At 40.2% G+C, this 72,089-nt stretch overlaps 4 protein-coding genes and 1 non-coding gene across 5 annotated transcripts in view; 3 read left to right on the top strand and 2 right to left on the bottom strand.

Annotated features, from left to right (window-relative positions):
* Window positions 1-6,731, bottom strand: part of LOC134803689 (BLOC-1-related complex subunit 5) — a 17,043-nt gene extending 10,312 nt beyond the window's left edge. Inside the window, exons 1-5 of the mRNA XM_063776481.1 lie at window positions 6,595-6,731; window positions 6,268-6,368; window positions 5,562-5,669; window positions 4,829-4,995; window positions 2,276-2,351 (exon numbers count right to left, since the gene is read on the bottom strand). Coding sequence (XP_063632551.1) covers window positions 2,276-2,351; window positions 4,829-4,995; window positions 5,562-5,669; window positions 6,268-6,367 — 451 coding nt within the window. The 5' untranslated portion in view covers window position 6,368; window positions 6,595-6,731. The remainder of the gene's footprint in view (window positions 1-2,275; window positions 2,352-4,828; window positions 4,996-5,561; window positions 5,670-6,267; window positions 6,369-6,594) is intronic.
* A 901-nt stretch (window positions 6,732-7,632) lies between these two features.
* Window positions 7,633-12,838, top strand: LOC134803779 (ubiquitin-fold modifier-conjugating enzyme 1). Its single transcript, XM_063776615.1, has 4 exons — window positions 7,633-7,892; window positions 9,321-9,452; window positions 10,079-10,246; window positions 12,709-12,838. The coding sequence occupies exons 1-4, from the start codon at window positions 7,770-7,772 to the stop codon at window positions 12,790-12,792; spliced, it is 507 nt and encodes a 168-aa protein (XP_063632685.1). The 5' UTR covers window positions 7,633-7,769; the 3' UTR covers window positions 12,793-12,838.
* Trnaa-ggc (transfer RNA alanine (anticodon GGC)) lies at window positions 11,537-11,608 on the top strand. Its single transcript has one exon. It is a non-coding gene; the product is annotated as a tRNA-Ala (tRNA).
* Window positions 12,839-14,229: 1,391 nt separating the features above from the next.
* Window positions 14,230-29,680, bottom strand: LOC134803664 (fatty acyl-CoA reductase 1-like). The gene is made up of 13 exons (XM_063776452.1): window positions 29,589-29,680; window positions 29,296-29,462; window positions 28,326-28,416; window positions 25,739-25,884; window positions 24,655-24,764; window positions 24,086-24,157; window positions 23,008-23,128; window positions 20,258-20,380; window positions 19,224-19,343; window positions 18,277-18,428; window positions 17,864-18,082; window positions 15,393-15,498; window positions 14,230-14,341 (listed from the first exon to the last, which is right to left on the bottom strand). The coding sequence occupies exons 1-13, from the start codon at window positions 29,610-29,612 to the stop codon at window positions 14,230-14,232; spliced, it is 1,563 nt and encodes a 520-aa protein (XP_063632522.1). The 5' UTR covers window positions 29,613-29,680.
* Window positions 29,681-58,386: 28,706 nt separating this feature from the next.
* Window positions 58,387-70,714, top strand: LOC134803868 (putative fatty acyl-CoA reductase CG5065). Its single transcript, XM_063776697.1, has 13 exons — window positions 58,387-58,520; window positions 59,174-59,267; window positions 59,385-59,551; window positions 61,013-61,103; window positions 61,502-61,647; window positions 62,722-62,831; window positions 63,473-63,544; window positions 64,752-64,872; window positions 66,909-67,031; window positions 67,556-67,675; window positions 68,175-68,326; window positions 69,473-69,578; window positions 70,591-70,714. The coding sequence occupies exons 1-13, from the start codon at window positions 58,387-58,389 to the stop codon at window positions 70,703-70,705; spliced, it is 1,551 nt and encodes a 516-aa protein (XP_063632767.1). The 3' UTR covers window positions 70,706-70,714.
* Window positions 70,715-72,089: the final 1,375 nt, after the last annotated feature.

The raw sequence follows: 72,089 nt of genomic DNA, 5'->3' as shown, positions 1-72,089 counted from the left end.
AAGGCCGAGCTCCACCTAACACCGAAGACCTGATTCCGACGCCTTCCCATGCGAGGTCAGAGGCTTAGCTGCAAGTAAGCATACAGCTTAGAATCGAACGCCAAGTATGAACTTGGCTGACGGCCGAATGCCCGGAGCGCCGATTACGGCGCGCTTCTGTGCGAGGCCGAAGGCCAAGCTGCAAGAGAGCAGAGATTGGAATTGAACTATTGGTCCAGTGTAAGGCCGATAAAGACCGACCCCATAGTGTTAAAGACCTGGAGCTTTCCTGCAGGTGTATTCGTGCGAGGCCAAAGGCCGTGCTGCAGTGGAGCTAAGATCGGAGAAGAACCAATGATCAAGCATTTTAAAAGCGAGGCCGTAAGTTAGGCTCCAAACAGGGCCAAAAACTTGGAGGGTCAGATAACGTCTTACTTCTGTGCGAGCGATGCGAGGTGAAAGATTGGGCTGTGAGAGAGCAAAGCTTGAAGTTTGAACAATGGCCAAGCTTAAATGAGACCCGATTCTGTTTCTGACGCTCTTCCGTGCAAAGCCAACGGCCGGACCTTTAGGCGTGAAAACGCTTAATATCTGAAATTAACCCCTTTTTACACCTTTTAAAGACATTCAAACCATGCTTGCAATGATTGAATTCGCGGTGAATGACGGATGAGCTAGCCTAGCCAGCTGGCAAAATTAGTAATTTCGTTGCTCTAACACTAGTAGCGCGGTTACCAAACAGAAAAGTTTGATTTACCATCAATATTTTTGAATTATATGGACCTAAAATACCTTTTGAATGTCTATAAGCTATTCATACTGGCGCCGTTAAAGATCTAAACTAGATAAAATATATATTATCTGATTCTGAAAGTAGTAGTATCTAACAAGGTCACGCCGATGCCACGCCGATAGCGCAGCGTCGGCGGCGGCGGCGCGAAAATTTTGTCGGCGGCGGCGGCGCGCCGGCGCGGCGTTCATATCTACTTGGGTGAGACTTGAACTCACGGCTTCTGGATACTCCAGCGACCTGTCATCTGAGCCACCAAGACCTCATCCATAGCCAGCGAATCTTTCCACCATATGGGTCAAGGGGTCCCTAGCGACATCTATCGTAAGAGCGTTACACTTCTTAAACGGTTACCGGAGTTCCAAGTCATATTAGAAATCCACCAGTTGCGATGCTACCCATATTAATTTAATTCATCTACGTTTGTAGACGTTTCTGCTTGTTAAAAATGAAATTACAGATATATTTGTCAGTATTTTTAATATTCAGTGATATATTTATTTTAAACTTCCGACGAGACGATTATTCACTCGCACACCGGAATAAGCGGTGGTGGCATGGTGAATCAAATCTAGCTCAATATTTTTCACTAGCTATTCGATGAAGGAAAACATCGTGAGGAAACCTTGCATATATCAGTGAAGAATATAACACCTTAAACTCTCGCGTTTTGTACACATATTTAATTACACAAACGGGTCTACCGCGATATAATTTCATTGTTTTTACCTTTAATTCCGACGTTTCGGCTGAGTTGCACCAGCTGTGGTCACGGAAAGACTGACGTCCCAACAAATGTCAAAGGAGATATTAATAAAACACCACTAAACTACCCGAAATTAGTTTATAAAAATGTTCGGGGTAGACAAAGAAATTGCAGCTACCCGTTAAAGTTTAATGTTTATTGTCCACGGCACGACACGCAACACTCACAGTATCCGTACACTGGTCCGAAGATATATCCGCTGGTTTCAACATTTGAATTTCGTCGGAATTAAAGGTAAAAACAATGAAATTATATCGCGGTAGACCCGTTTGTGTAATTAAATATCAGTGAAGAAATTCAAAGGTGTATGTGTATATTGTGTATAGTCTGTATCTTTAGGTATTTAAATAAAAGTAAACAAAATCTACCCTCAAATGGCTTCTTAAACCAGTTGAGGGTAGATGAAAACATTACATTATCAAATAATATAGGTTAAAGTCAGATCGTTACAGTGACTGGTCCAGGCGGTTTTGTATTTGGTTGGTTAACCAATAAATGTTATAACTACCCGAAAATGTACAATTTGTTTAATTTTATTTAGATACCTAAAGATACAGAGTATATAGTCCCCGCATTGGGCCAGCGTGGGGACTGTATCCTAAGCCCTCTCGCGTATGAGAGACCTCCTTTCTAGCCATGCGCCCAGGAGTGGGTCGTATATAGGTTGAATTATTGTTTATTAATTTTATTATATACCGGAGTAGAGTACGAATTTGCATCCATTATGCAGACCGCCTTACCTTCGAGCACTTCTGGATCGCGAGCGCCGGGCAGCCCCAACGTGCCGCGCATTATGGGCAGAAACGTTGGGATTTCCTTAAAAAAACGAAGGTTATGTAGGTTGATTATGCGGTATTCTATCATCATAATGTTTTATATGTTCGAATGTGTTTTATTCAACAACTATTGATTTTATCCTAACTTAGCAAAACTAACTGAAGTTTTGCTAACGGTATACTTAAGACGAAACTGTTGAATCGCCCTGAAACCGCCTCTCCATTCAAAAACGTAGTTCCCATTTTGGTCTCTGGATATTAACATTTTGATGTAGGTATATCAACTATACAGGGTGGAAAGGCACGACGATCCTTCCCGGAAGTATTAGGTCGTTTAAGTGATACAGAGACTATTGGTAATGGTAAGAATCGTTAATTGAGTAAAAAATAAAAATTGCAAAAATACTACTTTTTAACTGTGGTGATAACCCTATAGCATGTGCACATGACGGCTAGATTAAGGATCTCCGTCGGGAAAGCTCGGGACTTTACACTTTTTTCCGATCGTTGACAGTATCGCAATGATGTATGAATGACGCATAAATGTCAAATAAATCAAATGCATGCAAAAATATTACAAACAATTTTATTACTTTCTTAGATAATTACTTTTTTCCAATATTTAATACTATCTTCTTTTCACATACGGTGTTCAAATGTACCTCCGTGTATTACAACGCCGCCGCAGCCCGTACCCGAGTATGTCGATGCACATGCGATATAGTGTATGCTCTTCGTCATTTATCCTCCGCAGAAAGCACCAATTAGCCTTTGTCTCATTTCGTCCGCAGTTTCACATTCCGTTTGGTTTGGTACACCATATCTTTTACACAGCCCCACAAATTTAAATAGCCACGAGCATCTAACATTTTTATTTGAAGAATATGACATTCAATAAGTATAGTTCAATGAAAATTTAATTTCAAACATCAGACGTCTTGTCTATTTCCTACCACGCAAGAAGGTTTGTTAGTTAGGTATTTAAGAAGTATTTATTCTTGATTTATTTTTAGTATTTAATTTTTGCAAGTTCATTTGGTGCAACTAACACAACCTACTTGTTATTTTTAATTATTTTAGATAGTTTCCAATTATTCGAAAATAATTTTGTGAAACGTGTTAAGAAACTAAAACCTTTTTATCAGTCAAGGAAACCAGAGATATTTATAAGACGATTGCGTACTTTTGAGTGGTTGTCAATGTCACCATTTGAACTGTCGTTGTAAACAATGTTGTGGTTGGACTTTCGAATGATCCTTGGAACATGGCGGATCGTGCTCCAGACATTTTTTTTTATTTTTTGCATTTTGCTGTTTAATGTATAATTTAGATAGCATATTATGCAGTGAATAGCAAGTGTGACGGGTGCAGTTAATGAAGAATTCTTCTGGAAATACGAATAAGCAACCAATTCTTGGACATCATTCGGCGGTTCGTGGTCTCGGCCGCCATTACGCTTTGTACTGCTACTCCAGCTATCCTCCAGTGCATCGTGAAGGCCTATCACCGTACATCATGCAATAATACTTTGTATTATGAAATATTTTACTTGTAATCTATTACTGTATTTTGGCAAAGGCCCATGAGGCTGCCACTTCTCCAATAAACAATGTTGTGGTTAGTATTATTAATATTAAGGAATAACATAACTATTTCATTCAAGTATTGAACAAGTGGAACCACTAAGAAAGCGAAAATCCTGCAATGATTCTTACCGTGCTGTAAGCAGACCTAAAAATGGTTAGATGGCAACAAATTAGCATAATTTCCTGTCGAATACTGATTGTTTACAAGTAAGTTCATTGACCCTGTCACCTGTTAGGGTTAGAACAAAGTAGTTTTTTGCGTGGATGTTTAAAAGGTCATAATTTAGAAACGGTTGCCCATATTAACATAGTTTCTATGGAGAAAATATAGAGCTTAGGCTAAACTATCTCCCATTTCCGGAAAGGATCGTCGTGCCTTTCCACCCTGTATACTATGCGTATACACCTATGCCCACTCGTTTGACTTTTTCTGATTTTTAATTGTTGTAAGAGTGAGGAGCGAAAAACTAATTTCATACAATTTTTTTTAAAGCCCTAACTCTGACAATCAAAAACTCGAAAATATTCAACCGAATGGGCATGGCTGTGTTTAAAATACATAAAATTGTATAGAAATATTTTCCATAATGTCAATATCCAGGGAGGAAAATGGGAACTACATTTGTTTGGAGAAGTGATCACCCCCTTTCCTCTTTAAGCAATGTACTATGTATACCAAAAAATAAATACTAGTGCCCTAGTCAAATCATGGGATTAGTTGTCAAGCAGACTCCCATGAGCCGTGGCAAAATGGCACCTGTAACCAAAAACGACAGAAAATGGTACTGGTAACCAAAAATGCCAGAAAATGGTACCTGTAACCAAAAATGGCACAAAATGGTACCTGTAACCAAAAATGCCAGAAAATGGTATCTGTAACCAAAAATGCCAGAAAATGGTATCTGTAACCAAAAATGGCAGAAAATGGTACCTGTAACCGCCGTATGTCCTCGTCCAGTGTCGCCGTCGCCTGTTCCTTGACAACAACAATGTCTCTGGTGCGTTTAGTCTTGCGAGCCTGCAGCGACATCTGTCGCCGCTGAAGGAGCGACTTTTTGGAGTCCTGGCGTTGGTTCTTGGTTGAGGTTTTAGGGGAATCTGACACAATATTATACAATACAATACACTTTATTGCACACTTCACACGTTTTCAATACACGTTAAGATTAAAATGAATCATGATGAATTTGAGTTGCATGAATAAAATTTTCCATTTAAATTAAACTTTTGATCATTTCATAACTGAAAATAATATAAACACAATTAATTTAGATTGTGAGTGTCTTTGAAATTAAGTGCTCACACCGTAATCCTGCCGGTTTTGAGCTTAAGAAAACGACTTTTACTGTCACGAAATTTCGAAGTTACTTCCCCAACTAAAAGTGCCTCCAAAATGAAGTGCAAAAATGCAAAGTAAAACAGTATCCTTAGCTGATATAATTACTGTTAATAATTTGTATCTTTCAATTCATCAGAGTAATATGTTAATACGTAAATAAATCATTCATTTGCTAATTGAATGATTTTAATAATATAAAAACTTTGTACATCATTCGGAAACCTCTGTAACCAGTCAACGGAACCTTTTTTGCCCGTCCAGATTAGAAATCCTACAATATTGGTTTTAGATGATACAATAGCTTACTGATTAATATCAGGCTCACCTCCTATAGGCCGGTCCACGGTGTATGAGATATAGGGCAGCTCGGAGTCACTGCACACACTCGCTCCCGGGGAATTGTTGCCACTGGCCGGGGGCTCTCGACGTTGTTCTGTCATACACTTTTGTGTCAGTCAATGATATTTTGAGATAATACACTAGATATACACTACAGTAAGTACCGAAATTACTGTGTTTAATGCAATCTATGTCAATATTTGCATGCAATTTGAGCTTTATGTACTAATTAAAATAGATGTCATATATGAAGGAAAAAGTGACCATGTCCAGGACTGGGAATGAACCAATGTCCTCTGCATTCACAGCAGATGCTACATCCACTCAGCTACCAGCGTCACAGCAGATCGAGTCAAATTCGCAAGTATATGCAAAGTTGTAAACATGATAGCTAATAAGCTAGATTGTCCTCTGTTATGGGCAATGGGTCAGTGGACAAAGTCACTTTTGTTTATAAATTATTTAATATTTTATTAGGTTACTGTTGTTACTAACATATTTAAATGATAAGCAAATTTATGGACCATTATGTTGTCTTTAACAAAGAAAATTAAATTTTTGAAATTTTTTAATAATATATCTGAAAGGATTATGGCGCCCTTTGGCGTTAAGTACAATTTGCAAAGAACAAGTGTGTTTATAAAAATGAAATTTGTGGCAGAAACTATTATGTTATGTTAAAACAGGCTCACCTGGAGCACTACTAGGGGCAGCGAAGGTGTGTCCACGGCGCACGGGCGGCGCCCGCGTTGCTGCCTTCGGTGCGGCCGCCGATGACTGCTCTGATCCCATGCTGGGCAAAACCATAGATTTTACTTGTAATTCCGAATAAATTCAAATATTATTCACGCTTGTTAGCTAGAACGACAATATGTTATTACAGGGTGAACGCATGGTGAAGGACCTTTGTTTACGCCTCTGTATAGTTAAGTATATCAAAGAATTATCATTGTAAAATGTTTTCATCTTTTGCTGATTACAGATTCCTCGATAAAACATATAATTATTAAGTTTAGTACCTGTTATTTCACCAGGGCACAGGATTTAGCAGTACATAAAATCTTTTTTTACTTATAGTAATGGAATCGTTTTCATATATAAACGAATTTCTTCATAAAATGTTTTATAATTTTATTTTATTTCTGATTAGAATTTGTTGACAACATCAATACTATCCACTTATGTCCAAATCACACCCACTTACTAACATGCATAAGAAAATATTACCTACACATACTTTTATGTTTAAATCTCCTAGCCTATTTCAAAAATATAATCACTATTGTTTCTGCTTAAATAAAGCACTTTCAGATTAAAACGATTAATCTTAATATTTTTTATTTATATATTTTCGATCACCAATTTAAGCTCCGAGAATAAGTACCTAATTCAATTCGGACAACACGATCGAACTGTCATTTATGCGTTTTGTCTATAGCTTACAAATTTAATGGTTTTTATAATTAAGTGTCATCTGGTTACTTCTATGCATGGTATAATAATATACTCCGCCTGGTACTCCATTCCCGTCTTTTCTAGGTCACCTAACTGTCACGGGCTTACGTCATCATGCGACAGCGCTATATGATAATATGCGATAGCGCTATATATAGCGGCCATGTTGTTGTGACGTAGGCCCGTGTCACTCTGGGAATGGAAGACCATGTTTTATTAGACTATGCTTCTATGCATATTTTAGTGATTTGGACATAAGTGGATAGTATTGATGTTGTCAACAAATTCTAATCAGAAATAAAATAAAATTATAAAACATTTAGTGATTATTGCACTTTATAAATGTTTAAAAAAATTAGAATTATTAAATTAAAAAGGTGTAATAAAAGGGGCATTATGATTGTATTACAAATTTACCTTTATTTTACAGTTTGCACAGCTAAATAACAAAACGCAGAATGACACGTTGACGTCAAACGTCACAGCTGATCGAGTCGAGTAGGTGAAAATTCCTTCAATCAGTGATCAAGTGTTTTCGCTATCGTAACTAACTTATACCTTATTACTTTGAAATTAAGAAGCATAACAGCATTACACACAAATGTTGTGTCTTAAAAAATTACGTTTAAATTGCAGTAGTTTCCCAATTGATCTAATGTTTTCGTCTTGAAAATCCTGTTGTGGTGTTTCGCCACAATCTACTCAAAGTTATGAAATAGAGACCAACTATTAGATCAAAATGGTAGACGAAGGCACTCGCAAGACCCTGAGTAGCATCCCGCTACTGCAAACCAAGGCTGGCCCTCGGGACAAAGAATTATGGGTGACACGTTTGAAGGAAGAATATCAGGCACTTATTAAGGTATTTATTGAGAAAATTAATTAATTAACTGCTGTTTTACTGTTTAAATGCACGCAGGTTCGCTGGGTTTGTTTAAGAAGTGGAAATAGTGAAAATACCATCAGTTGTAGACTAACTTTTACTTATATTACCTGGTCTAGTTATCTTCTAAACATCTAGTGTTTAGTCATGTACTTATTCACTTCCTGATTACTATATATACTTTGGCTCAGGAAACTTTATTGCGGAATAGGCTAATTTATGATGATTTTGTCACTATAGTTCGTTTTTTAGCATTAGAAAAAGACTACGCGATTTTTACGTCTTTTAATTGAAAAACCGGGCAAGTGCGAGTCGGACTCGCGCACGAAGGGTTCCGTACCATAATGAAAAAAAAAATTTAAAAAAAAATGCAAAAAAAAACGGTCACCCATCCAAGTACTGACCACGCCCGACGTTGCTTAACTTTGGTCAAAAATCACGTTTGTTGTATGGGAGCCCCATTTAAATCTTTATTTTATATGTTTTTAGTATTTGTTGTTATAGCGGCAACAGAAATACATCATCTGTGAAAATTTCAACTGTCTAGCTATCACGGTTCGTGAGATACAGCCTGGTGACAGACAGACGGACGGACGGACGGACGGATGGACGGACGGACGGACAGCGAAGTCTTAGTAATAGGGTCCCGTTTTACCTTTTGGGTACGGAACCCTAAAAACGCTTATTACTACTTATGAAACCAAAATAATGTAAATAATCGTATATGATTCATAATTGTTACATATTTGCCGTGACTTAAGTTCAGCAGTTTAGCGTGAAGAGGTAACTGACAGATAGAGTTACTGTTGCATTTATAATATAAGAAGGGATTAATGAATTTTTCATCACAATTGCTCGAAAAAGATCTTATTTCATGCAGGTGTAATAAAGGGCCTATATTGTTAGGTGCCGAGGGAGTTATGGATTGTGAAAAAAAAGGCTATAACTCCCTAGGCAGTTATAGTTATGTTTGAAATGTCACCATATGTAATAAGTATTTTGCTTACAATTTTGTTTTTTCTTTGCAAGTGTGATGAAAAACATTGTGTGTAACTCTGGGGGTAAGAATATTGTAAGCTTGAGTCTTTAATTCCCTCCAGCCTGCGGCTGTCGGGGTTATAGACCTTGTATACTAGTTCTCGCTTACCCCCCTCGTTGCACAATGCTGTATATAACTGTACATAAGGTGGTGGTACTAGTGCTCGACATGCTAATGCCCAATAGATGACACCCTGCTGTCACCTCTATTAACAATGACTTAAGTTTCAAGATGACATGTACTGGGACCGCGTTGAGCACTAGTACCACCACCTCACACACTTACATTGAAATGAACTGTCCATTACTGGTACTAGTAAGCATAAAGGGTCCACCACCGGTGCCCTCACATTATATTTTTTTTTACAGTATGTAGAGAACAACAAGTCAGCAGACAATGACTGGTTCAGGCTGGAGTCGGACAAGACCGGTACTCGCTGGTTCGGCAAGTGCTGGTACGTGCACAACCTACTCAAGTATGAGTTTGACCTGGAATTTGATGTAAGTCTGCTAGTATGATATAGATGGCGGCAGTCCAAATATATTATATTTATTTATAGCCTTATATCAGAAATAAATTTTTATACTATATCTATAGTTTTCCTTATGATAACCGATTCTATGTGCCTTTGGGCAAAGGCCTCCCCCAATCTTCCCCACTCTTCCTTATTTTGAACTAATCTGGTCCATGTTTTAGTCCTTCCAGCCATGTCTTCGATTTCATCGGACCATCTTTTAAATTGGCTACCTCTGTTTCTTAGCCCAAATATAATGTTGACTAAAAATTTTTAAGGAATATTTTTCTTATGTTACACATTTTTTCCAAATCTTGTACTTAATTGAAAATAAAACTACAATAATTTGACTAAAACATTTTATATTTATTAGCGTTCATTTAGATTTGGAAATTTGTAGTGTTTTACATTTAGTTAAACAGACTGTTGTTCTACTATGCTGTGGTATTTCACTCAGTAGCAAAGTTTGTTTAAGCCTTAAACCTTGAAACCCTCTATGCTCGTGGTTCAATTTTGGAATCTTACGCTTGCTTGGATATCAATATTAACACGAGGAGTTAAACAACTACTTTATTGCTTCTTATAAAACAATAAACTATTTTTTTATTTTAGATCCCTATAACGTACCCGACAACAGCCCCCGAGCTAGCGCTACCCGGCCTCGACGGCAAAACCGCTAAAATGTACCGCGGCGGCAAAATTTGCTTGACTGACCACTTCAAACCGCTCTGGGCTAGGAATGTTCCCAAGTTTGGCATCGCGCACGCTATGGCTTTAGGAGTAAGTATTACATCTCGCCCATCTCGGTTATAACTAGTGGCTATGTTAGCTACTGCTAAAATGTACCGCGGCGGCAAAATTTGCTTGACCGACCACTTCAAGCCGCTCTGGACTAGGAATGTTCCCAACTTTCCCAAGTTTGGCATCGCGCACGCGATGGCTTTAGGAGTAAGTATTACATCTCGGTTATAACTAGTGGCTATGTTAGCTACTGCTAAAATGTACCGCGGCGGCAAAATTTGCTTGACCGACCACTTGAAGCCGCTCTGGACTAGGAATGTTCCCAACTTTCCCAAGTTAGGCATCGCTCACGCGATGGCTTTAGGAGTAAGTATTACATCTCGGTTATAACTAGTGCCTATGTTAGCTACTGCTAAAATGTACCGCGGCGGCAAAATTTGCTTGACCGACCACTTCAAGCCGCTCTGGACTAGGAATGTTCCCAACTTTCCCAAGTTAGGCATCGCGCACGCGATGGCTTTAGGAGTAAGTATTACATCTCGGTTATAACTAGTGCCTATGTTAGCTACTGCTAAAATGTACCGCGGCGGCAAAATTTGCTTGACCGACCACTTCAAGCCGCTCTGGACTAGGAATGTTCCCAACTTTCCCAAGTTAGGCATCGCGCACGCGATGGCTTTAGGAGTAAGTATTACATCTCGGTTATAACTAGTGCCTATGTTAGCTACTGCTAAAATGTACCGCGGCGGCAAAATTTGCTTGACCGACCACTTCAAGCCGCTCTGGACTAGGAATGTTCCCAACTTTCCCAAGTTAGGCATCGCGCACGCGATGGCTTTAGGAGTAAGTATTACATCTCGGTTATAACTAGTGCCTATGTTAGCTACTGCTAAAATGTACCGCGGCGGCAAAATTTGCTTGACCGACCACTTCAAGCCGCTCTGGGCGAGGAATGTGCCCAAGTTCGGCATCGCGCACGCGATGGCTTTAGGGGTGAGTATTTCTTGTAATCGTATACCGTAGTCCTGTTCACTGAGAATACCTATACTTTATTTCAATGAAAACCGGAAACGGCCAGCTGAAAGATTACCTAACTATTTTAAATGTTAATATATTTTCTTTTTTATTGTGGGACGTGGGCTGTAAACCTTAGAATGCGTAAGTCGTTAGCGTTAAGGGGCCCACTGATTAACAGTCCGCCGGACGGTATCGGCCTGTCAGTTGTTCGGAACTGTCAAAATTTTGTTCTAACTGACAGGCCGATACCGTCCGGCGGACTGTTAATCAGTGGGCCCCTTTAGTCGTCGAAATTCGCGTTGATTGACGGATGGTCAGCTAGCGGAACTGGTAACGCATTGGACCGGCAATCCAAGGATGTGGGTTCGAGTCCCACGTTGGCCAGAGTTGATCATCGTTGATTTTTTCATTGTGATTGATATCTGTATTTACAATTTATACACCGTGTTTTTTTTTTCGTTAATTTCAAGGGTGCGTTCCTGAGCTTAAATCAAGTAACTTTCTCAAAGACACCGGTATTCTAATTAACTCCATTTCGGAGGATTAGTGTTTAGAATGAGTTCATACATTTGCTACTAAACTTAAGTACTATCTCGGTCGATCGATGTTCGAAAATGACATTGATATGTCACAGATTTCAATTGTTTGGTTGAGTTAAATGTAATGCCCGTGTTACAACAACGCTATGTGCTACATTTAATTACTTTTTTTTTTAATCCAAAAAAAAATTTTTTTAAATGTATTATGCTATTTCGTTCTCTTAAACGTACTTAACCATACCCCGAAGTTAAAGGAATTCAATAAAAACACGGTGTAGAATAACTGTTTTGTTAGAACAAATGTCTTATTGTGAAAATGTTATTATTGCGTAATAAGACTAATAAGAACGTCGATGTCGATTTGACTTTCAAATTTCGAATATACCTGAAAAACAAAAGAGTTCTATTTAACATAAATAAATCCTTGTCCGTTTTCGAAGAATAAAGAAAGCCTTTAGACAAAATTCAACCATATTTCCTTCACTATTGATTTCAAATTCTACTGCCATTTCTTGTATTGGCTATACCTACCCCACTTACACCTTTTAATGGAGGGTTGCCATTTTAGTCTGTAAAGGCCACTTAATAACCGGCTAACCCGTTAAACCTGGAGTTACCAATACTATGGTTACCAGTACAATTTGATACTGGGTTAACGGTTTAACCGGTTAGTCCCGGGTTAGTGGGATGGTGCATGTGGCGCTAAGTGATATTTCACTTAGGGTCAGTTGCACCAAACTGTTCGTATCGTTAAAGAGTTCGCTAAATTTATATGTATGGAAAGTTTCATAGTAAAGTGCCGGGGGGCGCCGGCTGACGTTGATCAGTCTGTCAAATGTGGTTGGTGCAACTGGCCCTTAATCTTGACAATGTTACGAGACATTTAAATTAACCTTGACAATGTTACGTGATATTTCACTTAATCTTGACGATGTAACGTTTCAGCTGGGCCCCTGGCTGGCGGTGGAAATCCCCGAGCTCATCGAGAAGGGGGTCATCTCGTACCAAGAAAAGGGGGAGACGAAGTGACCACATGTGTATACCTGATTAACAATAAACTATCTTATTTTTTCTACACTCTGTTTTTTTCTTTCGACACAATATTACCTGATATTACGAAGTAGCAAAGAGCATATAAAATAGAGAGTTACTGTCATTTACTAGTAGTAGCTAATTTGCAGCAAAACTACTTCCAAAGAGAATGGAGTGTATAGAGGCGGATTGTCAAAGTAAATTATGAGGCCAGTGTACATTTACTGCCATCTTTCGACAGAAGATTAAAACTTTAAGAACGCCATTTGACTTTGATCATTATTCTTACACTGGTATGTGTTAACTTGTTAAATATTAATATTAACGCCATCTACTCGAGAGTAGGCTGAAGGTTATGGCGCCATCGCTCGAAAAGATTGTAACATACCTTTGGCCTATAGTCGAGTAGATGGCGTTAATATTAATATTTAATAAGTTAACACATATCAGTGAAATAATAAGGATCAAAGTCAAATGGCGTACTAACAGTTTTATCTTGTCGAAAGATGGCAGTAAAGTACAGTAGCCACATAATTTAGAGATACCTACATATTATTATTTAACTAAATATTGTTCGACTCACATATATTATTCAACTAAATATTGGTTTACTCTAGAAGCAATAATTATAGGTATCGAACATCTAAAATCGCGTCTTCTCTGTCGTTTCATTTATGCAAATGCAATAGAAATGTTTTCAAATTTCACGCGATGAAATAACAAAAGTTTTAACTAATTTTAAGTGCCTTAGTATTTTTTTTTCTTTGGATTGTACCACTCGATGTAGAGTAGAATGAACCCACCATCAGCTACCTACAATGACACTACCAGCAAGGTTTGGTGGATCAGACATTGGTAATAAGGCGTTTTCGGATTTTTAACATGATTTGATTATACTAAAAAAAGAAATTCAAAGTGGCGGCCATTTTTTACAAACTTTGACTATTACGAAGTCATATTATACCTTACCTTTTGGATCCTCAGATATCAATTTTTATCATGATTAGAACAAATTTTCCGTCGTACGTACCTACCGTTTTCGACCTACAAGCAAAAATGTGAACAACATCAAACATTTATGCACACCTCCTGGGATCATAGAGCTAACCGGAGTCGCCTTAAAGAGCTTACCCCTCTGCCGAAAACCTTGCACAGTTGTGCAAATTTTTGTATGGACTGACGTTTATCTGACATGGCTATTTGTACCTACGCTACCGCTACGTACAAATCATGTACAAATTGCCATACATTTGACGTGAAGAAAATTACAGCCAACGCGTCTCCAATTACCATCTTAAAGCCTGGGATGGAGCAAACTCGGATTACACGCATTTAGAATTAGGACGTAATGAAGGTATTAAATTTTTAGCTTGCTGGGAATTAATTCTTCGAAAAAATCTAATTTGATTGGTCTAATAGTATGACAAGTCGAGATTATGCGGAGATGGCTTCAGGGACGGCGGTTGGGGTGGAAGAGAACCCGCTGATCCAGTACAGCAGCAGCGCCCAAAAACAAATGCGGAACAGCATGTCGACCCACCACATCCTGGAAAAACATGAAAATATAAATATTAAATATTATAGCGACATTCTTACACAAATTGCCTAAGTCCCACGGTAAGCTCAAGAAAGCTTGTATTGTAGGTACTCAGACAACGATATATATAATATACAAATACTTAAATACATAGAAAACATCAAATACTCGACTCAACTAAAACTGATCAGCACAACTTTGACAACGATAAATTAATATATGCTGGTTAAACAACTTCGTCAGAATGTCGGGCTTTACCCGACCTATTAGTGTCATCATCATCATCATCATATCAGCCAGAGGACGTCCACTGCTGGACATAGGCCTCCCCCAAAGAGTGCCACAATGACCGGTCTTGCGCCACCCGCATCCAGCGGACTCCTGCGACCTTAACCAGGTCGTCAGTCCACCTTGTGGGGGGTCTACCCACGCTGCGCCTTCCGGTACGTGGTCGCCACTCGAGAACCTTTCCTACCTAGAACCTATTAGTGTGCAGGGATGTAATATGAGCGCGCTCAGAATGTCTGCGCCATCTGACCTTCCAACCCAGTAAACTAGGCCTTATTGGGATTAGTCCGGTTTCCTCACGATGTTTTAGTTCACTGAAAACCAACTGATAAATAGAAAATTATATTTCGTACATAAGTTCCGAAAAACTTATTGGTACGAGCCGCGACCTCCGAATTGAAAGTCGCACGGTCTTACCGCTAGGCCATCAGCGCTTTATGTGCCTTAAAATAAATGAATTAATAGGTACCTACTTATACCGAGTTATACCTCAATCCAAGTTCAACCAACTGAAATAGTAGTGGAGTTAAAAATAAGCAAATAATAATATGTTTAATATGTATCTTTATGTGTTGTCTGTCGTGGCATCACCGAATGGGCCCTACGGAAGACCAGCGCTGGATCTATAGCATTATGCTGAGTTGGGTCCATTTCGTGATGCACACTTATTGATATCTTCTTTCCTTGCTGTTGTCTGTACATGTTCGTACATGTTCTGTGATCGTCACGAATAAAAATCTTTTATCTTATCTAAATGTTAGAGCCAACATACACTTTCATATGTCTCTTGGCGGCTGGGATGGTGTCATCTGTCTCCTTGAGGATGTAGCGACGAGCTGCTAAGATGCAGTCTTCGAAGTAACGCTTGATATCTAAACCTGTGCGAACAAGGAAGATAATTTAATATATTTTATTAAGAATAGAAAAGAATGTCAATGTGGCTAATTCCGTCATAGGGGCTATTCCGTCCACGAGCGTAATTTCTTTGATTTTCAATCGTAGGAATCCATTTGCTCTTGTTTGCTGAAACTTGAAAGTCATATAACGTAAGAGGCTCCAGTGTCCGACACAGCTCCAATAATCGACATTTTCAATCATAATGTTATAGCAATAAAGTTGACAGCAACGTGTCGAATATTGGGTCTTAACATGTCGATTATTGGGGTGTTTCAGTACGCTACTTACTTAGAGCATTTAATAACGGGAGTCGCCTTTAAGAGCTTACCCCTCTGCCAAAAACCTTGCACAATTGTGCAATATTTTGTATGGACTGACGTTTACCTGACATGGCTATTTGTTAGTGTCCGACCGAAGGTTCGGTTTCGGTTTCGGTTTCGGCCAGTTTCGGCCAAAAAATCATGTTTCGGCTGAAGTTTCGGTTTCGGCCAAAAAACGGCCGAACCTTTCGGCCGGGCCGAAACTTACGAAATGGTACTTCGGACAAAGACCAAAAGTTGGGGAATAAGTAGGACAACAATATTAATACATACCTAGTATCTACATATACTGATTCATGTATAGGTACAGAAATTAATTGGTTTATTATAAAACACAATTCCACTAATGAGAGCGCCACTGGACGGTCCACGCTGTCTTAAGAGGCTGTCAATACCTATAACGCGCACACTGTCTAATTGTATCGGAGTGAATGAGATAGCACTGTCGCACGTAGCCGTTGGCCGAGTATCAGCTCGGCCCGAGTCGAACGATGTCTTTTTCGCTCATATTCACTCACTTATTCAGTCATTTTTCTATCTACCTCTAATGGCAAATTTTAAGCGAGGCTACGCTCAACTTGGGCCGCAAAGTTGATTTTCTCAATAGTTAATATTTTGCGAAGCTGAACAGCTGACTATTGATTAAAACGAAGAAAAAACCCTTAAAAGTGTCCCCAGTACAGTTTTTCACACGAATGCTCGACCTTAGAGCCTCACTTTTTACCTCAATTTACCATTGGTTTGTGTTCCACATGTCTTCTACTTCAGCTTAGCCTCCGGTCTCGCTTTTTAATACAATGGATAATGGTTGAAGTCTGTGCTTAACTACTTATCCTGAAGCCTGAAGCACGGCTTTGACTTCGCATGAAAGTTCGCCTCACTGGGGCACTTCGGACTTTTAGGCCCAGGTGAAGATCGGTACCCGGCCTTGCGATATTGTTAACAAAAAATTTCGCGCTCGCTGCGCTCGCGTTTTTGGTTGACCCTGTATCTACATGTTAGCTTGACTGGTGAATGAATAGAGTTAGACCAAGAAAATTCTGCAATGATTTCGATAGCATACGCAGTGCTACTAGTGCAAATGTTATTTATACGTCATAATTTCATAGAAGTTTTGACGTTTAAAGTAACACTTGCACTGCATGTGATATCAAAATCGTTGCAGAATTATCTTGGTCTAACTCTAGTAATTTTCTTAAAAAACTGCTTAAGTAACATCAATTTCAAAGACATTGGGTGTTGACAGCCCCATAATATGTGTGTAAAAGCGGTTTTATGACATTTTTTCAACGATTTTAACAAGTCTACAAAAGTTTCGGTTTCGGTTTCGGTTTCGGCCGAAACTAGAGCCAAAGCCGAACATTCGGTTTCGGTTTCGGCAAAAAAACATGTTTCGGTCGGACACTACTATTTGTATGTTACGTACAAATCATGTAGAAATAGCCATAAATTTGACGTGCCCTTCCCCTGCAAAAATCGGCAGACTGTTTTATACAGAACATGACAGCCAAGGCGTCTCCAGTTACGACCGACCGCTTAGAGTCAGACCAAGAATAGTCCGCAGCGGATTTGATAGCCCACCCAGTGCAAGTGTTATTTTAAACGTCAAACTTCTATGAAATTATGACGTATAAAAGACACTTGCACTGCGTGGGCTATCAAATCCGCTGCAGACTTTTTATGGACCGACTCTAAATGAGTTCTCGCCTGCGCAGTACGGGGGCGACGGGGTAGGACGACGTGCGGGTGGCGGGGAAGGTGCGGGCGGCACGACGGGGTAGGACGACGTCCGGGTGGCGGGGAAGGTGCGGGCGGCACGACGGGGTAGGACGACGTGCGGGTGGCGGGGAAGGTGCGGGCGGCACGACGGGGTAGGACGACGTGCGGGTGGCGGGGAAGGTGCGGGCGGCTCGACGCGGTAGGACGATGTGCGGGTGGCGGGGAAGGTGCGGGCGGCACGACGGGGTAGGACGACATGCGGGTGGCGGGGAAGGTGCGGGCGGCACGACGGGGTAGGACGGCGTGCGGGTGGCGGGGAAGGTGCGGGCGGCACGACGGGGTAGGACGACGTGCGGGTGGCGGGGAAGGTGCGGGCGGCTCGACGCGATAGGACGACGTGCGGGTGGCGGGGAAGGTGCGGGCGGCACGACGGGGTAGGACGACGTGCGGGTGGCGGGGAAGGTGCGGGCGGCAGGCGTAGGGCGCCCGCACCTTCCCCGCCACCCGCACGTCGTCCTACGCCGTACTGCGCAGGCGAGGACTCATTTAAGCGGTCGGTCTATAAATGCTCTAAGGGTCGGTTGCACGAAACTGTTCGTATCGTTAAAGAGTTCGCTAAATTTTCATGAATGGAAAGTTTCATAGTAAAGCGCCGGGGGGCGCCGGCTGACGTTGATCAGTCTGTGAAATGTGGTTGGTGCAACTGGCCAGGCTACTTACCACTGGCATCTACTTTGTACTCTAGCCTTTCCCGTGGGTTCAGATCGTTTCTGTACTGCTGACCGATGTCTGAATGGAAGTCCCACTGGTTGTTGGTGTAGAATTCGAAGACCTCGAAGCCTTTAGTCACGCGACGCTGAACCCGGCACAGGCTGTGGATTAAATCAATTAATTAAGTCATAACCTTCTTAGCCCCACTGTAATTTTAAAAGAACATGTTCAAAACGGATTTTAAACTCTTGTAGAATTAAAGAAACTTTTCATGAAGTCCAAAGGGAGGGGGGAATTCAAGGGGTTACAAGAATAATAAAAAGTAAGTGAGCAATTGGACTTGATTCAAAAAGATTTTCCACTAATAAAACGGCCTTCGTTTTCTTGCGGGCCAGATTGTATGGGTTTTGGCTTAGAGGGCCTTTTTGATACAGGGCGTTTTAAAATTTTCCTTTCCCTTGTTTTACATAATTGGCAGTGTCAACGAGCCCTCTCCTATAATTTTTTAGCCTGCCACACAAAAGACGGGTGATATAATGGAAAAATCCTTATATAGATGAAAGCCACATATATTTCAAATGTACGTAGGTATGACGTAGGTAATTACACAGGTTAAAAGCGCTGGTGGCCTAGCGGTAAGAGCGTGCGACTTTCAATCCGGAGGTCGCGGGTTCACACCCCGGCTCGTACCAATGAGTTTTTCGGAACTTATGTACGACATATCATTTGATATTTTACCAGTCGCTATTCGGTGAACGAAAACATCGTGAGGAAACCAGACTAATCCCAATAAGGCCTAGATTACCTTCTGGGTTGGAAGGTCAGATAGCAGTCGCTTCGTAAAAACTAGTGCCTACGCTGATTCTGGGGATTAGTTGTCAAGCGGATCTCAGGGTCCCATGAGCCGTGGCAAAATGCCAGGACAACGCGAGGAAGATGATGATGTAGGTACTTACACAGGTTCGTAGCGGAGACACCAAAGCAAGCAGTCGACCAAGATGGCGGGCAGCCAGTGGAACAGCAGCACACAAATGTTGTGGTACAGACGGGAGTGCTTCATCGATCCGCCGGGATACCTGATTGAAATAAATTTCATTTCAACAGTATAGGTACAGTCTCTCTCTCTGGTCGGTCCTTCATTACTGAGGATCGTGGTCACTGGAACCCCTCAAATAAACAATCTGTCTCCATCGGTTGCGATCCAAAGTAGCCCTCACTACTTGATGTAGCTTGGAAGAGGCGATGGCTTCCTTTATTTGGTCAGACCAACGTGTTGGCGATCGGCCTCGTGTTCTCTTGGCTTCGGTATGACAATGACCAATTTTTCCAGATTGCTATCCTCTCTTCGCATGATGTGACCGAAATATGACAGTATGCGTTGCAGACATATGGTGGACAGCCGAGTCTTGAGAGAATAGACACATTTGTGCGTTTTGCCGTCCACGGTATTCGTAGCATTTGCCTCCAGCACCACATTTCGAACGCAGGCATAGGTACAGTAGGACCTCGATTATCTGAACTGAGACCGAGACTACAGGATGACTCACGCGGGGCGTGCCCGGGCCGAGGCGTCCGACATGTCCTTTTCTATGACGGCTGTCGGTGATCAAGGGTGCTTTCCATAGAATACTAAGCGCCGGAAGCTCCGGCCCTGCCCCGGCCCGGTTTAGCGTGAGTCATCCTTAGTTCGGATAATCATAATTGTGTGTCATAGATGTCGTAGATGTAGATATGTGAGACGAAGTTTCGCGAACTAGTCGTTTTAGCGCTATTAGCACCATCCCACTAAGCCGGGGTTAACCGGTTAAACCTGGAGTTACTGTAGGTACCAGTACAATTTGACACGGGGTTAACGGTTTAACGGGTTAACCCCGGGTAAGTGGGATGGTGCAAGTGGCCCTTAGCCTGATATGTCGCTAATACGTGTCGCTGGGTATTTGTCCCCAAGTGTAGGCTTTGGAAGCGTCCATAGGCTGCTATGATCGCTTACCAGGCAACTCCGTTGAGCGGCACTCTGTTCAAGATGATTTCTCTGCCAGCTTCTATCATCTCCTCCCATGTGACTTTGACCTCCGCTGATGATGTTAAGTGGATGACTTTTATATGATGGACACTGAAAAAAGAGGTTAAATTATGTAGTAGTAAATCCACTTTTTAGGGTATCATAGTCACCTAGAAACCCTTTTAGCCATGTCCGTCTGTCTGTCCGTCTGTCCGAGGCTTTCTCTCGAGGTCTTTCGAGGCGAGATCGTTAGTACTAGAAAGTTGCAATTTGGCATGGATACATAAATCGTGCATTGCGATAGAACGGTAAAATAAAAACTATAAACATTTTTTTTAGGGGACCTCACATACAAAATGTTTTATTTTATGAAAACATCTTTAGCGGCGCTGTGCACTTTTTGTTATGGAGAAAAAATGTTAAACTCGCGACAGGTAAGATTCGTAAGACGTGACGTCACTTGTCCGTCACACGTGACCTGATAAAAACTGTTACAATGTCATTGAGTTTTTCTTTATTGATTTAAATGCCATCTAGTGAGTTTCCCTCTAACTGGTACTAATATAACTCGAGTACTAACAGTGATGTGCTTAGGGGTTTCAAGTAATGCGACGAAACAGCGCTAGATGGCGTTAACCTCAATTATACATAGTGATGCAGACATTCATTGAGTTTTCACTTCTGCCGGCACTTCCGGAGTGCAACCCGTTGTTTTTTTTTTTTTTTTACCCAATAGTGTGGGGTATCGTTGGATAGATCTTTCAAAGCGAAGAAGGGTCTCCAAACATTTGAAGGGTCCATTTATATGTGTCCTCCCCCTCTAACTTTTGATCCATGGGTCCAAAAAATATGAAAAAAATCGTGAAACTAAAGTTCAGTAAATAGGTACTTTCAACGAAAACTGCTACAGTTGAGCATGATCGGTCGTCGTTTTTGAGTTATTGCAAAAAATCTTCTCTTCTTAGTAAAAATTCACAGATTTCGTGCCTCACACGACTATCGAGCACATTGGAAATGAATCTACGGAATTCGAAAAAATATTGTCGCTGAGCGACGAGAAAGTCTGGATAAGGAAAAAGTTACAAAATAAAACTACAACGTTGAATGATAATTATTTTATTCTTAGACTAACACAAGTATCCTGGACATAACGCATGTGAACAAACAAATTGCAAAATTTCCACACGCGTATCCAAGTTTGAATAATTGTCGCCGTGGCGCATAAGTATAGGTACATATTTCATTTTTCGATTAATAAGCAGGATATATTAATGTTCAAAGTACAAGAAAATTATTACACGGCAAATCCGTAGTCAACTCGAGAAGTGGTGATCGGCAGCGGCCCATTTGCTGCAAGATATGAAATTTTCTTGACAGCAGTTTGACGCGACGAGAGATGACCATAACAGCGTTTGTCTATGTTGCATCCCTCTCCCTCTCCCTCTCCCTCTCCCTCTCCCTCTCCCTCTCCCTCTCCCTCTCCCTCTCCCTCTCCCACTCCCTCTCCCTCTCCCTCTCCCTCTCCCTCTCCCTCTCCCTCTCCCTCTCCCTCTCCCTCTCCCTCTCCCTCTCCCTCTCCCTCTCCCTCTCCCTCTCCCTCTCCCTCTCCCTCTCCCTCTCCCTCTCCCTCTCCCTCTCCCTCTCCCTCTCCCTCTCCCTCTCCCTCTCCCTCTCCCTCTCCCTCTCCCTCTCCCTCTCCCTCTCCCTCTCCCTCTCCCTCTCCCTCTCCCTCTCCCTCTCCCTCTCCCTCTCCCTCTCCCTCTCCCTCTCCCTCTCCCTCTCCCTCTCCCTCTCCCTCTCCCTCTCCCTCTCCCTCTCCCTCTCCCTCTCCCTCTCCCTCTCCCTCTCCCTCTCCCTCTCCCTCTCCCTCTCCCTCTCCCTCTCCCTCTCCCTCTCCCTCTCCCTCTCCCTCTCCCTCTCCCTACGCCCGTCTCAAACAGGATAGATAGAGTTAGACCAAGAAAAATCTGCAGCGATTTTGAAAGCCCACGCAGTGCAAGTGTTATTCTGCCGTCATAATCCCGATAATTCACAACAAACACCGATAACGATCTCTGCGAAACATGAAGTCATAAATGTCCTGTGAAAAATGTCGTTCTGACTTTTTGACTATTTTAAGGTTAAGCTACAGGGCAAACCCTTAACCCGATCGTCTTTGTTTTAGGCTCAAATTGTAGCTGACTAAATTGTCCAGAGCCGTTTTTCTCAAATTTTTGATATCATTCTTCGTTTCCAAATTATCGAGCACCAAAATCAAAAATTCGGAAAAAATTGAATTTTATTTTCACTATTTCGACCATAACTTTTTTTGTTTTTGACTTTCTCGAATAATTATTTTTGCACCTTACAGCTCTCGTGATTATGCGTCTTTTGAGCCTATTTTTTAATATCATATCTTCACAACTTTCCGAGATATAAGGGGATCGCACTTTTTCGTGAAATCGAACCGTATACTGGAGCGAACGAAAAGACATTTCCAATGTCAAAAGACATACAAAGCGCTGCAAAGGTACTCCCTCATGCTTGTAATGTACGTATGATACTTACTAATAGCCCCCGTTTGGCCTATTTTGACAGAATGGTAACTACGAAACCCTACACTGAGAATGGCCCGACATGCTCTTGGCCGATTTTTTTAATGATAATGATTGACAACCTCCTATCCTAGTAGATAGTGACCCTGCCTACAAACCAGGAGGTCCCGGGTTCGAGACCTGGTAAGTTTATTTGTGGCTCACCCCTGCTCGATGAACACCCAGCACCAAATCATGATGCCGTTGATGAAAACGTCGACAGGCAGATAATCAGCGTAGCTGTTACTCTTGCAGTACATAGTCCTGATGACGCCCTTGCCGGCCCCTGGAAATATACTTGGTCAAGCAAATCTTGTCTGTAGAAAAGGGCAGCAAATTTGAAAAATCTCGGGTTAGTAACACTACGTTTGAATGTACGTCGCGTGTCATTTATATATTATCTGTGAAATTGTTTTGTTTACATTTCATCGTTGTTCGATGTATGTACATCAAAAAGTAAGAGTATAGGACCTACTTAAGTATTGTACTTTGCTGTTGGTTCGTTTCCTATGGATACCATACTTTAGTTTGCTTTACATTGCTACTGACATATCCTGCTTGACAGACTATACGTCTCAGCGTAGCCAAAAATTCGTTGATGTTATGTAAAAGATGTATTGACAAAGTCTAACTAAAGGCGTTATCCATAAACGTCAGTAATTTTCCTCGCGTTATCCCGGCATTTTGCCACGGCTCATGGGAGCCTGGGGTCCGCTTGACAACAAACCCCGAGAATTGGCGAAGCGACTGCCATCTGACGTTCTAACCCAGAGGGTAAACTAGGCTTTATTGGGATTAGTCCGGTTTCCTCACGATGTTTTCCTTCACCGAAAAGCGACTAGTAAATATCAAATGATATTTCGTACATAAGTTCCGAAAAACTGATTAGTACGAGCGAGGGTTTGAACCCGCGACCTCCGGATTGATAATCCATAAACGTCAGTCAAAACGAATAAGCCGTTGATTATCGTTTGTCCATAAAGAAGGCTTTTCGGAAAGACTATCTTTCTTCATCTTCTTCTACCTCTAGCGTTATCCCGGCCTTTGCCAGGGTCCGCTTTCCTACTTGCTTTCCTCCACTTTGCGCTATCCTGGGCATCGTCTCGTGTGAGCCCGTTCACGCTCATATCTGTTTTCACGACGTCTAGCCATCGTTTTTTTGGCTCTGATGAGACAGTTGTATTTTATCCTCGCTTTGGAGGATATGAACTTTTATTTTCTATTTGGAACTTAAGAAGCTTACCGATAAGCAGTCCCGTAGGTCCATTTATGTTGTCTGTCCAGCCCGGGAGTGGCTCTTGGTAAATAGGGATAACTGAAACATATTGAGAATGTATGTACGAGTATTCATGTGAATTGACATAGCTTAACAATGTATAATGTAATGCTATTCGTTCCGTGCATGACTGTGGCGACGTCCTAGTGGGTGTAGGACAGAAGGACTGCAAGCCGACTGCAACTTGTATGGGAACTACACGCCGACGTTGCAGTTGGAGTGCAGTAGGCGTGCAGTTCCAATACAAATTGCAGTCGGGTTGCAGTCCGTCTGTATTGGCCCTTAAACTCACTGTCCGAGGAATAGGTTATCCCACAGAGACATAACCTGAACGACTAATTGTATTTCATTATTTCATGGTTATTGTACTACAAGTAGCGATCAAAGATTCCATCATTGTGGAATTTTTTGGGGGAGATGTTGGTATGTCTAGTATTGGACATTCTTCAGTAGAAGGTCATTATGGGGATCTTTAGAGGAGACGTATGTCTATTAGTGGTCATCTTTCTTAGGTATGAAATAAAGTAATGTTTTACCGATGGAGGGCCGCAGAATTCCAATCGGCATGATGTCTAGGGCTTCAACGACTAGAGCTTCGCCAAGTGCCTTCGTGAATGCGTAGGAGTTCGGTTGCTTCTTCAGTAAGCTGCAAAAATGAAAGGACCTAGATAACGTTCAGCATTCCAATAAACCGTTTATCGCCACGGGCACGGTGCTCTCCCAGGAGACGTCTGTGTTTGTGCAATGTCTCTGTCAGAATACTGTCATTCTTTTCGAACCAGATCTCCATATATATGGCTGTTGTGCTTCCTAATATCTTATACTCTTCTGAAACGTGGACCGTATACCGTTGTAACATTAGACCGATTCCACTTAAAATGCCTCCGCAAAATCAGCTGGTCTGATCGCGTGCGGAACACCGAAGTTTTGCGAAGAGTAAAGTGGGTGGGATTGAAGTTTATATTATGCGTCGACAGCTTCGCTGGGGCGGCCACGTTTCAACAGCAGCAACGGTAGCATCGTCCATCCACTCCGTCCATCCATTCCATAATTAGGGTTATTGTTAGGGTTTTATGGGGAGGGTAAGGCTAGAAGCTAGAAAATTCTAGATATTACAAGCAGTAACTACTCACAAAGTAACTATTAACTACTCATCGTCCATCCACTTTTTAATCTGGATGATCTTGTGAGGGTCTGCGAGGGGAGGGCACGGCTTTTCTTCTAGACATTTCCAGCAGTTGACTTACAAAGGCGTCACAGCAGCGACGGTAGCATCGTCCATCCACTCCATAATCTGGGTGATCTCGTGAGGGTTTTAGGGGGAGGGTAAGGCTATAGAAAAGTCTAGATATTTCTAGCAGTAGCTACTCACAAAGGCGTCACAGCAGCGACGGTAGCATCGTCCATCCACTCCATAATCTGGATGATCTCGTGAGGGTTTTAGAGGGAGGGTAAAGCTAGAAAAGTCTAGATATTTCTAGCAGTAGCTACTTACAAAGGCGTCACAGCAGCGACGGTAGCATCGTCCATCCACTCCATAATCTGGATTATCTTGTGAGGGTTTTAGGGGGACGGTAAGGCTATAGAAAAGTCTAGATATTTCTAGCAGTAGCTACTTACAAAGGCGTGACAGCAGCGGCGGTAGCATCGTCCATCCATTCCATGATCTGGATGATCTTGTGGGGGTTTGCGGGGGGAGAGTAAGGCTTCTCCTCTAGAAGCTTTTCGTGGGGATGGCAGTAGGCGGTCGAGATGTGGATAAACAGCTGTGGAAAGTGTGGTTTATTGATAAATTCTTAATCGTAAGGTGCATCCATACCGCAATTAACTTTTGTAACACTGTACAACACAGGGCTCGGAAACCGTTTTATTTTTCAAACCGGTTTCGTTCATTAACCCGGGAACGAAAATGATTACGTTTCCGTTTGCGGTTACCGGTTAAAGAACAGTTCTCTTGAGATACTGATTTATGCCAAATTCGCTCGCCTTCCGTTTTTGTGGAACGAAATTAACCGGTTAAATTGAAAATATCGAAGCGAGATAGAACGAGTAAGTATTGCTTTCTCTTTCACGAATGACAACGAATTTAATCGAGAGTCTCCGAAAGCCAAGAGTAACCGGTATTTTATCGTTCCCTGCGAACCATAAAATTCCGTTCCCTGTTCTTACCGGTTAGGAGCGAGAACGTAATTTTTTAGTTCGCGTTCCGTCAATTAACCGGTTTTTCAATTAACGAAATAATATCACGGTTTTGGAACGATATTAACAGGTATTTCTATACCGGTTCCGAGCCCTCTGGTACAACAGTAAGTAAATAGGTAAGTTACTTAATCTTACCGTTTTGCACAGTGCTGCCCTACAAAAGTTAACTGCGGCGTGGATGCAAGATAGAAGAGAGAGAAGAAAACCAAGAGCAAAATATACACAAAAAAAACAAAAAGCAAATGTTGTGTTGTGGTGTCTTATTGTCTTGAACTTGGCCGAGGACCGCGAAATCTGGCATCTACTCTACTGACAAGAGCCAGGGGGCCGATTTTTGAAATTCGACCGCTCGATTTCGTGCATTTCGTTCACTAATATCTCCGCTACTAGGCATTTAAATTCTACTAATAGAATTGAAAACGAGTGGTCAATACCACTCGATTCCAAATTTGTATCGCTCGTATTTCAAAAATTAGCATTTCGCCGTTTTCCACCGATTTTCGAGTGACGAAATCGAGCGATCGAATTTCAAAAATCGCCCCCCAGGCTCGTAAATATTGATAATCTTATGACGATGATAATTCTTTAAGTTCCCTCGATTCCTCATGGATCCCATCATTCTGATAATCGACTCGACTCGACTCGATCTTGACAAAAATGTGGCTTGAAAACTTAACTTGCTTAACAAACATAGGTAACGAAGCAGGGCCGTCTTAATCTATGCTGGGGCCCCTGGGCACACAAGAATTTGGGGCCCTTTTGGAAAGTAAAGAAAGCTAATTAAACTAACATTTTTGTACTACGATCTTCTATTTATTATGGGTAATCAAATTTAATATACTGTTACTGTCTGTTCTTAGGGGTCCCCTGAGAATGGGGGCCCTGGGCACGGGCCCCGTGTGCCCTTATGGTAAAGACGGTACTGTAACGAAGAGGACAAATCGCCAAACGTGAACTATGCGTCGTTGAAGAGTTCCGTTCTGATCGTCATCAGCAGTTCCACTTCAACAAATGTTACTTTTATGAATGTATATGCTTGATTTGTAAATATAAACACAAATATCACTATATGTATGCCCTTAAGATTTGAGGAGTTCCCTCGATTCCTCATGGATTCCATCATCAGAACTAGGTTTTAACAAAAACAGGACCAACCTGTATGCATACAATACATACAATCAAAAAAATAATTTTCAAAATCGGTGCAGTAATGACGAAGATATGGAGTAACAAACATAAAAAAAAATTAAAAAACATACAACCGAATTGATAACCTCCTCCTTTTGAGATTTAGAAGTCGGTTAATAAAAGGATCTTTCCGCGTCGCTTTTTCAATAGGTACGTACTTGGTCGGTACAGGGTCGGTACTCACTGAACCTCATTTTTGTCCTGATACTATTATCATATTCCACCTCCGATGTCCGTTAACGCCATCATCAATGCACAAATAACTCACCAGAAGACGCTTGCACTGCTTCCCAAGCTCCAACACGAGTCTGTGTGCCACGCACGTGGAGCAACACCGCTTTTCAAATACCACACTCTTCTGCTAGAAGTCCGCGCTCACAACTGTTACTAGCAGCCGCGACACGAGCACCACGAACGAGCTGAAGTGCACATAAGCTGAAACACGTTCAGCTCGTAATGGGTCATTTTTGTCCCCATACCATCACCGTAATACTACCTACATGCGATGTCCGGTTACGCTACGCCATCATCAATGCACAAAGAGCTCACCAGAAGACGCTTGCACTGCTTCCCAAGCTACAATACGAGTCAGCCACGCGCGTTCAGCAAATCGAAAAGCGACTAGTAAATATCAAATGATATTTCGTACATAAGTTCCGAAAAACTCATTGGTACGAGCCGGGGTTTGAACCCGCGACCTCCAGATTGCAAGTCGCACGCTCTTACCGCTAGGCCAGCGCTTCGCTATATAGGTACCATTACCGTATATTTACCTAATGTCCATGTTTAGGCCATCATCAATGCATAAAGAGCTCACCAGAAGACGCTTGCACTGCTTCCCTAGTTCCAATACGAGTTTAGTTCCGCGTACGTTCAGTAACACCGCTCTTCTCAGTTCCACGTCGAATCTAGAACATGATCACTCATTTTGTTACTCATCTGGAGATCCAACAGCTATGACACTAACATAAAAATTATAGTAGATACAGGAAGCCAATTATAGGAACTCACAGGTAGTGACATAATACTAAACTAACAGGTACTGCTTATACTAATGTTACGCACTATCGCAACCACATAATGTGAACAAAGCTAGTACAAATTATATCTAATAAGGATAATTTGGATATTAATTAACTACATAGTAGGTACCTAACATTATGATGACTAAGATAAAAATATTAATAATACATAAGTAATAGGTCTTCAAGAAGGCGACAACACTCTCACTCAAAGGACTCGAAATATCTCTGCACTAGGTTACTCATTACAAACTATATTGATTAGAAATTATGGTAACGAAGTAATGATAAACCTTTATTTTCAGACAACTGGTGGTGGTCGTGGTGGTCTTGATAAGTATTTCAAAACTCCTCTTTTGCAAGAGAGACTTATGGTCAAAGTTATTGGGACTAGAACAAGGTCTGTTACTTTGCGGACTGGTATTGCTTTCTGACAGTAGCAGCAGCATATATGGGGCATTATCTATGAAAAGGGACCTTATTGTCGATGACGCTTACGCCGCACAGTCTCGCGTGACATTGCATTTATATCGGAGCATCGTTAATAATAGCGTAAGCGCCATCGACAATAAGATTCCTTTTCATAGATAACAAGTAACGACACATAATAATAATGTCTGTCTCCTCAATGGTTCTCTGGCAGCCATCAGGGCCATTTGCTATAAGTGTCACCTTATCTTATCTGGAAGGTATATGCCTCAAATCACGAACGAGGTCTGACATTTACCTACCAGAGGAGTGAGTACCTATTTCATGAGATAGTACCTGACAGTGGCAGCACCATGTATGATGATGTCAGCTTCTTCAATGATCTTCTGACGATCAGCCGGGCTAAGTCCAAGATCTGGCTCGATTGCGTCTCCAGCGATGAGTGTCATCTTTTCCAGGAGAGGCTCAATGCCGCCGCGCATTGTGCGTACTTTCTCAAACAACTAAGAGAATTAATTGTACACATTACGATGGGAAATTGTCATACTCCTACAGTCCGTTTGTTTATAGTACGTAAATTTGTTTTGACTTTGCACTTGACGTGCAAACATAGCGTAGTAAATACTAACGGGATCGTTGAGCGTGTCCTCCATGCGCTGGCGTGGCGTCTTGCCTTTCTTCTGCCGCACCAGCAGCAGAATCTGCTTGATGTCGGGACACTTCCTGGAAACACCAGCACATTCAACTAATTCTTATCAAGCAGATACAACACGTAACCAATACGTCAATACCAAGTCAATACCTAACTGAGCAGTACGTCTGCGAACGATAGGCCCCGTGCATGAACTATAGGGGGCAGCATAGGAGCCGTCAGATTTTTGGCGTGAGGTGTAAATGTGTCGTTTATGCTTCCGATGTCACAAGATGGCAGAACCTAATATGGGGTCTCTATTGGTTCCCATAAATTTTTTATTCCTATTTTTTCAGTCCATAACGTTTTCTATCATAATTTTTATTAGTCATATTGTCAATAGTCATAAATTTTAACAATATAAATTGCAGTTCCGATTTTTACAGGTCATTATTATTGTTAGTCATAAAATTTGTTACTCATAATATTCAAAGTCCAGAAGGTATACCATTACATAATGTTGAAGGCAATAAACTTGCTTACAATCATCGTTGTAAGGTCTTTTATCGCAGGTTATAATGATAAGTAGGGGTCTATTGCATTCCCTAAATTTTAAGTTCCGATTTTTTTAGACCATAACGTTTTCCATCATGATTATTATTATTCATATTGTCAATAGTTATAAAATTAAACAATACAAATTGCATGCTTGCCTACCTACCTGGGGATTATTTTTTATTTTGCTTACTGATTTCCCCTCCATTTCTTATTTTACATGACATGTAGTTTATTAAGCCATTTTGTCCCGCCAACGAGTCGACGGAGCCCCGCTTCGCGGGGCTCCTATTTCCGCTCTGAGGGACACAAGGTAACTAACGAACCTACCTGAGGAAACAGATTTTTTATTGTTTGGCTTACTGATTTCCCCGCCATTTCTTATTTTTCATGTAGCTTATTAAGCCAATTCGTCCCGCCAACGAGTCGACGGAGCCCCGCTTCGCGGGGCTCCTATTTCCGCTCTGAGGGACACAAGGTAACTAACAAACCTACCTGAGGAAACAGATTTTTTTATGTTTGGCTTACTGATTTCCCCGTCATTTCTTATTTTTCATGTAGCTTATTAAGCCATTTTGTCCCGCCAACGAGTCGACGGAGCCCCGCTTTGCGGAGCTCCTATTTCCGCTCTGAGGGACACAAGGTAACTAACAAACCTACCTGAGGAAACAGATTTCTTTTTTCTTTATATGACGGATGTTATTGATTTGGTTTCTTAGACGTAATTCACTTTAGTCAGATTGACATAGTCAGTTAGTTTGACATAATTATTGAAAGTCATAATGTTTAATATTATAGCTACTAAATATTAGAATATTAGAGGATATCATTTTCTGACTATCGAAATTCGAAACAGTAAGTTTATGGGAAACAAAGGGATGACATTGAAACGATATGATTAACGACCATTAGTCCGATAAAATATATGCCTTAAAATATTTCTGAATAATTATTGATATGCCTTTGAATGTTATTATACTCATCAATTTTATAACTTTTGTGATTATAGCGTTTAATATTATAGATGTTTAACATTAGAACTATGAAACGTTATACTTAACAAAAAATATGACTTTTGATGTTTATGTCCATAAATTATATGGATATCAATTTCTGACTATCGAAATTCGAAACAATAAGTTTATGGGAAACAAAGGGATCCCCCTAATATGCACAAGTTAACATACCGACGAGAACGGTAGATGGTAGCATTTGCTTTGGCAATGTAGGTACATGTGCACATATGTTTCCGATTCAGGCCACGAGATGGCACACCCTCCAATGCGCACGGTCCCTGTACCCTGTTTTAGAACTCCGGTGGCGTTAGGATAGACCATTCTTACGGAATATGTCGCTGTGCACCTCCCTGAGGTGTGTAAATACAAAGGAAGGGTTGAAAAGATTCGCAGGTCCGTTAACCAATCAAAAGGTTCACTTAATTTGCATGTTTCACGTCAAAAGTTGTAAATGAAGTAAAATCAATAATTTTACCTACCTACTACCACCTACCTTACGTGTTAATATTCTGTTTGAGAGTAAGAGCGACCCGCCCACTATTTACATACTTACATATTAAAATGATCATTAAAGTATCATTACTGCATTCTTAGTACAGTCGAGTTCATAAGTCACATTTTCACCTTATTGCAATGAATTAATGAATGAGGTGCTACTTAAGTCGTTTTTATATGAACTGAAATTAATGAAATGAAAATATTTATTTTCAGGCAACTATATTGGCCCATAGATAACCTTTACCTTTTTACCTTTGTTACTGGGAGTTAGGTACAGTCACGTGCAACAGGTTCTTATGGAGAGCCATCTTATTGGTAGAGACCAATAAGATCGTGTCAGATATTTTTGCGGCCTTCGTTGTGTAATATATTATTGCAGGTACGTACATGTAAAGCCAAGAGGTCATATATGACATCTAGAAACAATTAAATAAACAATACTTACACATATTTTTCTTGACATTTCTAACAGTCAAAACTGTTTAACTTAGTGTCATATTAAGTCAGTGCTTAGTGTCATGTATTTACTTATGTCGTCATGTTGTATCTCTTTTTTGTAATAGTAGCGCATGTAAACTGTGTGTAATTTATTTTTCACTTCTCATGCTCAAAAGTTCACCTTTATGTCGTGCGTAGACGACATAAAATCGCATTTTATGCTCTAGAGCATAAAGTAAAATCATCTATTACGACCCTTATTGACTCAGCAATAAAGTCCAAATTCTGCCATACAAACTGCCAGCCCTGCCGGCGCGCCCCCGACGGCGCTCTCCCGATCGGCGTGCCCCGCGCCTCCGACCGGCCCAAGAACAATTTTCTTTAGTCTTGAATAAATACGTTAAAATAACCTAAAATATTTGATTTTTTGTATATTTTCCTCGCAATCGAAGTGAAAAGCAGAGTGTACAACAAGGGCATAAATGTCCATTTTTACCCTCGTCTACTATTTTGATCTTCGCTTCGCTCAGACCAAAAAATTGCCTCGGGTAAAAATGGGTCACTTTATGCCCTTGTTGTACAATCTACTATTTTCTACTCGTCGACTGTAATTCTTGAATTAAGATTTCTTATACCAAACTGCAATTGGGTATTTTTAATGTATGGGCTCCCAACTCAACTATAATGAATTCATAATTTATTTGGGTCAATTTCTGAACACGAATTTTTTTCTGTCCGTGATGAAAATCGGGGGTTAGCATCAGATAATACTTACCATTTTTTTTTGACATAAAGAAGTCACACTTTCACACCGAGTTCCATATGAATTCACTGATTAATTGGTTTTTAGAGTACACTTAAAAATACATAAAGGCTCAAATTACTACTCCCGTGCCCTGTCCGGAATCTACTTTTGAGCATAATGAAAAATCCTACGAAAAATTGTACATTAGTATCACTAATTTAGTATCAAATACTTAAACTAGATGATATTTACTATCACTGAGCATATACACTATTAACTTCATTGTGGTAAATAGCTCGTGATCGATGTTTAAATTTTGTCCGAGCGCGCGAGTACAATTTCGTCGGCAAAACTCAAAGGGCTCTGACAGCCGACGTCTGTATTTGAACCGCCTCGTGTCCCGCCTCACCTGTACTGGCAGTATTCGGCTGTCTCTCAAAGCAAGCGGATGTACGTCAAGCCGCGGCGTGTTCGAGCAAATCGCGTAATTATTTCGGAATCCGGGTGGGCGACAATTTTTTTCTAATTTCGATGCCCCTTATAAATTTTATTTCCCACATAGCTTTTCAATAACAATTGTCATATTTAGGAGCCCTTTATGTATCTTTATGTTAGCGATAACATAACAGTTTGGTCAAACACGATTTAAATTTTTGGCGAATTTTTTTATTACGAATTCTAATTTCCGTGCCCTAATTCCCATGGAATATTTACCTAAAACAGCTGATTAAGTGGCACGGGAATTAGGAAGTATTGAATATATTGTCAACAAATCTTTTATTGGGGGCACTGTAAGTTAATTGGCAATGTTTACGTCATATTATTATTATATATATATGTATATTGGCATTGAATATATATTATATGTAATAACAATATGACGTATATCTTTGTATTTTACATTTAAGAAAATCTTAAAGAATGCACAAAAATCTGTGAACGGTTTTTAGTAAGTATAAGTACTATAGTACACACAGGGTGGACCCGAATAACCCGGGCAATTTTAATACGTATGGAATCCTCGTACTGTTAGTCTTGTCCCACCTTACCTTATTCATTGATCATATTATAAAATTAAAATATTATATAAACATAAAACTATTTTTGGAATTATTACATATTATAATACCTGTACCTAAGGTTACATAAAACAAAATGAATCAAATTTGCAATGTTCTTTTTTGTAAATTAGACAGCTGACAGCGTATGCCATATAAAGTTTGAACATCTGGGAGACCGAGCTTTGCTCGGAAAACATATACCTACCTAAAAACTAAAAATGCGCGTTTTCCCAGAGATAACACCTAGCTAGATCGATTTTTCACCCCAGAAAACCCTCATAGTTCCTCATAGTTGTTATAAATTAGCTTTTCTAATACAAGAATAATTAAATATATCCTATTCTTACTATATTATAAATGCGAAAGTATCTCTGTCTGTCTGTCTGTTATCTTGTCACGCTTAAACCGCTGAACCAATATCATCTTGATGATATTTGGCATGGAGATAGTTTACCCCACCTTACCTCATATGTGGTCAAACAATTTTTTGTGTTATGAATTTATGAAGGCAGCATATTCGATTTCTTCAGATTAACTTACACAATAACTTCTTCTCACTGTGCCCCTATTTATTTCTTAGTATCATTTCCTATACGGTCATATACCAGATCATACACCTTGTACCTATCTACATGCAGATACATAATGACACTTTTTAATGAATAGTTTTGTATGTAAGGCGGACAAGTTTACGCAACTACTCAAAGTATTGTTTTGAAATATGTACATTTTACTAAGAAAGAGAGATTAGTTGCCATTAAAATAAAGGAAACGATTAGTCAAATACGTAGTTTTTAGTGTATCATACTTTCGTAGATTTGTCGTCCGAAACTAAAATTAAAGAAGGTAAATATGTTCGATGCCGCTTCAGTATGGTTGCAGTATATTATTGTAGATTAAAATATACATAAATAATAGTTTTAACTACCAAAATAAGTTAAGAAAACAATTCCTGGGCCATGTTCTAATTTCCGTGCTAGTAAAATCTAATTCCCATGGACACACTAATTCCCGTGCCCTGACCAAAATTTTAAATTGAAATAACTTTTATAGTTTTATGAATATTTTTACCCAATAAGAAAATTAAAGTTTATTATATTTTTTATCAAATTATCAGCATAATTTTTTTTGGGTAATGTTGGTATTTCAAAATTCCATGGGAATTAGACAAAAATGCTCGTTTGGTGAAATTGACCCATTTATAATGTACTCGTATTCACAAATGAATACGAGTCATTTCGATACAGTTTAGTCAACTATAATGAAATTGACCAATCACAGCTCGCCGCGATCAAGAGGACGAAACAAAACCATAGCTCAAAATAATTATTTAATGTAGGTTGTATAGTTGAAACAATTGCTTCATAAGTCAGAACCGCACATGTGACACCCTTAATATAGCAACATCCATAGACTACGAAAACCACTTAGCGTTGCTTGTTAGTCTCCATAGGCTACGGTGGCCGAAATCGAGAAAACAACTGTCTAAAAATTGAATTTAGCGCGGAGCAAGTACCAGGGCCTCATGAGTTACGAGAAGGTGTCGTTGACCAGCCCGCCGGGGCGCGTACCAGTATGAAGGTATCGCGGCTACTCGCGTATTTTAGCTTTTGGTTTGGTTTGTTTGTATGATTCTACTAGTTTAAAGTATTATTTTTGTTGATGCGTAGAAAAAGTCTTGTATACAATAGTGATATAATCAAGCTTTTCAATCTCGTACCTTACTTAGACAACTCAGCAAGCTTCGTTGTCTAAACACGGTACTCGACTGAAAAGCTCTCTATTATATCACGATTGTATAAAATACTATATCGGCTTATTTTATGTTTTTTTTTGTCTGTTACCTTGCGTGATTATTTCTCACTTCATGGTCTCATCGGAAGATCAGCGCTGGAAGTCACCAGCAACATGCTGAGATGGGGCCATTTCGTGACACTTTATTTTTCACTATGTTTTTTCTATGTACCTATGCAAATTGTCTGTGTGTTTACGAATAAAAAACTATTCTATTCTATTCTAAAACAAACCCGAGGTGAAAATAATTGTCCTTGAGGAGTCTACGACTACAATTCGATCCAAAGATGTTATTTAGATGTGTAAAACTAAAAAAAAATATGCTTAGAATTTTACAGCTAATGTAGATGGCGCTACACGGACTCTTAGATTATACAGTGACTCTAATTGTCAATACTTGATGTTTGGCAATTCAGTTAACGGTTACGACAAAACATATGGCACAATATAGCGCCATCTAGCTCAGCTGGTTAACTCTATACACGATGATTTTTAATCGGTGATCAGGAACCAATTTTTCTAATTCAGTCAGCGATGGCGATCACATTTAACTATGAAACCAACCGCGAAATCGCGAAAAAAAATAAACTCTCTCATAGAAAATATCAACATCGGACCAGCCCAAATGTATGAAACAGGCCAATTTTTTTTTGTGATTTCGAGGTTGGTCCCATAGTTAAATGTGATCGCCATCGATGGCTGAATTAGAAAAATCGGTTCCAGAAGCACTACCACCAGTTTTAACATTGACATATTCACTCACGTTTAAGTAACTTACTTTCTATGCATCTCGCTCGTACTCGCATATTAGTGCAAGCGAGATGTATAGAAAGTAATTTACGTAGACGCGAGTTAATCTGTCAATGTTTTGACATTGGACACTGGTGGTAGCCGTACTGATCACCGATTACATTTCTTGGTGTATAGTCCGACAGTATTTTTAAATCTCTTCTGTATTCAAAAACTATTTCATATTTAATGTCGAAAGGTAATTCAATTATCATTTATTTAAGGACCAACTGAGATCATTTTTGTTGGTACTTACGACTATGACTTATAGTAGACCGGCCAACGAAAGAAAAGTCTTCTAGAAATCGATTTTCGCTCATGTCGCGTCGGATATGGGTGAATATGGTATCGATGCATTCAGTGTAATGCCCTGACCCCAAAAATATATGAGATGACAAGCGCTAAAGTGGTGGGGGTAGTTGCTGTGACGTCATAAAGTCGGCAGTACAAACATTTTTTTATTTTCGTTTAAACATACCATGTGAAGTACCAAATGAAAGGGCGTTGTGAGTAGATCACAAATATATTACATATACATACTGTAACATTTTCAATACTTGGTCTAACAAATTATTAGAAAACGTTCAAAAATTTCACACTCCACAGTTGACTTCGAACTGATATAAATTGAAAATGGCTGGATGGATTAGTCCAAAATTCATACCAAGTGACTGTGGATATCCTTTAGATATTGTTAAAAAATACCGTAAAATGGGGTGAGTAGGGTCGAAACTGAAATTCAAACCTCGATAACATTTTATTTTTACATATGAAAACTGAATGGTGTATATAATAAGTGTTCCGGACGTTTGTATTTTAGTTTTTTGACCGAAGCGTAGCGAAGGTCTACGTTTTGACTCGGGAATTTTGCTTTGATTCTCGTGAAATTTTGTAACCGAATTCATTCATTCGATAAATTTGTTTTTGTTTTGTAAACGAACCATCATGGCGTATTTTGCAAACGTTCGCTTTTTTTGTTTGCACAGAAGGTCTGGGTTCGATCCCCAGTAATTATATGCTGGGATATAACTTTTTGTATTTTTTTTACACTTTTCGTATTTTTTTTTTTTATTTACTATATTTTCATCGTGCCCAATAAGATATGCTCGCGAGGTCTACAGCTCACAGAGCCACTAGTTTTATTTTGGGTAGTTCCATTTCATAACTTTGACGATAAAGAGGAAAACCCACCTCACCCCGTAGTGCCTCGTATTTGGGGTGAGAGTGGTTTTCATACAAAGGTGATTTTGGAAGATTATTGGATTGATTTTTTTTATTATGCGTTTTACTATAGCTCCATTTAAAATTGGAATACATTATTTTTGTAGCAGTAGCCTGAAACCTACTCACCCCGTTTACGGTAATTAACTAGATATATAAGGTGCAACTTTATTAGTTGCAGATATTTTAACAGATGATACTTTACTTTAAAACAATTAACTTTAAATAGAAATTGAGATTTTTTTTTCGTTTTAATTTACCGAACAAAAAATTAAATTTCATTATGTTTCGGCGGGAAAACTGCAAAAGGTTATAGGATGAAGTGGCTAGACAGTTAGGTGAGGTAAAAGAGGTACTAGAATCTGTTCAATAAGTTTACATTTAATAATCACATTAACAGGGTGTTTTATGTAGAAAATTTGTTTCCTGTTTTCTCCAAAAAAACACCGTAAAAGCTATAATGTCTCATACTTAAATATACTCCAGGAACCGAGTACTATCAGCTGTATAAATATCTGCAACTAATAAAGTAGCACCTTATATACTTACTAAGTAGATATAATTTGTACTGGCTTTGTTCACATATGTGGTTGCGATAGTGCGTAACCTTAGTACAAGTAGTACCTGTTAGTTTAGTATTATGTCACTACCTGTGAAAATGAAAAATGTTTTTTTTTTTTTTTTTTTTTTATTAGCCTATAGGAGTGTCCCACTGCTGGGCAAAGGTCTCCCCTCTTACCCGCCATTTGGTCCTATCCGATGCACACTCCCACCACTCTTTACAAAATGTGTGAAAATGAAAAATGAAAATGAAAAATGAAAATGAAAAATGAAAATGAAAAATGAAAATGAAAAATGAAAATGAAAAATGAAAATGAAAAATGAAAATGAAAAATGAAAATGAAAAATGAAAATGAAAATGAAAAATGAAAAATGAAAATGAAAAATGAAAATGAAAAATGATTTATTTAGGTATCAAAAAATGCAGCTTATTACATAGTAGAGGGTTATTACATTTTTAAAAGTGTTAGACAGCCTAGGAATAGTGTCCTGAGCCCTAAACTAGGTAAACCTGTCTTATAGGGATCAGGGATTAAACCACCGCTAGTTCTAGCAGTGGTGGTGGTGGCTACTCAAAGTGAAGGAGAGATTATCGTCGACTGTTCAAATACGAATCCTCAAATACTTCGGGCACGTTACACGAAACCAAAACTCCATGGAACGTCTCGTTGTCCAGGGACGAGTGGAAGGCAAGCGGTCACGAGGTCGGTCACCTACGCGCTGGACAGACCTGATCAAATCTGCGACACAAACCACCATAGTCCAATGTTCCCGTAACGCTGAAGACCGTGGCAAGTGGAGGCGCATTGCGAGGGCTGCGTTATCCACGATAGATACGTCTCATCATACAACCACGACCTGCACTCTGTCAAGAGTGAACGACTGAGGAGGAGGAGTTCTAGCAGTGCAGCAAAGGTTGGTTGGGGAGTATACACAAGTTAAAAAAAATTATACCGAAGGTCTGATCGCTTACATATAGAACTAAACATATACAATGCAACATTTATGGCAACAATTTTTATAGTTTAACACGGATGATAGAAATATGACATTGCCCTTAGACCAGTATCAACTATATATATACTCATCTGTTTATACATTTATATTTACTATTAGACTATTGCTATTATTTATTACCTACTGCTAAGATAATTGGGTCAAACAGATCACTGTGTTATGTCTTTCCTGTAGACATACACAAGAGTTAAGGGCTATAAAGGTTAATTTTCTTATTTAACCCTTATCCACATGAAAAGGTCCTCCTTTTATTTAGAGAACTATGATAAAATCATTGCTTACATGCCCACAAGCTGTTAACTATTGCCCACAGGAGAGAAAAATGTACTGTTCGCGATAACACACTAGTATGTCTACAGGAAAGACATAACACAGTGATCTGTTTGACCCAATTACGTAAAAGTGTGTTCTGTGACTGTGAGTTCCTATAATTGGCTTCTTGTATCTATTACAATTTCTATATTATTGTCATAGCTGTTGGATCTCCAAATGAATAAAAAAAAAAACATAGCCACAACCGAATACAGAACCTCCTCCTTCTATGAAATGGAAGTCGGTTAAAAAATAAAATATCAACAAATAAATAATAAATAAGAAAAAGTTGAAAAGTTGAAAAAAAGTATAATTTTCTGTTACATTAAACTGCAACTATTAAATCAAACAAAAAAAAACTCGACTGGTGACATATATTTTTCTAGTAGTCTTTTCACTAGCTTTCATTTGGTACACATTTTGCTGCAGTAAAAAAAAACAAACCTCCCCCCATCCATTTTTCATTTGCGGGCGTTTTTTTTTTCAAAATTTATATAAGTATTAGCCTGTGTTTGTTGACACAATTGTTTTTGACAAGTTTTCACAGACAATAAAATATGAGATTGATGCATCAAGGCGGTTTGTTAACAAGGGCCTACCGATAAACGCGAAAATCGAAATTTAGTTATATTCTGCCTCTTTATCGCTCGAATATGCAAGAGTGATAGAGAGATTAGATAACAAAATTTCTATTTTCTTGTTTCGCGGTAGGCCATGTGATTGACGTGACGTGTGATGTGTCAATTAGGTTTGTTTACTGTATGTGCCACAAAGGTGCCACCTACGCAGAGCTTTGCCTGATAATCCCTAATATCTCAATAAAAACTTACCTGATATTAATTTTCCACTTTACTGAAAGAACCAACTGCATTCACGGGCGACAAGAAACTGAGTAGATCTTTTTTCTCGTGTGGGGTTTCAATTTCATCTTTGACCCACAGTTTTTTTAGTGATATTCACAATTTTATATGCAATTTTGGTGCAAATACCTAATAGTTAATAAGCAAAAAACTGTGTGTTTGTAGAAGATATAGGCATAAACAAAATCTCCCCTTTGGCCTTCACCCTCTGACGTCACGGGGTTAGATGCTACGGTGAAACATACTTACGACACAAACGTAGAGGCTTTTGACAAAGTCCGATCCGATATCGGAAAGAAGTAAATTATAAGCGCACCAACACTGGCGAAAACTTGTTGCAAATTGTTGTAGGTATAACATGTTAACCATAAATATAACTTTTGTTACAATTTGGGATCATTATCTTCCTCGCGTTGTCCCGGCCTTTTGCCACGGCTCATGTGAGCGTGGGGTCCGCTTGACAACTAATCCCAGGAATTGACGTAGACACTAGTTTTTACGAAAACGACTGCCATCTGACCTTCCAATCCAGACGGCAAACTAGGCCTTATTGGGATTAGTCCGGTTTCCTCACGATGTTTTCCTTTACCGAAAAGCGACTGGTAAATAGTAAATATCAAATGATATTTCGTACATAAGTTCCGAAAAACTCACTGGTACGAGCCGGGGTTTGAATCCACGGCCTCCGGATTGCAAGTTGCGCGCTCTTACCTTTAGGCCACCAGCGTTTGCTACAATTTGTGATAAAGCTATAAAACAACTGTTATACATACGTTACAATTTATATTTGATAGTACACACATCAACACTCCTGGCTATACATCAGTGGACCTTATTACAAAAGTCATAAGGTCTACTGATGTACAGTTAACAGTGTGGGCGACTGTACAAGAAGTAATGCATTATTACCGAGAGCATTTAAAACATCCAACAAGTTGTAACAAATGTTATAAAAGTTTCAGTGAATGTTTTCGTGTTTTAAAACATTATATAACACTTTATATTGTTTATACCACTAATATGGGAGCACCATAAAAATACATAAGTGTACATATTAAACAAAATATACATTGTATCATCATCATGTTGTTTTCCGTGCATGGCACGGGTGAAGTGACCTCTTCACAAGCGCTGTATCGCCTGGGACACAGTTTAAGGAACGCAGACTTGCCCAGCATCCACGTCCCTCACTCGACGCCTCCAGCTTGATCCTCAGGAACGAACAGGTCGATACGTGGGGAGCTGAATTTGTTGCAATAACTGCCGCTTTTCAAGTTGGACTCTACTTGCGTCCTATTACGGTATTCCAGATCCGTCGCGTCTTCCGCCAGCATTGCCGTACCGAAGCCTGCCTTCTCCGCCGCTGCTGCCTGTACCTTATTTTTTTTGATGACCCAGGGGGAATCCTTTATGGATCCCACTGGCCCAGGAGAAGCTCAGTGGCGGAAGGAGAAGCGTCGGCTTCACCTGTAACCATAGGCAAGGGGCCTGTTGGTCCGCGGGAGGTATTTAATTTCCCTCCAACCCTGCAGGTGTACAGAACATCCTACAGCACCCCCTATCCGCCACCTGGGGACGCGTTCCCTAGGGGTGAGGCTCCTCCGAGAACCACAGTAACAGGTACAGTGTACTACTTATTACTTTATATTATTCAGTCGTGATTTTTTTTCACATTAGGTACTTAACAATAACACTGTTTACTTGGTAGCTAAATTAATTAAAAAAATATATATAAACAAATTTACGTGAGGTTTTTAAAAATTATATAGAATCAGATACAATTTCTTCTTCGAAATCTACATGAGTACACATAGCAGTAAATGACATTATAAATTTGGTTTGTGATATTGATAGGAGTATTAGAAGTTAATAATCATTAATTTCTCAACCTTCTCTGGGAGTAAACAGTTTAATTTATCACTATAAAGCCATTTATGTATACTATTACATTATGACTGTATCTCTATCTGTTTCTATATAATTTTATACAAACCTCACAATTTTATTTTGTTGAAATATTGTTTTTATTTGGTTGACCTTCTTTTTACAAGCTTTTATTTAGTTTCACCTGACCGTTGTCTGTCTGTCGGTCTGTAATCAAATCTTGCAAGTTAAATTTGATCCACTTCCCGGTTTCCGATTGAGCTGAAATTTTGCATGCATGTATTAAATCGGATGACAATGCAATATTATGGTACCATCGAGCTGATCTGATGATGGAGACAGGAGGTGGCCATAGGAACTCTGTGATGAAACAACGCAACCTAATTGTGTTAGGGGTTTTTAGAATTGTCTCGATGAGTATTAGTTGTCTGTCGTAAGAAAAGTACAGTCATCGATAAAAGCTTGTACCAAAAATGAAATTTTCGCCAAAAACTTATTCTTCTATTACCCAACTATCGACATCGATAAAAAAATGTTTCTAACTCTAGCAAGATTGCGATAGTCTTTTGTTTTGCCGTGAAAATTCCGGGCTATCCTGATTAACAATAAACTATCATATTTTTTCTACACTCTGTTTTTTTATTTCGACACAATATTACGAAGTAGCAAAGAGAATTTGAAATAGGCAGTTACTGTCATGGTAAATTATGTAGCTATAGTACATTTACTGCCATCTTTCGACAGAAGATTAAAACTGTTAGAACGCCATTTGACTTTGACCATTTGATTGCGTTATTATTAATATTTAATAAGTTAACACATATCAGTGAAAGCATAAGGATCAAAGTCAAATGGCGTTCTAACAATTTTATCTTCTCTCGAAAGATGGCACCCATACAACCATTTCCAGTCGCCGTTACGACGCGGTGTTGACACATCTTGTGTCGACACCGTCTGTTTCGGTCACAATTCCAGTCGCAGAGTCGTCGCCGTGTCGACACAGTTACCAGAAATGGGGAAGGGTCGACACATGACACAAAGTGACATAAAGTGTGGTCGCCGTGTGCACACATTGTTTCGGGTTTGCGACTACTTTATGCCAAAATCATTCGTTCATTCGTTCATTTTGTTCCTGTCAAATCTTCAACTGTCTGTTCAACTCTTTTGTGGTGCGCGTGCCGCGACCGCTGCAGGGAACCATCGAGTGCGTCGACTTCTGGCCGAAAGGTGTCGTGTTTCGGAGGTTCCGGGGCAAACTGCCGAATCCGACACAAGAGCAGCCGATGCAACGGAGCCACGCCGTTTTGTCGACTAAATAGTGTTTAGTTTTAAGTTAATAAAATACATATGTATGTTAGTCTGTAAGGTATTTGTAATATGGGCCTTGTTGCCTGAATTAAATTTCTAAAAAAAAAAAAATGGAAACTGTCAGATGGAAAAATACTTAAATAAAAATAAGTGACATTAATACGCCATCTCTAAAACGGATTACAAGACGTAATTATATATTGTTTGCATTTATATTACAATATCACTTAAATTATTATGGGGAATTAAACTGCTCGAGTGATTTGATAAACTAAGTGTAATATAATCAACGCGCCACCACATTGTTTTAGTTTAGCCGGAAATGAAATTGTTTACTTCTCAGTGCCTGTGTTCATAACTATATTATTTGAAGCATTTTTAGTACTTCGATGCGTATACTATACTTAAATAACAGAAATAACGCTTTACATACTACGAAACTTGTTAATTATGATGTATAAATATGGTTTAAGGCTGAGAAATATTGCAGTCACAAAGTAGTTGCAATGTTTCGACTTTGTGTCGACTCTGTGTTGACACATGACACGCGCTGTCAAAAGTAATAACAAAGTTACTGGTATGTTACTGGATTTGCAAAATGGCTCCTTGTGTTGATTTGTTTTCAGATATTCTCAAAGTGTAAAAATGCCGTGGTCAGAGATGGGCATTAATCGATTAACTGTTTATTCGACTAATTAATGGAATAAAAAAAGTTAATTCTCAAATTTTAATCGCGATTAGTTTAGTCGACCTAACATAGATTGAAATTGAATTAATCTGAATATTAATCGAATAAATTATCGATTAAATCTCGATTGAAAGTTGACAGGGGGCCATTTTTGTACGTAAAAATAATAGAAATGTCTTGCATGCAGATGGTAGCAAAACACTTTGTCATAAAAGTCGAGATGGGTGTCGATATATAGGTTTTAGGGAGTGCCGATTTCGAAAATAATGACCATTTTGGAATCCGAAATGGCGGCCATGCACTGTGTCATAAAAGTCGTCATGGATGTCGTTTTATACGTTTTAGGGGGCCCCAATTTTGAAAATGATGACCATTTTGGAATCCAAAATGGCGGCCATGCACTATGCCATAAAAGTCGTCATGGGTGTCGTTTTATAGGTTTTAGGGGGCGCAGATTTCGAAAATGATGACCATTTTGGATTCCAAGATGGCGGCCATGCACTATGTCATAAAAGTCGTCATGGATATCGTTTTATAGGTTTTAGGGGGCGCAGATTTCGAAAATGATGACTATTTTGGATTCCACTTTTATAAAAAAATACGTAGCCGCCATCTTGGATTATAAAATGATCATCGTTTTCGAATTCTGCACTCCCTAAAACCTATAAATCGACATCCGTGACGACGCAAGTTATCTTTATTTTCAGATCTAACAAATTGCTACAGAATACAAAGGACAAAAAAGAAGCGAGGAGGTAATGAAACAAGCAAAAATACAGATGATTCCTCGACGCAATTGGGTGATTCTTAAATTGTGTCCAGATTTTTTTTGTCATAAAAGTTTTTATTTTTCACATATTACTCTCACAAGTTCCGTGACATTTCGACCTTGTAATTTTTTAAGTAAATGTTTTTGTTTATCTATGAGGATCTCACTAGAATAGTATAATCAAGGTATGTTTATATTTGATGAATGAAATAGTAACGCAAAAAAAAATATATTTGTGTCTTATATTCCTGCCGAAGACTTTTATTTTACCTTTTCCTTCTACACAAGTTTGGCCAAGTAATAAGAATTTGAAAATTTGAAAAGAAGGGCTCTCAATTTTATTTTGACTTCTACAACAGTAAAGCTACGAGGCCATGTTTGGTATCGTTTTCGTGTAAATTCGCAGTACCAAATTTAGTTAAGGTATCACATTGACACCATTCCGAAGTAAAAACATATAAACTTATTAAAATACTTTCTTTTAAACTCCTCTTCACGCTTAAACTGCTGAACAGTTTTAATTTAAATTTGGTACACATATATTTTGAGTCCCGAGACAGGATATAATAAGTTATCTCAAAAATCATCCTTTAAAGGTGTGAAATGAGGTGTAGGGGGGAATTCAGAATTGACTTCCTGAAGTTAATACTGTTTAAGTTTAGGTTTGAAGTCATGTTTTTTCATCATTTTTAACTAAATCAAAGATGTAGACCATCCCAAATTTCATATAAATCGGTTCAGCGGTTATTGATTTCCCGTACAAATTTCCACGCCACTTTTCACACCTTCAAAAGATGATTTTGGTTATAAGATCTATCCTATGTCCTGTTCCGGGACGCAAACTATTTCTATACCAAATTTCAACGAAATCGGTTCAGCGGTTAAGCGTCAAGAAGAGTTTCAAAAAAACCGGCCAAGTGCGAGTCGGACTCGCGTATTAAGGGTTCCGTACATTAAGTCCAACTCGCGTTTGACTGCACATTTCTAATAGGTTTTCCTGTCATCTATACGTAAAGAACTATTTTGTGTATTCAGACGGACATACATACAGACGCACGAGTGATCCTATGAGGGTTCCGTTTTTTCCTTTTGAGGTACGGAACCCTAAAATTGTGGTACGGAACCCTTTGTGGAATGGTGTCAATGTGATATCTTAAATGGATTCAGCACCCCAGATTTATACGAAAACGATACCAAACACGGCCTAGCACCTTCACTGATATAGATATATCAAGATAAAATTGAGAGCCCTAAATAAACTTTCAAGAGCGGATATCTCAAAAACTATTCAACATATCGAAAAAATTGATAGAATAAACTTGTAACAAATTAAATTAACTTTCATTTTGTATAAGTGGCCATGTCGCTGAGATGCATAGTTTCCGAGATATAATCGAAAAACGGGAAAATGGGACCTTCAAAGCCCCCTCTCTCCCCCCCGCTCAAGGGCTACGGCCGGGGACTTTTGATATGTTCACCTCCTAACTTGTCAAACCGAGTTACGGAGTCAAAAATTGTGTTCCGAGCATTTCCCTCTACAACTTTTGGAGCATTCGTTGCCTGACCTAAGTAGCTTATTGAATTTCTTTAAAAACTTTTCCGTAAAAGGTTGAAGGGTGTTGGGTGTTTATATGGTTTCGGTCGATTATTATCATTTGCATTGCCCATGATGACTTACTAGAATTACGAGCACACGAGACACTAATAGTAGTTTGACAAACCTTGGTTTTCAAGAGGTATTTTATATTGACATTTGCTGTCACAAATTTGCTGTCAGATTTAGTCGCAAACCGCACGCAAAGTGCACACAAATGTGTCGACACCTTGTTACGGAAAAGTGTAGACACGGCGACGACACTTTGTTTCGAAACAATTCTAGACACATTGTGTGGACTCTGTTACGACACATCTGACATTTAGTTACCACTTTGTGATTCTGCGACTGGAATGGTTATATGGGCAGTAAATGTACCTACAGTGGCCACATAATTTACTTTGACAACCCGCCTCTATACACTTAAAACTAAATTAAATTAATTAATTAAATTAATTAAATTGCTTTATCATAATAATATTTATCACTACCTACAGAAAAACATACGACACAAACATATATAAAATCATACCTTTTAATTACTGTACTATTCATTAATTCCAGCTCTAAATAAGTATTCGGACCTTGAACCCTCACCGCGCTCGGAACTCTTGTTTTACCACCACACGACAAATTACTCACATTGCGCATAACTTTTGTGCAAATAAATTAAATGAAATTCTTATTTTCTTGACTAAATTACTGTGTAGGTAATTACCTATTTTTAAAGTTTTTTTTAACACTACACTTGTTAACCATATTAAAAATACACCCATGTCAGTTTTTAAACTTAAAGTGACATCTTTACAAAATCGAGGGTCAAGGCACGCGACCTTGGTACAGTCAACTGTAAAAATATGGGTGTAGACAACTTACTTAAAAATATGTCCCATAGTTCTTAATTCACTGACATAAGAGTTATGGGACATATTTTTGAGATGATTTGTACACCCATATTTTTACAGTTGACAGTACTGCTAACAATACCTATACGAGAAAAACCCTTTTTTCCCACAGTTCACCGTTGGGCGCCAATACGGGGCTCGGAAACCGTTTTATTTTTCTTACCGGTTTCGTTCATTCACCCGGGAACGAAAATGGTTTCGTTTCCGTTTGCGGTTACCGGTTAAAGAAGTGTTCTATTGAGGTACTGATTTATGCCACATTCGTTCGCCTTCCATTTTTGTGGAACGAAATTAACCGGTTAAATTGAAAATATCGAAGCGAGATAGAACGAGTAAGTATTGCTATCACTTTCACGTATGACAACGAGTTTAACCGAGGATCTCCGAAAGCCAAGAGTAACCTGTATTATAGCGTTCCATCTTACCGGTTAGGAGAGAGAACGTAATTTTTTAGTTCGCGTTCCATCAATTAACCGGTTTTTTAATGAACGAAATAATATAACGGTTTGGGAACGATATTAACAGGTATTTCAATACCGGTTCCGAGCCCTGCGCCAATACAGTTGGTTCTTGCAAAAAAATTAAAAATTTAGCTACCTAATAAACTGAGTGTTATTGTTAAGTACAGTCACCTGCAATAATATGTTACACAACGAAGGCCGCAAAAATATCTGACACGATCTTATTTGTAGAGCTATAAGAGCGTGTCATATATTTTTGCGGCCGTCGAAGAGTAACATATTATTGCAGGTGACTGTACCTAATGTGAAAAAAAATCACGACTGAATAGTAAGTAATAAGTAGTAAACTGTTAATAAGTATTTATTAAGGAAAACTATTATACTTACAATAGCATGGAATGGTTTTCAGGTTTAAATATGAACAGTTATAGAATGTATATTTTGTTTAATACACTATTTATTTTTATGGTGCTCCCATATTGGTGTTATAAAGAACATAAAGTGCATGTTATATAATTTTTTAAAACACGAAAACATTTACTAAAACTTTCATAACATTTGTTACAACTTGTTGGATGTTTTAAATGCTCCCGGTAATAATTCATTACTTGTTGTACAGTCATCAGCAATTTAATGTTACACAGCGAAGGGCGCAGAAATATCTGACATGATCTTATTCGCAGTACAATAAGAGCGCGTCGCATATTTTTGCGGCCTTCATTGTGTAACATATTATTGCTGGTGACTGTACTACCATATATACCTAAATTGTTACGTAGGTATAAAATTGTTTTATAACTTTATCACAAATTGTAGCAAACGCTGGTGGCCTAAAGGTAAGAGCGCGCGACTTGCAATCCGGAGGTCGTGGGTTCAAACCCCGGCTCGTATAACCGATGAGTTTTTCGGAACTTATGTACGAAATATCATTTGATATTTACCAGTCGCTTTTCGGTAAAGGAAGACATCGTGAGGAAACCGGACTTATCCCAATAAGGCCTAGTTTACCCTCTGGATTGGAAGGTCAGATGGCAGTCATTTTCGTAAAAACTAGTGTGTACGTCAATTCCTGGGATTAGTTGTAAGCGCTTACATAAGCCGTGGCAAAATGCCGGGACAACGCGAGGAAGTTGATGATCACAAATTGTAACAAAAGTTATAAATGGTTCCCATTTAATACAACAATTTGCAACAAATTTTCACCAGTGTTGGAGCGCTTATAATTTACTTCTTTCCGATATCGGATCGGATCTTGCCAAAACACTCTATGTTTGTGTTCGTAAGTATGTTCCACCGTAGCATCTAACCCCGTGGCGTCAGAGGGTAAAGGCCACAGGGGAGATTTTGTTTATGCCTATATCTTCTACAAACACACAGTTTTTTGTTTATTAAGTATTTGCGCCAAAATTGCGTATGAAATTATGAATATGTATGACATCACTACAAAACTGTGGGTCAAAGATGAAGTTGAAATTGCGAGAAAAAAGATCTAAGTACTCAGTTTCTTGTCGCCCGTGAATACAGTTGGTTATTTCAGTAAAGTGGAAAATTAATATCAGGTAAGTTTTTATTGAGATATTCTAAAACCTATAGGATTTACTCCGAGAATATAGGCCTGGATCTAAATCCAAACTAGATCCAAAAAAGCGTTTTGAGGAATTAATTCCCAGCAAGCTAGAAATCATTTTAATACCTTCATGAGGTCCTAAATTCGTTTAATTATAATCCGAGTTTGCTCCATCCCAGGAGATGTGGATAAATTTTGGAGGCCTTGATGGGAGATACATTTTACTTTGGATTGATGATACCATGTAGAAGGCTACCATCAATTACAATGTCACTACAGTCACACCAAACAAAGTCTGCAGCGGATTTGATAGCCCACGCAGTGTAAGTGTTATGTATACGTAATAATTTTATAGAAGTTTGACGTTTAAAATGACACTTGCACTGCGTGGGCTATCAAAATCGCTGCAGACTTTTTACGGTCTGACTTATACCAGGAAGGTTGTTGTGGATCAGACACTGGTGAAAAAGAAATTCGGATTTTAACACGATTATATAAAAAAAAATCAAAGTGGCGGCCATTTTTTACAATCTTTGACTACGAACTCGTAAGGTACCTATCTTTCAGATCCTCAGATGTCAATTTTTATCGTGATTAGAGCAAATTTTCCGTCGGACGTACCGTTTTTGAACTACAAGCAAAAAATTGAAAAAGAGCAAAAATTTGGATTTGGATTAATTGGATTACGCTAATTTAGAACCAATGAAGGTATTGAGACAATTTCCAGCTTGCTGGGATTTAACTCCTGGGAAAAATCTAATTTGATTGGCCTAAATAGTGATCATAAACTTAACTAAACATAACTGTCAAAACCCGAAAAGGATGTCAATAAACAACAATATTAAGAAACAATAACTGTATTTTTCTACAAATCCCATTCGACGTTAAATTTAAAAAAGAGTTATTGACTTCAGAAGAGGTTTAAGATTATAGGACTATAGAGTTAACCAGCTGAACTATAAGGCGCTATATTGTGCCATATGTTTTGTCGTAACTTTTAACTGAATTGCCAAACATCTTATTGACAATCAGAGTCACTCTATAATCTACGAGTCCGTGTAGCGCCATCTACATTAGCTATCTAATTCTAAGCATAAATTTATTTTTAGTTTTACACATCTACATAACATCTGTGGATTGAATTGTAGTCGTAGACTCCTCAAGGACAATTCTTTTCACCTCGGGTTTTGACAGTCATAATATCAAGAATAGTTATATTTTGTTTTACAAGGGGGGAAAGTGGTTGTATAACCGCTCGTGCTAATATCGATACCCGAGCAAGCAAAAGATTCCAAAATTGAAATTGGTTCGAAAAATGGAATCTTCAGCGTTGCGAGGGTTTCAAAGCACGAGGGTTAAACAAAATTTGCCCCCGAGTGAAACACAACATTTTTCACCACACCAACCCGAAGCAAATATTAAATGTAAAATATCAAACAAAATCAAACCAAATCAAATTCAAATGAATGTTATTAAATATTTATCATCCAAAATCATCATTTAAAAGTCAATTCTACCAGCAAACATAAGAAAACAACTCAAAATTTGCATTTGATTACTTTGCCTCACATGTGAATTACTGATAGCAAAGTGCAACTTTGCTATCGGTTTTTGAAGTGCAAAGTAAGCCTTTCCGAGCTGGTGTGGAGAAAAAAAATAAGTTCAAAAACTAAAACCCGATTACTGCAAATCGCGCTCTAAAAAGTATGAAACAAGATAGAATTCTTATCTGAAATTATCATATAGGAAAATTATAAGAGTTATCATTTTTGTTTTTATATATTTACAGAGATATTCAAAGGATCGCCGTGGACGTATGCCACGATTATAAACTTTAAGGTAAAGTGGCATACGACCACGGCTATCCTCTGAATCTCTGATAAGAATTTCAGATAAGAATTCTATCTTGTTTCATACTTTTTAAGAGCGCGATTTGCAGTAGTCGGGTTTTAGTTTTTGAACTTATTTTTTATTTAATTAATTTTGGGGTCAGGATTTCGTTACTTACAATAATATTTGAAGTCACCTTCGGCGCCTGGCTTGGGAACGCGTACAGCGAGCCTCGTACGTCGGGCTACGCCCGACTCTTTTAGTATGAGGGCGCCTTCGGCGCCCGGCTTTGGAAGGCGTACGAGGGCTGCCTTTTAAGTTCTGTCGTTTGCAAACCTCCCGCGATTTTATAAAAAAAAAACTAGTATCATCGTAAAATATTTGAATTTAGAACTCGAAAACAAAAGAATGACTCTAGATCGGCCGAATCGTTTCAGAACAGCGTCGGTTCAAAGTTGACAAGTCAGTTGTGAAAATGGAAATTACGAAGGAAAATTTACGTGCGATCATTTTTTACAACTTCAAAAGAGGTTTAACGCGTCTTCAGTGCTTTGAAGAGTTGACTACTGTTTTTAATAATGAAGCACCATGCCTCCGCACTGTGGAACGTTGGTATTTAGAATTTCAACGTGGTTGCTCTAGTTTTAGTGATAGGCATCGTGAAGGTCGACCAAAAACAGCCGTGACTCAGGAAAACATTGATACTGTACGGCAACTGATCGTCGAAGATCGCCATGCGACATACCGTGAGATAGAAGCTTCATTGGGTATTTCAGGGACCAGTGTTCAAAATATTTTGCATGACCACTTAGGCGTAAAAAAATTGATCTCACGCTGGATACCACATTTACTTAGTGAAGACCAAAAAACGGCTCGCGTTAGATGGTGTCGCAAAACTCTACGAAAATACAACCGAGGAAACTCTAAACACGTTTACGACATTATCAGTGGTGACGAGTCTTGGATATATGCCTACGATCCGGATTCTAAACAGCAGTCGACTGTTTGGGTATTCCAAGATGAGCCAAAACCGACCAAAGTAATACGCTCACGGAGCACTTCGAAAAAAATGGTCGCCACGTTTGTAGCGAAAAGTGGCCACGTTGCCACCACCGTGCTAGAGGATCGTAAAACGGTCAATGCTGACTGGTATACCAATGTTTGTTTACCAGAAGTTATCAGCGAGTTCCGAAAAAACAACCCCTGACGTCGTATAGTACTGCACCACGATAATGCGAGCTCGCACACAGCTAGGCAGACAATTGAGTTTTTAAAAGAGCAAAACGTCGAAAATCTGGAACACCCGCCGTACAGTCCAGACTTAAGCCCCAATGACTTCTTCACTTTTCCAAAAATTAAGCAACGACTTCGTGGTCAACGGTACCGAACGCCTGAAGAAGCGGTTGAGGCATACAAAACGGCCATTTTGGAGACCCCGACTTCGGACTTTAATAAGTGTTTCGAAAACTGGTTCGATCGAATGAAAAAGTGTATTACGTATCACGGTGATTACTTTGAAAAACAATAAATACCAATTAACACTTATATTGTCTTTAGTTTTACCAAACGACAGAACTTAAAAGGCAGCCCTCGTACATCGTGCCTCGTACGTCGGGCTACGCCCGACTCTTTTAGTATGAGGGCGCCGAAGGCGCCCGGCTTTGGAACGCGTACATCGTGCTTCGTACGTCGGGCTATGCCCGACTCTTTTAGTATGAGGGCGCCGAAGGCGCCCGGTTTTGAACGCGTACAGCGAGCCTCGTTCGTCGGGCTACGCCCGACTCTTTTAGTATGAGGGCGCCGAAGGCGCCCGGCTTTGGAACGCGTGCATCGTGCTTCGAACGTCGGGCTACGCCCGACTCTTTTAGTACGAGGGCGCCGAAGGCGCCCGGTTTGTGAACACGTACAGCGAGCCTCGTACGTCGGTCTACGCCCGACTCTTTTAGCATGAGGGCGCCTTCGGCGCCCGGCTTTGGAACGCGTACATCGTGCCTCGTACGTCGGGTTACGCCCGACTCTTTTAGTATGAGGGCGCCGAAGGCGCCCGGCTTTGGAACGCGTACATCGTGCTTCGTACGTCGGGCTACGCCCGACTCTTTTAGTATGGGGGCGCCGAGGGCGCCCGGCTTTGGAACGCGTACATCGTGCTTCGTACGTCGGGCTACGCCTGACTCTTTTAGTATGAGGGCGCCGAAGGCGCCCGGCTTTGGAACGCGTACAGCGAGCCTCGTACGTCGGGCTACGCCCGACTCGTTTAGTATGAGGGCGCCGAAGGCGCCCGGCTTTGGAACGCGTACATCAGGCCTCGTACGTTGGGCTACGCCCGACTCTTTTAGTATGAGGGTGCCGAAGGCGCCCGGCTTTGGACCGCGTACAACGCGCCACGTACATCGGGCTACGCCTGACCCTTTTAGTGTCGCCTTTTGGACCGAGTCCGGTGCGTCACATAGGTACGTTTCAGTATGCTTCGCCTGACCACTGCGAATTATAACGAGATGAATATACTAAGATTACTAAGCAACTTTTACCACGGGACCAAATCCGATCTCGTAAAAAAATTTGCTGATCTGGACTTCTATACCTATTCACGTTATAAAATAATGCAGGTCATTTTAAAAAACACCATGTATATAGCGGCCAAACAAATTTCTTTTGAAAAATCCTTCTTGTATCGCCGTAGTCGCGTAACACGCGGATAGATAGAATCCAGAGCGATTGTAGATTCGTAGTTCGAATTACCTACCAGATAAATTAATGTTTTATCGGGTGCATGCAAGCAAAGCCGGGTGCAAAAGCTAGCAATATGTATATATTTGAGATGTGCTAATTGAGCTCTTTCAAATGATATACAACACGTCATCATTACTTATTTTTATTTTTTTGGTTCGTGACTTTATGACCTCTAGAGGGCGCCGTGTTCATTTTTTGTGACGTCATATAGCCTATAACCAGCGGACGATTAAGACGATTCGAATGACACGTCGTTTGTCAAATTTCAATGAGTACTTTAGAAGTTATGAGGGAACAGATGAACATACATACATACATACATACATACATACATACATACATACCCGCAAACATACCGGTCACAAAATCATAACCCTCCTTTTGCGTTGCCGTAGTCGGGTAAAAAATATGTTTAAGTATTTAATTGTTTCTAGAAGTCATATTATGACTTATGACCTCTTGGCTTTACATGTACAGACACGTCACACGTGCAATAATATGTTACACAACGAAGGCCGCAAAAATATCTGACACGATCTTATTGGTAGAGCCAGGTGACTCGCAGTAATAAAGGTAAAAACACTAAAAACGAGTAAAGGTAAATATGATTTGTGAACTCGACTGTACTAAGTATGCAGGAAATGATACTTTAATGATCATTTTAATATGTTTGTAACAGTGTTGGGCATTCAAGAATAAAATCATTATTTGAATAAGAATTCATAGGAATTAAATCATCTCGATTTTATTCCCGTCAAAAATATTCAAATAATTTTGGTCTGAATAATTCGTATGAGAAAAAATTGAATGAGAATAACTTATTCTTAATCAAATAAATATAATCATGATTTTTATTCGAAATAATATTCCACGAATAAAAATGTAGTCCGGGTACGGTATAGGTACTAATTACGTATAGTTAGGTAGATGTAAAAGTAGTTAGTATCTTGCCTAATTTATACCTATTTTATGGAATAAAATCTTACAAATTGACAGTCGCAAGTCGCATATCGCATAGTTTCAGTAACCGTATTATTTTTAATTTACTAACCAAATCATTAGGTTCAATTTAGCTGGTCTAAGGGCCTAGCCATGATGCCAATCGTTTGCGCTCCGACAACGAAGCGCTTTGTCTCTATCACTCTTACATATTAGTGCGAAAGAGAGACAAAGATAGCGTTTCGTTGTCGTAGCGCAAACGATTGGCATGTTGGCTATGCACCCAAGGTGGCTAGCCAAGATGACAATTTTTGTTTTTAATTTAATAACGAAATCTTTGGGTACAATTTAGCTGTTCTGGGGGCCTAGCCATTATGCCAATCGTTTGCGCTCCGACAACGAAGCGCTCTCTCTGTCTCTCTATCGCACTAATATGTAAGAGTGATAGAGACAGAAAGCGCTTCGTTGTTGGAGCGCAAGCGATTGGCATGTTGGCTAGACCCCTAGAACAGCTAAATTTACCTAATGATTTGGTTATTAAATTAAAAACAAAAATTGTCATCTTGGCTAGGCACCTTGGGTGCGTAGCCAACATGCCAATCGATTGCGCTACGACAACGAAACGCTATCTCTGTCTCTCTATCGCACTAATATGTAAGACAGAAAGCGCTAAAAACAGCTAAATTGTACCTAATGATTTGGTTATTAAATTAAAAACAAAAAATGGCATCTTAGCTAGGCACCCAATCGTTTGCGCTACGAGTGCTACGACAACGAAACGCTATCTGTCCCTCTATCGCACTAATATGTAAGAGTGATAGAGAGAGACTATGCGCAACTCTACGGAGCGTTAATGTTTGGCATATTGGCTAAGCACCCTGATGGGATGATAGAACTAGATAGGGTATAGCGGAACTCTTCAATGTGTACTATACCTAAACTAAAGTAACAAATATCAAACCAATCCGACTTTTAAATAGAAGGTTGAAAATCAACTTACAAAATATATTAACCATTTGTACTACAAAAATTAACTTAATTCTAAATAACATTTTAATTGAATAAAACCTTAGTTAGAATAGTCCCACTTCTAGAATAATTATTCTGTTTTTTATTCCGCATTTAAAATAAAAGTCGCATGATGTATTCACCTTAATTTTATTCTAAAATAACTAGTGCAATAATTATTCTTATTCAAATCAAATTTGAATAAGAATAAAAATCCTGTTTTTATTCTTATTCAAGTTAATTTTTGCCCAACTCTGGTTTGTAAATAGTGGGCGGGTCGCTCTTACTCTCAAACAGAATATTAACACGTAACGTAGGTACCTAGTACCAAAGAGAATAGATAGTATACGAAGTTATATATGTCTTTGCTAGTACGTAGGTAAAATTATTGATTTTACTTCATTTACATCTTTTGACGTGCAACATGAAATGAAGTGAACCATACCTAACAAAATTTATATTTTTGCGCCGGAATGAAGACTGAGTAAATAAATAAATCATTTATTTCAGACCAAGATCAATCCATAGTATGTTAATTACAGAGTATCTTAATAACTATGTTAGTGGCACAATACAACGACAAAAATAGACTAATACAAAAATAAATATAAATATATTACCTACACGATATACCTAGCTTAGACATTGCCAGGAGCAAGCAAGGCAGACAATCTGCTCTACTTGGCCCTTCTACTACTACTTCCTCCACATTCCTTGGCCTTCTTCTTCTTGGGCCAGTGGGGAGACACTCCTGACTTCGGTCGAACTCGACTCCGTTCGGCTCGGCATTGCTCCGAGCAATTATTAGGGTTGGCACCACTTGACTTCCTTGTGCGTGCACGACCACAAATAAGATAATCACTTGAAGTTTGACAACCCTAAATAGCCGAAAGGGATAGTGCTATATATTAGAAAGGGATAGCATGATTCAACCCTGAATCGCTTCGGGTTTGTAGGAAGTGTCCTTTCTGTACGGTAGTACTATTATTTCTTCTGTGCTTGGGCGTCGGTAAAAAAAAAAACATTTGTTTCGGACGAAAATAAGTTCCAAAAGTTCCTTGTATATAGTTTAAGCTGAGATACAGCTAAAGTGCAGAAAAATGTTTAAAAATAATTTCTCGATTATGTTTTCAATGAAGCTGCATCTACAATTGGTCCAAACTTAACTACTAACCTAAAATATTCCCATCTCAACTCATCACTATTCCACTAGTATGAAGACAATATGATCTTAGAAATTTGATTTAAACGTACAGTCACCTGCAATAATATGTTACACAACGAAGGCAGCAAAAATATCTGACACAATCTTATTTGTAGAGCCATAAGAGCGTGTTACATATTTTTGCGGCCTTCGAAGAGTAACATATTGCAGGTGACTGTACCCATAGCGTTACGTACGTATGTTTCATTCCCCGTCGCTCTACGCGACAACATTTCCGTCTTCATTACCTACCTACTCATTGGCAGTTGACAGTCAAATCCTAAACTGTTCATTTAATAACTAGAGTCGCCTTTAAGAGCTTACCCCTCTGCCGAAAAACTTGCACAATTGTGCAAACTTTTGGACTGACATGGCTATTTGTACGTTACGTAGAAATCATGTAAAAATTGCAATACATTTGACGTCCCCTCCCCCGCAAAAATCGGCAGACTGTTTCGTACAGGAAATGACAGCCATGACGTCTCCAGTTACTAAATGCTCTAAGTACACTGCATTTTTCCAGAATCTTTGTGTCTCGCACGCCTAAACTGTAGAATGAATTATCGCCTGCAGTACCGAATTGACACAACCTTAACACCTTCCACGTCAGATCGGCTCTACCATCTTTCCGATCATCCGACCTTTGGGTCAGATGGTTGGTCGGCATTCATCGGTCGGCTTTCCGTCGTTTAGCTTCCCAATCGAAGTCTCCAGAACTCGTTGGTCGCTCGCGGGCGTAGAACAGTACTCGCTCAACTCGCTGGCACCAACGGTCGTCATTCTTGTGACTTTAAAATAAATAAAATAAAAATAACAGCCTTTTATTTCTTGAACATAAAAAATGTTACATTCCTATTTGATTAAATTTTTAAATAGTTATCAAAGATCCCCGTGTTATGTATCTCGATCCTTGGCCACTTGTATCCAATTTGGCCCGAAAATTTTGGTAATATCATCTTGCCATCTCATAGTGGGTCTTCCTTTCCCTCTTTTCCTCTTTTTCATTTGTTTTGGCTTTATCATTTGTTATTTATTCCTAGAAATGGAGACGACATACTCGGCGGAGGAGCTGGCAGCGATGCCGGACCGCATCGCGGCCACCTTCAGCAACCGCTCCGTTTTCGTCACCGGCGGCACCGGCTTCATGGGCAAGGTGCTGGTCGAGAAACTGCTCAGGTATGTGGTCACCTTCACCAGCTCCGTGCTCGTCACCACCGGCTGAGTTACCGAAGCTTACCAGAGGCCTGCGCAGTGGTGTAGCTAGGCTTGGGCGGATGGGGCCTTCGCCCACGGCCTCGCACTTATAGAGGGGCCTCGCAAAGCCAACCTTTTACCTTGGGAAAACACATTGAAAAGGGCCTCGCAGATGTGGTTTGCGCCCACGGCTTGATTGGTTAACGGACCTGCGAATCTTTCCATACCTTCCTTTTTATTTACACGCCTCAGGGAGGTGCACAACGACATCTACCGTAAGAATGATCTATCTTAACGCCACCGGAGTTCTAAAGTAGGGTATAGGGACCGTGCCGTTGGAGGGTCTGCCATATGTGCACATGTACATTGCGAAAGCAAGCGCTACCATCTACCTTTTTTGTCGGTATGTTTCCTTGTGCATATTAGGTTCTGCCATCTTGTGACATCGGAAGCATAAACGACTCATTTACGCCTCGCGCCAAAAATCTGACGGCTCATATGCTGCCCCCTAGTTCACGCACGGGGCCTATCGTTCGCAGACGTACTGCTTAATAGTTAGGTACTTAATTATTGACGTATTGCTTGCGTGTTGTATCTGCTTGATAAAAATTTGTTTAATGTGTTGGTGTTTCCAGGAAGTGTCCGGACATTAAGCAGATTCTGCTGTTGGTGCGGCAGAAGAAAGGCAAGACGCCGCGTCAGCGCATGGAGGACACGCTCAAAGATCCCGTTAGTATTTACTACGCTATGTTTGCACATCAGCAAAGTCAAAACAAAAGGTACGATAAACGAACTGTAGGAGTGATGAAAACTTCCCATCGTAATGTGTACAATTAATTCTCGCAGTTGTTCGAGAAAGTACGCACAATGCGCGGCGGCATTGAACCTCTCCTGGACAAGATGACACTCATCGCTGGAGACGCAAGCGAGCCAGATCTTGGACTTAGCCCGGCTGATCGTCAGAAGATCATTGAAGAAGCTGACATCATCATACATGCTGCTGCTACTATCAGGTACAAGCATAGTGCCAGGTCGCGTTCTAGTCCTGAGGATTTGACACATATACCAGTCTGTCTTGGATAAGATGACACTCATCGCTTGAGACGCAATCGAGACAGATCTTGGACTTAGCCCGGCTGATCGTCAGAAAATCATTGAAGAAGCTGACATCATCATACATGCTGCTGCTACTATCAGGTACAATCATAGTGTCAGGTCTCGTTCTAGTCCTGAGGATTTGACACATATACCAGTCTGTCTTGGATAAGATGACACTCATCGCTGGAGACGCAATCGAGACAGATCTTGGACTTAGCCCGGCTGATCGTCAGAAAATCATTGAAGAAGCTGACATCATCATACATGCTGCTGCTACTATCAGGTACAATCATAGTGTCAGGTCTCGTTCTAGTCCTGAGGATTTGACACATATACCAGTCTGTCTTGGATAAGATGACACTCATCGCTGGAGACGCAAGCGAGCCAGATCTTGGACTTAGCCCGGCTGATCGCCAGAAGATCATTGAAGAAGCTGACATCATCATACATGCAGCTGCCACTATCAGGTAAAATCATAATTTAATACTCAGTGGTCAGAGGCGTCGGCGTCGTCATAGTCAGATACTCATTTTATATATGCTGCTATTGGCTGCTACCGTCAGATTCAAGCATCATTAAAGTCAGTCCGCAAAGTTTGAGACCTTGTTCTGCTCCCAATAACTTTGAGCACAGTCTCTCTTCGAAAAGATGGGTTTTAAAATATTTTACAGTACATAATATGGCCCTATTTTCCCGCACTAGTGCCTAAAATATGTCATTTCGTGTGTATGTCAAAAGTTTAAAGGGCGATATGTACTGTAAAACGTTGTACGATACACGTGCGAATAGGTAATTCGAAACCAGTGGCGATAAATTAAAACACGACCGAAGGGACACGACACGATTTCCTCTTTTCCGCACTTGTATCGTAAATAACTATTTCATTTCTCATGCTCTGAAAGAGGGTCATTGTTGTTCTAACTAAAAGCTAGGTGTGCAGAAAATGATACGTTTCTGCATTAGATCATTTTAGGTTCCAAGTACGATTTTATTTTATTTTTTACGATAAGCAATTGGAATTTGGGTATAAATGGATTTGTTATACAATTTCCATTCTGATATCTGACTCCCCATTCTATAAGTAGCGATACTTTTGGCTAAATTGTTAATTGAAAGTAATCTCAAAAATACTACAAAAATGTATACTTAGTCATTTAAAAAAAAAACACAATGCATTTTACTTTCTCGTATTCGAAATTAAAAGTAGAGTGTTTAACTCGGGTGAAAGTCATCATTTCAGCCTCGGACTATCGGCAGAATGAGTGCCTTTCATCCCCTGGTTAACAATCTACTATATCTGTGGGCCATTAGTTGCCTTAAAATGAAAGTTTTTTATTTGTAATGAGCGTAATGAGTGATCACTGATCATGTTTTAGGTTCGACGAGGAACTGAGGAAAGCGGTGCTGCTGAACGTACGCGGAACTAAACTCGTATTGGAACTTGGGAAGAAGTGCAAACATCTTCTGGTGAGTTCTTTATACATTGATGATGGCGTAAACAGAAATTTGGTAAATATACGGTAATGGTATACTTATAGGGACAAAAACGACCTATTACGAGCTGAGGGTGTTCCAGCAGCGATCGCGCCATTTTGTGCACTTCAGCTGTTTCAGAAGGGTGTGCCGTGTGGTATTTCAAAAGAGGTGTTGCTAAACGTACGCGTACTGGAGCACGGAAAACAGTGCGAGCGTGGAGTCCTTACTCTCGCAAACGTTATTTTTGCACAATAAAGAGTTTACTACTCCTACTACTAACGCCTTGCATCAGAAAGAACGTGTAAGTACAAATTGATTTGAATTAAATAAGTAGTGTTGTAGTTTTGAATTACGTCAGAATTGACTACTAAACCACACGCCTTCCACAGCTGTTTATCCACATCTCGACCGCCTACTGCCATCTCCACGAAAAGCTTCTAGAAGAAAAACCCTACCCTCCCCCTGCCGACCCTCACAAGATCATCCAGATCATGGAATGGATGGACGATGCTACCGTGGCTGCTGTGACGCCTTTGTAAGTAGCTACTGCTAGAAATGTCTAGACTTTTCTAGTCTTACCCTCCACCTAAAACCCTCACAAGATCATCCAGATTATGGACTGGATGGACGATGCTACCGTCGCTGCTGTGACGCTTTTGTAAGTCAACTGCTAGAAATGTCTAGACTTTTATAGCCTTACCCTCTCCCCCTAAAACCCTCACAAGATCATCCTGATTATGGAGTGGGTGGACGATGCTACCGTCGCTGCTATCACGCCTTTGTAAGTAGCTACTGCTAGAAATGTCTAGGCTTTAATAGCCTTACCCTCCCCCTAAAACTCTTACAAGATCATCCAGATGGAGTGGATGGACGATGCTACCGTCGCTGCTGTGACGCCTTTGTAAGTCTACTGCTAGAAATATCTAGACTTTTCTATGTCTTACCCTCCTCCTAAAACCCTCACAAGATCATCCAGATCATGAAATGGATGGACGATGCTACCGTATCTGCTGTGAGGCCTTTGTAAGTCAACTGATAGAAATGTCTAGAAGAAGAGCCGTACTCTCCCCCTGCAGACCCTCACAAGATCATACAGATTATGGAATGGATGGACGATGCTACCATCGCTGCTGTGACGCCTTTGTGAGTAGCTACTGCTAGAAATATCAAGACTTTTCTAGTCTTAGGGGGAGAGCCCCGTAAAACCCTCACAAGACCACCCAGATCATGGAATGTAAATATATGGCCGCCCCAGCGAAGTTGTCGTCGCATAATATAAACTTCGATCCCACCCAATTTGGCTCTTCGCAAAACTTCGGTGTTCCGCACGCGATCGGACCAGCTGATCTTTAAGATTTTGCGAAGTCATTTTAGGTGGAATCGGTCTAATGTGCGGATGTGACGACGGTATACGGTCCACGTTTCAGAAGAGTATAAGATATTAGGAAGCACAACAGCCATATATATGGAGATCTGATTCAACAAGTATGATAGTATTCTGACAGAGGTATTGCACAAACACAGACGTCTCCTGCGAGAGCACCGTGGCCGTGGCGATAAACGTTTTATTGGAATGCTGAACGTTATCTAGATTCTTTCATTTTTGCAGCTTGCTGAAGAAGCTACCGAACTCGTACGCATTCACGAAGGCACTTGGCGAAGCTCTGGTCGTTGAAGCCCTAGACATTTTGCCGATTGGCATTCTGCGGCCCTCCATCGGTAAAATATTATTTTATTTCATACCTACCCAAACATGACCACTAATAGACATACGACTGCTCTAAAAATTCCCAATAATGACCCTCTACTGAAGAATATCCAATACTAGACATACCAACATCTCCCCCAAAAATGTCCACAATGATGGAATCTTTGATCGCTACTTGTAGTACAATAACCATGAAATAATGAAATACAATTAGTCGGTCAGGTTATGTCTCTGTGGGATAACCTATTCCTTGGACAGTGAGTCTAATGGCCGATACAGACGGACTGCAACCCGACTGCAATTTGTATGGGAACTGCACGCCGACTGCACGCCAACTGCAACGTCGGCGTGTAGTTCCCATACAAGTTGCAGTCGGATTGCAGTCCGTCTGTCCTACACCCACTAGGGCGGCGCCACAGTCATGCACGGAACGAATAGCATTACATTATACATTGTAAAACTATGTCAAGGTAGACTGACGACCTGGTAAAGGTCGCGGGAGACCGCTGGATGCGGGTGGTGCAAGACCGGTCATTGTGGCACTCTTTGGGGGAGGCCTATGTCCAGAAGTGGACGTCCTCTGGCTGATATATGATGAAGCTATGTCAATTCACATGAATACTCGTACATGTATTCTCATTATGTGTTTCAGTTATCCCAATTTACCAAGAGCCACTCCCGGGCTGGACAGACAACATAAATGGACCTACGGGACTGCTTATCGGTAATTGCTTCTTAAGTTCTGAATTAAAAATAAAAGTTCATATCCTCCAAAGCGAGGATAAAATACAACTGTCTCATCAGATTCATCACTAATATTTATTTATTTTTGTGTTCATCACTCATATTTGTTCCTGAGTTATGGATGGTTTCTATGTATATAAGTATTTATATATATATGTGCATATTATATATATCGTCGTCTAGTATCCACAACACAAGCCTTATTGAGCCTACTGTGGGACTAGGTCGATCTGTGTAAAATTGTCCTATAATATTTATTTATTTTATTTATTTATCAGACCTAAAAAACGATGGCTTGATGTTGTGAAAGCAGATATGAGCGAGAACGGGCTCACACGAGACGACGCCCAGGGTCGCGCAAAGTGGAGGAAAGCAAGTAGGAAAGCGGACCCTGGCAAAGGCCGGGATAACGCTAGGTAGAAGAAGATGAAGAAAGAGAGCCTTTCCAAAAGCCTTCCTTAGGGACAAACGATAATCAACGGCTTATTCGTTTTGACTGACGTTTATGGATAACGCCATTAGTAGTAGACTTTATAAATACATCTTTTACGTAACATCGTAACATCAACGAATTTTTGCTAAGCTGCGACGTATAGTCTGTCAAGCAGGATATGTCAGTAGCAATGTAAAGCAAACTAAAGTATGGTATCCCTAGGAAACGAACCAAAAGCAGCAATGTACATCGAACAACGATGACATGTAAACAAAACAATTCCACAGATAAGATATAAATGTAGATGTAGTGACAAAAATTGAGAAAGGTATGTTGAGATGGTATATATGGACACGTGGAAATAATGAGTGAAAGAAGGCTAACAAAGAGAGTGTATAAGGGAGAAGTGGAAGTGGGAGTTGGAAGGGGTAGACCTCGGCGGACTTTCTCTGATCAGATCGGGGAAATCCTGAAGAAAGGCCAGGTCAAGAGCACCCTAAACCGGCGAGCGTGTATGAGGAATGTTATGAAAGTGAAGGAAGCGAAAGAGGTATGTCCGGATCGTAGCAAGTGGAAATCCGTGGTCTCTGCCTACCCCTCCGGGAAATAGGCGTTATTATATGTATGTATGTATGTAAGATATAAATGACACGCGATTTTCGAACAATTCAAACGTAGTGTTGCTAACCCGCGATTTTTCAAATTTCCCGCCTTTTTCTACTGACAAGTTTTGCTTGACCAAGTATATTTTCAGGGGCCGGCAAGGGCGTCATCAGGTCTATGTACTGCAAGAGTAACAGCTACGCCGACTATCTGCCAGTCGACGTTTTCATCAACGGCATCATGATCTGCTGCTGGGAGTACATCGAGCAGGGGTGAGTCACAAATAAACTGGCCGGCCCTATTTCACCAACGTGACAAATGTCGCATTTGTCGACATCACTGTTACTGACGTCACAGGCCTTTATAGGCTACGGTAACGGCTTACCATCAGACGGGCGGTGTGGTTGCTTGTCACCAACATGTTAATTAAAAAAAACTCCACTATATCGCCAGTAAATAAGTACTTATTTTGCGAAGCTAATGACAATTGTCACAAGAAATACGACAATTGTCACGAAATTCCGACACAGAATTTATTTGCTGTCAAGAATTACCGAAAGTTCTTTGAAATCTTGTGACAATTGTCATCATTATCATCATAAACATCACAAGAGAAATAGCTGTTTTTTTGCCGATATAGTAAAGTTTTTTTAAATAATACAATGATGGTGACAAACAGGAATACGGCCCGCCCGATGGTAAGCGATAACCGTAGCCCATGGATGCCTGTGACGTCAGCAACAATGAGACTTGTCGAATTGTCGCACCTGTCACGTTGGTGAAATAGGGGCCAGGTCTCGAACCCGGGACCTCCTGCTTCGTAGGCAGGGTCACTACCTACTAGGATAGGAGGTTCTTCTTTGCTCGCATTATCCCGGCATTTTGCCACGGCTCATGGGAGCCTGGGATCCGCTTGTCAACTAATCCCATGATGTGACGTAGACACTAGTTTTTACGAAAGCGATTGCCATCTGACCTTCCACCCCATAGGCGAAACTAGGCCTTATTGGGATTAGTCTGGTTTCCTCACGATTTGTTCCTTCACCGAAAAGCAACTGGTAAATATCAAATGATATTTCGTACATAAGTTCCGAAAAACTCATTGGTACGAGCCGGGGTTTGAAACCGCGACCTCCGGATTGAAAGTCGCACGTTCTTACCGCTAGGCCACCAGCGCTTTTTTAGGAGGTTGTCAATCATTATCATTAAACAATCGGCCAAGAGCATGTCGGGCCATGCTCAGTGTAGGGTTTCGTAGTTACCATTCTGTCAAAATAGGTCAAACGGGGGCTATTAGTAAGTATCATACATACATTACAAGCATAAGGGCCTTTGCAGCGCTTTGTACGTCTTTCTACTATGAAGAGAAGATTTTTTGCAAGAACTCAAAAACGACTAGACCGATCATGTTCGCCATAGTTTTCATTGAAAGTATTTATTAAGCTATTATTTGTCGATTTTTCATATTTTTTGGACCCATGATTCAAAAGTTAGAGGGGGGAGACACATATTTTTTTCTTCAGAGCGATTATTTCCGAAAATATTAACTTTATCAAAATATGGTTTTGGAGACCATTATTTGTTCTGAAAGACCTATCCAACGATACCCCACACTATTTGGGTCAAAGGAAACATTTTTTTCATAATAAAATATTTTTCACCACACCAGCTCGGAAAGGTTTACTTTGCACTTCAAAAGCTGATTGAATGCAAATTTTGAGTTGTTTTCTTATGTTTGCTCGTAGAATTGACTTTTAAATGATGATTTTGGATGATAAATATTTAATAACATTCATTTGGATTTGATTTGTTTTGATTTTGTTTGATATTTTACATTTAATATTTGCTTCGGGTTGGTGTGGTGAAAAATTTTATGTTTCACTCGGGGGCAAATTTTGTTTAGCCCTCGTGCATTGAAACCCTCGCAACGCACAAGATTGCTTTTTTTGAACCACTCGCTACGCTCTTGGTTCAATTTTGGAATATTTCGCTTGCTCGGGTATCAATATTAGCACGAGCGGTTAAACAACAACTTTGCCCTCTTGTAAAACAAATAACTATTGTATGGAAGGTCCACTTAAAAATGTTTTTTTTTTATAGTTTTTATTTCACCGTTCTGTCGCAATGCGCAATTTATGTATCCATGCCCAATTGCTGCTTTCTAGCACTGACGATCGCGGATAAAGGCCTCGGACAGGCGGAGAGACAGACGGACATGGCGAAACTATAAGGGTTTCTAGGTGACTACGAAGCCCTAAAAAGTGGATTCACTACTACACAATCTAAGTAATCTAACCTCTTTTTTCAGTGTCCATCATATAAATGTCATCAACTTCACATCTTCAGCAGAGGTCAAAATAACATGGGAGGAGATGATAGAAGCTGGCAGAGAAATCATTTTGAACAGAGTGCCGCTCAACGGAGTTGCCTGGTAAGCGATCATAGCAGCATATGGACGCTTTCAATGCCAGGGCTACACTTATGAGGACAAATACCCAGCGACATGAGTTAGCGACAGGCTAAGGGCCACTTGCACCATCCCACTTACCCGGGGTTAACCCGTTAAACCGTTAACCCAGTGTCAAATTGTACTGGTACCTATGGAAACTCCAGGTTTAACCCGTTAACCCCGGCTTAGTGGGATTGTGCAAGTAGCGCTAAGTCGACTAGTTCGCGAAACTTCGTCTCACATATCTACATCTACGACATCTATGACACACAATTATGACTATTCGAACTAAGGATGACTCACGCTAGACCGGGCCGGGGCCGGGCTGAAGCTTCCGGCGCTTCGTATTCTATGGAAAGCACCCGTGATCACCGATCAGCCGTCAAAGAAAATGTCGGACGCCTCGGCCCGGGCACAACCCGCGTGAGTCATCCTGTAGTCTCGGTCTAAGTTCAGATAATCGAGGTTCTACTGTATACTGTTGACATGGAATTAATTTCACTCAGGTATCCCGGCGGATCGATGAAGCACTCCCGTCTGTACCACAACATTTGTGTGCTGCTGTTCCACTGGCTGCCCGCCATCTTGGTCGACTGCCTGCTCTGGTGTCTCCGCTACGAACCTGTGTACGTACATCTTCTTCCTCGCATTGTCCCGGCATTTTGCCACGGCTCCTGGGAGCCTGGGGTCCGCTTGGCAACTAATCCCCAGAATTGGCGTAGGCACTAGTTTTTATGAAAGCGACTGCCATCTGACCTTCCAACCCAGAGGGTAAGTTAGGCCTTATTGGGTTTAGTCCGGTTTCCTCACGATGTTTTCCTTCACCGAAAAGCGACTGGTAAATATCAAATGATATTTCGTACGTAAGTTCCGAAAAACTCATTGGTACGAGCCGGGGTGTGAACCCGCGACCTCCGGATTGAAAGTCGCACGCTCTCACCGCTAGGGCACCGGCGCTTCACCTGTGTATCATTTACCTACTTTTTATTTTTGCAACCACCATTGAACTCGCCCTCCCTCTGGACTTGATGAAAAGTTTCTTTAATTCCACAAGTTTAAAATACGTTAAGGACATGTCCTTTTAAAATTACATTGGGGCTAAGAAGATTATGATTTAATCCACAGCCTGTGCCGCGTCCAACGTCGCGTGACAAAAGGCTTCGAGGTGTTCGAATACTACACCAATAACCAGTGGGACTTCCATTCAGACATCGGTCAGCAGTACAGAAACGATCTCAACCCACGGGAAAGGCTGGAGTACAAAGTTGATGCCAGTGGTAAGTAGCCTTAGACCATTTATAGACCGACCGCTTAATGAGTCCTCGCCTGCGCAGTACGGGGGCGACGGGGTAGGACGACGTGCGGGCGCCGTACGCCTGCCGCCCGCACCTTCCCCGCCTCCGCCCCGTCGCCCCCGTACCGCGCAGGCGAGGACTCATTTAAGCGGTCGGTCGTAACTGGAGACGCCTTGGCTGTCATGTTCTATATAAAACAGTTTGCCTTTTGCGGGGGAAGGGCAGATCAAATGTTTCTGCTATTTCTACATGATATGTACGTAACATACAAATAGCCATGTCAGGTAAACGTCAGTCCATACAAAATTTTGCACAATTGTGCAAGGTTTTTGGCAGAAGGGTAAGCTCTGAAAGGTGACTCCAGTTATTAAATGCTCTAAGTAAGTAGCGTACTTACTACTTAAACACCATGTATCGTCTTCTTATGGTGCCGTCTCCTGCCGGAGGTTGGCTATCATTAGGGCTATTTTCACTTTTGACGCTGCAGCTCGAAACAGCGATCTGGTGCTCATCTTGAACCAGCACCTGAGGTTTTTGAGCCACGAGGTTCGTCTTCTTCCACATTTTCGTTTACTCTGGATTTTCCCTTGTATTCTCAGCTGGAGGAGGTGGTATTTGTCATTTCGTAATATATGACCAAAGTACTGCAGTTTCCTCATCTTCACAGTATCCAAAATGTCTCTTTTCTTTTGCACTCTCTGCAGCACGCTGTCATTGGTTACTCTATCCGTCCATGAGATTTTCAGTATTCTCCTGTACACCCACATCTCAAACGCCTCTAGACGTTTACTTATAGCTTTAGTGAGTGAGTGAGTGAAACACCATGTATACCACCACCAATAATCGACCCAAGAGTTAAGACCCAATATTCGACACCTTGCTGTCAACTTTGCTTTGACATTATGATTGAAAATGTCGATTATTGAAGCTGTGTCGGACACTCCCTCTTTACGCTATATGACTTTCACGTTTCAGCAATCAAAAGCAAATGGATTTTTTTCCAACGATTGAAAATCAAAGAAATTACGCTCGTGGACGGAATAGCTCCTATGACGGAATTCGCCACATTGACCTTATTCTTTTCTATTCTTAATAAAATATATTAAATTATCTCCCTTGTTCGCACAGGTCTAGATATCAAGCGTTACTTCGAAGACTGCATCTTAGCAGCGCGTCGCTACATCCTCAAGGAGACAGATGACACCATCCCAGCCGCCAAGAGACACATGAAAGTGTATGTTGGCTCATTTAGATAAGATAAAAGATTTTTATTCGTGACGATCACAAAACATGTACCAACATGTACAGACAACAACAGCAAGGAAAGCAGAAATCAATAAGTGTGCATCACGAAATGGACCCAACTCAGCATACTGCTATTAGCTATAAAGCCAGCGCTGGTCTTCCGGTAAGGCCCATCTCGTCTCGTACCAAAGAGTTTTTCGGAACTTATAGGTATGAAATATCATTTGACATTTATCAGTTGCTTTTCTGTGAAGGAAAACATCGTGAGGAAACCGGACTAATCAAAATAAGGCCTAGTTTAACCTCTGGGTTGGAAGGTCAGATGGCGCCGACATTCTGAGCGCGCTCATTCTTACATGGCGCCTGGGGCGCCCTGCACACTAATACGTCGGGCGAAGCCCGACATTCTGACGAGGTTGTTTGACCGGCTATATAGGCGTGTCATTTTTTCGCCAATCTGATTAAATTGTCCGATCGAATCAGGCCGTGCGGACGCCAATTAATTTGGCTCGCCGAATTCAACCGCCGATTATGACCGATATTACAGATAAAATGGGGTGCGGACGCAAGAATACCAATTAGTGACGCCAGTATTTTCATTTTGGGGCATTTTCTCAATTTAGAAGGCTTTAATATCACCATAAATCTAAAATTGGTGATTAAATTGGAAATTGACGCCAATTTCATTTCTGATCAAATCTGTCGATTTGGTCACCCCGGCCCCGTCTTAACTCCACTTATATTAATTTATCGTTGTCAAAGTTGTGCTGTTCAGTTTTAGTTGAGTCGAGAGGCCTCTTTGGGCCCTTTCACCAAATGGGCTCTACGGAAGACCAGCGCTGGCTTTATAGCTAGCATTTGCGGAGTAGGGTCCATTTCGTGATGCACACTTATTGATTTCTTCTTTCCTTGCTGTTGTTGTCTGTACATGTTTGTATTGTTTGTACATGTTTTGTGAACGTCACGAATAAAAATCTTTTATCTTTTCATGTTTTTCCCAGGATGTGGTGCGTCGACAAGCTGTTCCGCATTTGTTTTTGGGCGCTGCTGCTGTACTGGATCAGCGGGTGGTTCTCTTCCACCCCCACCGCCGTCCCTGAAGCCATCTCCACATAACCTCGACTCGTCCTATTATTTACTTACTTACTGCTGTGACGCAACGACCCGAAGTGGATCTTGGCCTCCGACACCAAAGACCGCCATGCTACTCCGCCATTGTACCTATGTACCTACTAAAGATTGTACTTTTAGGGTGCCGTACCCAAAGGGTAAAACGGGACCCTATTACTAAGACTCCGCTGTCCATCCGTCCGTCCGTCCGTCTGTCACCAGGCTGTATGACTCTGCCGTATTTCTGTTGCCGCTATAACAACAAATACTAAACACAGAATAAAATAAGGATTTAAATGGGGCTTCCATACAACAAACGTGATTTTTGACCGAAGTTAAGCAACGTCGGGCGGGGTCAGTACTTGGATGGGTGACCGTTTTTATAGATAATGGTACGGAACCCTTCGTGTGCGAGTCCGACTCGCATTTGGCCGGTTTTTTATTTAATAAAATATGTTTGAAATAAAAATTGTTTCTTTATTGGTTTGTATTTCATAAGTTGTGGGGAAATATATTTTTTACCACACCAGCTGGCAAAGACCCTCTTGATTGTTCAAAAACGAATGAGAAAGTTTCGTTTTATCCACAAGAGTAGCAAAGTAATTTAAATGTAAGTTTTAAGTTGTTTCCTCATTTTGGTCGGTGGAAACTTTTAGGTGATGATTTATAAAGAGAAATATTTAATATCGTTCATTTGAATTTGATTATAAATATTTTACAGTTAATATTTTCTTCGGGTTGCTGTGGTGAAAAACTTTGTGACAAACAAATTCGGCGACAAAATTTGTTTAACTCTCGTGCCTTGAAACCCTCGCAACGCTCAAAATTTAATTTCCCAACCACTTGCTACGCTCGTAGTTTAATTTTGGAATCTTTCTCTTCCTCTGTATGAATAAATATTTGCACAAGGGTGAACAACAACTTTGCCCCCTTGTAAACTATTCTCGTTTAACGAATTATGAAGATAACATAATGATTAACTCCGAAAAGCAATATAAAAGTATACAATTTTGCTCTTTATACACTTTCTTCAGAAAGGGTACATCTGTAGGTTATTTACACACTTTTATGTTATATATTTATGTTATATATATTTTATGTTATGTGACAGGGGAGTAATTTATTCAATAACAAAACTTATACAAACTATTATTAAAATTATGTATAAACTAAATAAATTAAAACTAAAACTAATAAAATAAATAAATAAAACTTACCCACCTACCTTAGGTCCCCCAGATCTGTCCCCTGCCGAAGGGTGCCCATAAGGCTGGCTACATTCCCACGCTGAATAGCTATGCCTATTCTTTGGCCTAGGAATGAGCCAGCCCTAGGTTCACCCGTGGTTTCCAATAGTCTTTTTTTTAGGCCCTTAAAAAGATTGTGAGCG

Source organism: Cydia splendana, chromosome 27, assembly GCF_910591565.1.
Source record: "Cydia splendana chromosome 27, ilCydSple1.2, whole genome shotgun sequence".
Lineage (NCBI taxonomy): Eukaryota > Metazoa > Arthropoda > Insecta > Lepidoptera > Tortricidae > Cydia > Cydia splendana.
The sequence above is the reverse complement of the archived record's forward strand: the minus strand, read 5'-3'. Positions and strand labels throughout refer to the sequence as shown.

Bases quoted from the DNA above. Each gene is read 5' to 3' on its own strand.
- LOC134803779 (XM_063776615.1), top strand. From the start codon at position 7,770: ATGGTAGACGAAGGCACTCGCAAGACCCTGAGTAGCATCCCGCTACTG. The intron at 7,893-9,320 runs GTATTTATTGAG...TTTTTTTTACAG, and splicing joins AATATCAGGCACTTATTAAG to TATGTAGAGAACAACAAGTC. The intron at 9,453-10,078 runs GTAAGTCTGCTA...TTTTTATTTTAG, and splicing joins AGTTTGACCTGGAATTTGAT to ATCCCTATAACGTACCCGAC.
- LOC134803868 (XM_063776697.1), top strand. From the start codon at position 58,387: ATGGAGACGACATACTCGGCGGAGGAGCTGGCAGCGATGCCGGACCGC. The intron at 64,873-66,908 runs GTGAGTCACAAA...CTCTTTTTTCAG, and splicing joins TGGGAGTACATCGAGCAGGG to TGTCCATCATATAAATGTCA. The intron at 67,676-68,174 runs GTACGTACATCT...TTTAATCCACAG, and splicing joins TGTCTCCGCTACGAACCTGT to CCTGTGCCGCGTCCAACGTC.
- LOC134803664 (XM_063776452.1), bottom strand. From the start codon at position 29,612: ATGGAGGACACGCTCAACGATCCC. The intron at 25,885-28,325 runs GTGAGCTCTTTA...CACTTTCCACAG, and splicing joins AGCAGTGCAAGCGTCTTCTG to CTGTTTATCCACATCTCGAC. The intron at 18,083-18,276 runs GTAAGTAGCCTG...TCGCCTGCGCAG, and splicing joins GTACAAAGTAGATGCCAGTG to TACGGCGTAGGACGACGTGC.